Source organism: the organism of the source record quoted next, unplaced genomic scaffold (genome assembly GCF_019419815.1).
Source record: "Pyrus x bretschneideri cultivar Hongxiangsu unplaced genomic scaffold, Pyrus_bretschneideri_v1 Contig29, whole genome shotgun sequence".
Lineage (NCBI taxonomy): Eukaryota > Viridiplantae > Streptophyta > Magnoliopsida > Rosales > Rosaceae > Pyrus > Pyrus x bretschneideri.
Window position 1 is genome coordinate 3,983,874 of NW_025999601.1, and position 63,000 is coordinate 4,046,873.

The window sequence follows — 63,000 nt, forward strand, 5'->3', positions numbered from 1 at the left end:
TATGTTTAAAGTTCCTTTCTTTCTTCCTTACTTATCCTCTTTTGCCACTTGTAGCCTTCCCTATCACAAACATCTCACCAACTAACCGTGTCTGCTTTTGGGGAACCTGTAGTCCCTAAGATCCCCATGGTTTCAGAGGTGACTACCCCCTCGGGCTTCTCAAGCAGAGTCTCCTGATGTAGTCGTTGTTTCTGAAGTACCCATTCCTCAATTTCAGGTATATCATTATGTAAACTTTCGCTTCTTGTTTTCTGCAAACTATCCTTTTGACACTTGTTCTCTCTAATGTCTACAGGCCTCAGGTGAGGACTCGGGCATTATTCCTTCCTTCTTAACAAGCAAAAATGGCCATTCTCCATAACTAAAGGAAACAACTCATCCTTCATCTCCTTCCTTGGCTCCGAGTTCAACCCAGGTATATTCTCATTTCTTGTCTCGTCTTCCTCCATTCTGAATCATAACTTATTTCCTCAACTTTTCTCTCTTGGTTGCAACAGGGCTTCAGGGAGGGCTCAGGCAAGTCTCCATTGCGCTTGGTGTGCAAAACAGAACTCCTTCGATCTTCTCTAGCTTCTAGGGTCACGACTACTACTATCTCTTAGGCTTCTTCCTCGGTTAAAACTTCCTCTATTACTGCACCCTCTGAAGGAGCTGGAGCATGACTTTCTTCTCATATACCAGTTCCTTCAACAGCATCTCTACCCAAGCTTTTTAAAGAATTCGGGCAACTCAAGATAAAGCTAAGATCTTCCAAGCATCCCTCTAAATCTTCAGGCCTTCAAGATCAACGATGAGTCTTTCGAGAATGGTCTAGGAGGGATTTCTTAGCAACCTTCAGCCTCAAGGCCCTCCATGATGTAGAGAAAGCCATGACCGACCTTTTCAAGGCCGATCAACTATCAAGAGTTCAGTATGAGTCATTTCTCTCATATTTCAAAAACTTTAGGGCTCTTAGAGATCAACATAATCAGGTTGAGAGAAAAGTCAATCGAGTGAAATGCTTTAAGAAGAAACAATCGAGTTCTTCAACTCAAATTCAGTAGCTAATAAATGAAGGCTCAACCATGGAGGAGATGATCAAGATGGTGTCCTCTGATATGCAGAAGTTGTTGAAGGCCGAACATGCAACTCTTCTTGGCAAGCTTCAGCAGCAAATTGAAAGAGTAATGAAGGCCAACATGGAACTAGAAGATGCTGAATCTCAACTTATCAATAACATTGCTGTTTTGGCCGAGCCTACTAGAATTTTGATGCTCATGCAGACTTATTACTCCAGAATAATTACTCTGGGTAAAGATGTACATCTGTTAGGCTAAGATCAAACGTAATCATTTCTAAAATATACTTCTTTTTATCTTCACTTGTTTCACTTTAGATTGAAACTCTTATTGCCTCATTTAACTTCACCTTTTCTTTGAAATCATTAAATCTCTTTAATATAATGATTTCTAACCCCCAGACAGTTGGATGTCATTTCCTTAAACACTCAATACTAACTGGATGTCCTCGTGAGTTTTCCTTACATTGGTCAAGTAATTTTTCCCTTTATCCCTTGCTTTTCTCTCTTTCACACACCAACAGTCTTTTGATTAAGAACCTGACTACAACTACCTGGTCATTTCTTATTTGTTCTGTCATTACTGGTGTTGAGGAGTTGGGAGAATATGGGGTCAGTCTCATTCTTCCTTTGTAAGGAATAGCCCTTGTTCTAAAAGTTTTTGGGCCGTTACCTTAGTCAGGCGGTCGTTCTCATCAGCTCCTAAGCATTAGAGAATCTCATTGCTAGGATTATAAAAATTGGCTTCTAGCACATTGGCAGTGGGAAGGAATGGCCATGACTCAACCTCTACCATCTCCCAAAATCCAGGTCCCATAACTCCTTCCTCGTGGTAAACTGCCACTTATTGATGCAGGGTGGATGGCACCGAGAGACTCTGATGAATCCAATCTTGGCCCAGTAAAGCTCCATAGGTGGAAGTAATATCCACAACGAAGAAAGCTGACATGATCTTCTTGGAACCCAAGTCAACGTCCAAGTGAAATATCCCATGGGTTTTAGTAATGGTTCCAGAGAAACTGGAAACTGTTAAGTCCGTGAGGATGAGGTCCTCCTCACTTCTAAATACCCTCTTCATCTGCTTGAAAGGCAACACTTTGACCGCGGCTCCTCCATCAATCAAAACCCTTTTGAAAAGTACTCCCTCCAGATGAGTAGTTACATAAATAGGTTTGAGATGGTTGGCTAGGGTCAAATTTGGACGACTGAAGACCATCATGTCTATGTACACTCTCTCGGGCTCTCTCTTTGTGGGCTTTGGCAAATCTACTCTGCCCAACTCCTCTTTTCCCGCCTCTTCAACACTAACACGTGCCATCATAGGTTATATTGCTAAGTAGTCACCTTACATTATGGCACGTTGATCCTGCTCAGCACAAAACATGGTAGATAAAATATATGTCATGTTTACGTGGAAGTTGCTAGGTCCAAATAAGTCCTTCTTGCCCACAATGTGGTTCATAAACTCATCTAAACATGCCTATACTTTTTATTGCAGCATCAGCTCAGACACCCTTTCTTTCTGGGTTATGCCAAAGTCTGTTATTTGTTCTGGATCCTCACAGAGAGTATTATCCAACAATGGTTCGGGCAACCCCCTCTCAGGTAAGATAGTTCCAAATCATATTGGTTCTAGGCTCCACCTTGGGGTTGGCATTATCATTATATCCTCTTGAGCTCTCCTCAAGATTCTGTATTTCTTAAGATAAGGGTTATACGGCACATGGTCTCCTTCTTCTTCAGTCTTGCTATTAACCTTCTGCACCTCTTTCTTGGTTCTCCAATGGAGTTGATTTCTTCCTCCATCAGGTACCTCCTCAAACTTTACATTCTCTGAGGTTTCTAAGGCACCGGGGACTTTAATGACTTCATATAGGCTTTATGTTGCCTCTGGACTCTTCTAATCATGAAGGCTCTCATTTCCTTAACGGGATTCCCATCATTTCCGACCATATACCATTTCCGCCCAAGTCGGGCATGTTTCTTCTTTGTGACTGGATTCACAGTTTTCTCCTTAACTCTGACATCTCTACCAGCATAGCTTGGTTAAGGTGGCCTTACATCCACCCATCTTGGCACCTTGGCCTCTCTGTCCTCTGCATTTTTAGAAGCTTCATAATTTCTGAACACTTCTGACAAACTCTTTGGTTATGAATCTCCTCCCAACCTTTTCTTAGAAGTCTCTCTCTCAGCTGCTCGCATAACATTTATGTGGGCTTCTTACTCTTCTTTCTCTATTTTCTTGATCAGGTCCTGATCAATAATGGCTCATGAGGCTGAAACTTCCAGCTCACACTCATATTGGCATCTACTGCACAATATTACTCCTTTGATTATGGTCGCATTGGGTTTCTTGGGCAACTTGATGGCTCCCTCAGTTAGCCTATCAATTTAACTCCGTTCTACTTTTGCCTCCCAGATAGCTTTTCTTTTCCCCTTCTCAACCCATGTTAGGTTGATCATGTTTATTGGGACCTCTGGGAAGGGGTCAGTGTCAATCATCATGTTAGCCTGCGATTTCTCCAGCAACAACTTTCCCTTTACTATAAGGTCTTGTTTCCAGTCCTTGAACTAGACATAGTTGGTTATGGAGTGATTGAACGTGTAATGCAGCTTGTAATACTTTTTCCCTCTTAGCTCTTCAGGCTTGGGCAACTTTTTAGCGATGTCAGGCACGATCATCTTTCACCCGAATCAGCTCCTCATATATCTCTACGGCCTTGGTTAAGTCAAAGGAATAACTTTGTTATTTAGGGGGTTTCATGGGGACAAATTCACCATCATTTGTGAACACTTTCTGGTCCTTAACTAGCTGTACTAACCCCTTTATAGTCAACGGTTTAAAGGGGGTAGTTATCTCCACTGCGCATACGTCCATTCTCTCTCCTTCATGGCCATTATTCTCTCCTGGTTCTCCTTCAAACTCCACTTGGTGAATAGCTGCTTTGCTTTTGTAGAAAAGAGGTACCTTAGATGAGTGATTTACTTGCTGCTCCTCTAGCAATAATTTCTCATACTTGGTGGCCACAATTACCAACTCCTACAGCTCATTAAACTGCATGTCATAAAACTTCTTTCTCGAAGGTAATCTCAATGCTTTATGAGCGATGGATATCAGTTGTGCATGATTTATAGGGAACTGGCACCTCATCATCATCCTCCTGAACCTCATCATGAAGTCTTCTGTAGACTCATGTTTGTACTGTTTCACCTTGACAAGGTCATTGATAGACATCTTGGGCTCGACCCTGTAAAACTGCTCATGGAAAGCCATTTTCATTTGCCCCCAGTTGGCAATAGAATTAGGGGTGATAGGAGCATATTCATGCGACTTAAATGGCTTGTTCTCGTGCATTTACGTTATGTTTCTCTCGTTATTTTAGTCCTTTATGCTTCTTTTGTGTGTTTTCAGGTTCTAAGGGCCTAGGGAGCAAGAAAGTGCATTTTGAGGCCATTTGGAGCATTTTTGGGCATGGATTGGATAGCTTATCCATGGAGCCAAGAGGATGGACGAATTTGAAGGCCTTGTATGCACTTGAAGACACAAAACAATGGCCCTAACCCAATCACATAACACCTTGCCATGGGCTTAACACAAACACCATTCCTTGCCATGCAAGGAGGAGCAATTTGGGTCCATTTCATGTACTTAAACTCTAGCCCAATCCACAATCACTTCAAAGCCATGCAAAACCTTTCAACACCCTTTAATCATTCCCCTTTAAGTTATGATTTTATTTCCTAACCCTACATGCATTATTTATTAGCTCCCATTCCCTTATGCCATTTTCAGATTTCCACCCACTAACCTAGTCATCAACACATGCATTCACTTCATCATTACACCACCACTCATTCTTTAATCCACATGCACATTCAATCATTCACTCAAGCACCCTTGTGCCATGTTTCCCCCTTTGTTCCCACCCATCACATGCATCATCATCAAACAAACATTGCAGCCACATGCACCTAAAACTAATCAATGCCGTGCACTTCCCTTGCATTTTCAGCCATCACACTTCATCATTGCAGCCACCATTCACCCTAATTGTCAATCACATACTTTCCCATTGTATAATACATCCACATGCATCTTTAACCAACAAACATTGCAGCCACAAACACTCAAACACAATCAATGCCGTGGGGTACATTACAATTCCAGAAATTCCAGCTTTCCAACCTAGCCACATTCACATGCATTCACTCATAATCATTCACCAAACTTGCAGCCACATTTCCACCTATTCCAAGCTGTCATGTTCCCTCTCATTTACCTATAAATAAGCATGCAACCTAGCCACAAGGGATTCATCTCATTTTTCATTCATTTCACAACACAACACACCACACAAATACACATCCATTGCCGCAATTCCCCTTCCATTTCTGTGCAGTTTTTCTCCTCCATTGCAGCCACTATCCAACCACTTCCCATCCCTCCAAAACACTTCACATAATCCCCAAAGCTCACCTTAGACCTTGTGCTACAACAACGAGGAAGAAAAGAGTGCTTAAACGTTCATACAATTCAAGTTTGAGTTGTTGGAATGTTTAGGTGTTTCTTTGATTTCAAAGTTTAAATTTAATTCTCTTTGTTTTGTACGTATGAGAATGGAAGATAAGAGTGCCTAAACGTTCATACAATTCAAGTTTGAGTTGTTGGAATGTTTAGGTGTTTCTTTGATTTCAAAGTTATGAGGAACTAAACCCCCTTTAGCTAGGGGGTGATTCGAAACTATGTTTATATTTGCAATTTGAATTGATTACGTTTGGTTGGAATTTCATAAGTTGTGGATTCAATTCGTTTAACTGTTTGATTGATAACTTATTTATGTATGTTCATTGAGATTGCAAGCTTAATTTTCATGCATAAATATGACGCTAGAATATAAGTGAATTTCACCTAATCGTTATGAACTTATATTCACAAGTAGTGGAGGTTGCTTATAAACAATCGCGTTAAACGAATTCTTGGCATAAGTTTCATGCGTATTCCATAGTAACGAATGCCTCGTCGATGTTTATGATTTCCGTTGAACTTAATGATCTTTGTTGAATGTCTCTATCATGCGTATTCCATAGTTAGGGACTTTGATTAAGAATAATTTGGTTGTAATGCGTATTCCATTCAATCCAACGAATCTAGGGAAATCTGAAAGTTAATTTAAGCGGATCTAATTAACTTGGAGCATTGAGTTTCACAACTTATCGAAAGACCAACTGAGAATCAATTTTGTATGCAAGTGTAACATGTGTGGAGAAGAACCCCTTGGCTATTCCATCATCCATATTTTCATCACATTCATATTTACATTTTGCCTTTAATTATATTCTGTCTTTTTAATTTAATATCGTCCAAACACATTTCCCCCATATTTCGTTGAGTCTTAATCATTCGTATTTGTTTTATTTTTGTATCTTTAAGCTTTTGGAGTCATAAACGCTTGCAAATTCGTCTAAATCAAGTTCTAGCTTCTATTTGAGTCAATTTGATTGTTTTAGACAATTTGAGTTTTTCAAAGCCATTCTGAGTCATAGTAGTCTTGTTAAGAGTATTTTGATTTAGTTTTTATGTTTTTAAGTCAATTTAGAAGGTTTTAGCAATCCCTCCTAATCCCCGGTCCAGAACGATCCCTCACTTATCCATTCTACTACAATTGTCAAACGAGGGTTTAATTTGAGTGTGCGTATAAAAATCGCATCAAATTTTGGCGCCGTTGCCGGGGATTTGCAACTTTGCTAATCCTTTGTCTTTATTTTTATATTTTTGTTTTTTTTTTTTCGTGCATTCTTATTTCAGATTCTTAGTTTGTTTGTTTCCTTGTTTTTTAGGTACTGTGTATGACTCGTAGCTCTCGGCCTATTATAGAGAACATCTCCGACTTTGATGGTGATTTTGAACGCACTTTGAGGAGAACGAGGAGTCAACAAGAGCCACCACAACCTCCACCACAACCTGGGCTAGAAGAAGACGAAGTAGGTGTAGAAGAAAAGCCCACGGATCAGATTTTTGAAGAAGAACAAGCCATGGCAGCAGATAATAGAACCATCAAGGAGCTTTCGGCCTCGGGTTTGGATAATGCATTGCCTCTTTGTATCCAATACCCCACGGCTGCAGAGGGGAAGACTGAGGAATTTGAACTCAAATCCAGTTTGTTACACCATATTCCGAAGTTCCATGGCTTGTCTATGGAAGATCCCAACAAACACTTGAAGGAGTTCGAGGTGGTTTGTTCGAGCATGACCCCCATCAATGTGGATGGGAGTATATTGAAGATGAAGGCCTTTCCATTTTCACTTATGGACAAGGCCAAAGATTGGCTCTACGAACTAGCCCCGGGAACTGTGACTTCGTGGGAGAGTATGAAGCGTGCTTTCTTGGAGAAATTCTTCCCTACTTCGAGAGTGATTCTCCTACGGAAGAAAATTAGTGGTATTCAACAGAATCATGGTGAGACATTCCCGGCTTATTATGAGCGCTTCAAGGGCCTTGTAGCTTCATGTCCTCAACATCAAATGAAGGAGGAACTTCTCCTTCAATATTTCTATGAGGGCCTCCTTCCTATCGAACGTCAAATGCTTGATGCATCAGCGGGAGGAGCATTGGTGGACAAAACACCAAGGGATGCCAAGATTCTCATAGCCAACCGAGCGCTCAACGCTCAACAATATGAAGGAGTGGGTCAAAGGGAAGCCCCACGACAACAAAGTGTAAATGAGGTGAGTGCTATTTCTGAAATTCAATCACAACTTGCTAATCTTACTTCTCTTGTTTCTCAGGTTGTGATTGGTCCAAAAGCACAAGAACACCAAGTTTGTGGCGTGTGCTCAATTCAAGGGCATCCATCCGACAAGTGCCCTCAACTAATCGAGAATGGTGGGTGGGAATCTGCCAATGCAATTGGTTTCCAAGGACAAAATCAAAACAACCCATACTCGAACACTTACAATGCCGGATGGAGGGACCATCCAAACTTCAAATGGAGGGAGCCACAACAAGCTGCCCAACAAGGAGGATTTAGGCCAAACCCCCCTGGTTTTTATTCCAAGCCGTATGCACCCCAACAACCCCAACAACCTTCGGCATCATCTCATTCAGGTACGTCCTTGGAAAGTGATCAAGCTATGCAATTACTAACCTCTATTTCGCAGGGGTTGCAAAATCAAAACAACCGGATAGCAAATAACGAGAAGGAGATGACGGATATGAAGAAACAAATAGGGCAGATTTCTGAGTTCCTTGGACAGATTAGAGAGCAAGGAAAGCTTCCTAGCTCAACCACAGTCAATCCAAAGGGAGGATTCGAATCCGCCAAGTCCATCACCCTAAGGGGTGGAAAAGAAGTTGGGACCGAGCCAAACAATCCCAAATCTGCCCAGAAAGTAGATGAAGAGACGACACAACCTGAGGCAGATCACCCTAACTCGGCCAAATCAGGTAATTTAAGTTCAAATTCATGTACTTCACGTCCTAATCTGCCCAATGTACCTTTTCCTCGTAGGTTCATGCAAGAAAAAAAGGAAGAAAGCGAGAAGGACATTCTTGAAACGTTCCGGAAGGTGCAAGTGAACATACCGCTTCTCGATGCAATCAAACAGGTTCCAAAGTATGCTAAATTCCTCAAGGACCTATGCAATACAAAGAGAAAAAGGGCAAACAAAGAGGTAGTGAAGGTAAGCGAGAATGTGTCCGCTGTTTTGCAACGTAAACTGCCTACCAAGTGCAAAGACCCCGGTAGTTTCACGATTCCTTGTGTGATTGGACATAATCGTTTTGAACATGCCATGCTTGATTTAGGTGCATCCATAAATGTCATGCCTTATTCTATTTATGCATCTATGAATTTGGGTGAATTAAAACAAGATGGTGTAATTATACAATTGGCTGATCGTTCTAACGCGTATCCAAAAGGAGTTTTGGAAGATGTGCTTGTGCAGGTGAACCATTTAATTTTTCCGGCTGATTTCTACGTCCTAGACATGGAGGATTCAGCCCATTCTACATCTTTTCCGATTCTCCTTGGTAGGCCATTCATGAAGACGGCCCGAACGAAGATTGATGTATACAAAGGCACCTTGACAATGGAATTCGATGGGGAAGTGATTGATTTTAATATTTCTGAAACTATGAGATATCCCGTTGATGACCATTCTTGTTTTTCCATTGATGTTATCGATTCTTTGGCGCAGGTATACCTTGAAGAATTGAACGAGGACGCCCTGGAAACAACCATCACTAAGGCCATAGAATGCAAAAATGAAGGATTTGGGCCAATGCAAGGCCACGGCAAGGAGGAGGAATTCTTTGCCATGGGTTCTAGTGAAGAAATAATTGAGGTTGTGGCAGCCCTTGAGTCATTGCCACAACAATATGGTAAGGTTCCACTCTCACTTTCAAATTCAGTTTCCACTAAGATGCTACCTTCTGTTGTTCAGGCACCATCGCTTGAACTTAAGCCGTTGCCGGACCATTTGAAGTATGTGTTTTTGGGAGAAGGCGAAACATTGCCCGTCATCATTTCATCAAGTCTCACGGCAATGGAGGATGAGAAGCTTGTGAGGGTGCTGCGAGAACACAAAACGGCCATAGGGTGGACTTTGGCCGACATTAAAGGAATAAGCCCTACCACATGCATGCACCGTATACTTCTTGAGGAGGGGACTAAGCCATCCCGAGAGGCTCAACGCCGTCTCAACCCTCCGATGATGGAAGTGGTGAAGAAGGAAATAATCAAGCTTTTGGATTGCGGAGTGATCTACCCTATCTCCGATAGCCGTTGGGTCTCTCCAGTTCAAGTCGTTCCCAAGAAGTCCGGAGTAACTGTTATCAAGAATGATGAGAATGAGCTCGTACCTACACGCATTCAGACTGGATGGCGAGTATGTATCGATTACCGGAAGCTAAATGCCATGACTAGGAAAGATCACTTTCCTTTGCCATTCATCGACCAGATGCTCGAAAGGTTAGCCGGTCATGCCTTTTACTGTTTTCTTGATGGATACTCTGGATATAACCAAATTGTGATAGCCCCGGATGATCAAGAGAATACCACATTCACATGTCCCTTTGGAACATTTGCTTATCGTCGCATGCCATTTGGCTTATGCAACGCACCGGCCACTTTCCAAAGGTGTATGGTAAGTATATTTTCCGATTTTGTTGAAAAGATCATTGAGGTTTTCATGGATGATTTCAGTGTGTTTGGGAGTTCATTTGATAATTGCTTGGATAATCTAACCTTAATTTTGAAACGATGTGTTGAAACTAACCTTGTCTTGAATTGGGAGAAATGTCATTTTATGGTGAAACAAGGTATAGTTTTAGGACATATTGTTTCAGAAAAAGGAATTGAAGTAGATAAATCGAAAATAGACCTTGTACGTCACTTACCCTCTCCTACTTCGGTTAGAGAGGTACGTTCGTTTCTTGGCCATGCAGGGTTCTATAGGCGTTTTATCAAGGACTTCTCCAAGATGTCCAACCCTCTTTGCCGATTGCTTCAAAAAGATGTGCCATTCAAGTTTGATGAAGAGTGTAATTCGGCATTTAACCAACTCAAGGAGAAGCTAGTCTCGGCCCCCATTATTGTACCTTCAGATTGGAGCCTTCCGTTCGAGCTCATGTGCGATGCATCCGACTATGCATTAGGAGCTGTTCTAGGACAAAGAAGAGACAAGCGGCCGCATGTCATATACTATGCCTCTCGGACTCTCAATGATGCCCAATTGAACTACTCCACGATGGAAAAAGAACTTCTAGCTGTGGTTTTTGCTTTAGATAAATTCCGTTCATATTTAATTGGTACTAAAGTAATCGTTTATTCTGATCATGCAGCTTTGAGGTACTTGATCACGAAAAAGGAAGCAAAGCCGAGGCTTATCCGTTGGATTCTTCTTCTTCAAGAATTTGATATTGAAATCCGGGATAAGAAAGGAAGCGAGAATGTAGTGGCTGACCATTTAAGCCGAATGATCCACGATGAGCATGAACATGCCGTACCTATCCCTGAAACTTTTCCCGATGAGCAGCTGCTATCCATTGAGGTAAGTGAACCATGGTATGCAGATTTAGTGAATTACTTGGTGGCTAAACAAATTCCAAATGAACTAAACAAGCACCAACGTGATAAGCTTAAAAATAATGCACGTTTCTATGTTTGGGATGACCCTTATTTGTGGAAGTATTGCTCAGATCAAATTGTACGTAGATGTGTGCATGATTCTGAATTTCACTCAATTCTAAGCTTTTGTCACACATATGCATGTGGTGGTCATTTTGGCACACAACGCACTGCCCTCAAGGTTCTAGAGTGTGGTTTTTATTGGCCGACTATATTTAGGGATGCTAGAACCTTTTGTATGTCTTGTGATCGTTGCCAACGAATGGGTAACATAGGTACCAATGACCAAATGTCGCAAACCCCTGTCTTTAATGTTGAAATTTTTGATGTTTGGGGCATTGATTTCATGGGCCCTTTCCCTCCATCTTATGGTTTCACTTATATCTTGCTAGCCGTTGATTATGTTTCTAAATGGGTGGAAGCAAAAGCCACCCGTACTAACGATTCTAAGGTGGTTGCAGATTTCGTGAAAACTAACATTTTTGCTAGGTTTGGAATGCCGAGAGTAATCATAAGTGATGGAGGGTCTCACTTTTGCAATCGGACCATTGAGGCGTTGCTAAGAAAGTACCATGTCAACCATAAGGTCTCCACACCTTACCATCCTCAAACAAATGGCCAAGCCGAGGTGTCTAATCGAGAAATCAAACAAATTTTGGAGAAGACCGTTGGACCAACAAGGAGGGATTGGAGCTTACGTTTAGATGATGCACTGTGGGCATATCGTACGGCATACAAAACACCCATTGGGATGTCACCTTTTCGGCTCGTCTATGGTAAGCCATGTCATTTGCCCGTAGAGTTAGAGCACAAGGCACATTGGGCCGTGAAGACTTTCAACATGGACATAGATGCAGCGGGAGTTCATAGGAAACTCCAATTGAATGAACTTGAGGAGATTCGGAATGAAGCCTATGAGAATACCCGGATGTACAAAGCCAAGACCAAAGCATTCCATGATAAAATGATTCGAACCAAGACCTTCACAGTTGGGCAGAAAGTGTTACTTTTCAACTCTCGCCTACGTTTGTTTCCTGGTAAGTTGCGTTCTAAATGGATTGGCCCGTTTGTTGTTACTAATGTTTTCCCTCATGGTGCAGTGCAAATCAAAAGTTCAAGGACGCAGCAAGAATTCAAAGTGAATGGGCATCGATTGAAGCCCTATTACGAGATGTTTGAGGAGCATGTCGTGGAGGAGGTACCCCTCCATGCCGTGGAACCTAGTCATGCTTAAACGGAGGTACCGTCCGGCTGCAAGACGTAAAAGAAAGCGCTACTTGGGAGGCAACCCATGCATTCAACAAAGGAAGACTTAGAAAGCACTCCAAATCCAGATTCCTAAAAAACTCTTCTCTTTGTTGCTATTTCGTTTCTGCCTTGTTAGGTTGTTTAGTTGTTATTGTTTGTTTGTTTATTAATTGTGTGAGTCTATGATTGTAACATTGAGAAAATGTTTGATTTATTGATAGGCACTGCTAAACAAAGAAAGATGGTGCTTCACAAAGGTTGTTTGCTTGAGGCCCCACTACGTGGCTTTACTCTTGAAGCGGAAGGCGTAGGAACAGAAGGCATCGGAGCGGAAGGCATAGGAGCAAAAGGCATCGGAGCGGGAGGCATCGAAGATAGAGCATTCCAGGCCTCAATACTTGGCCAAGCGCTGGATGAGCCAGGAAAAAGGTGCCTCTGGAGGAAAGACGAAAACCTTTGACGGTCACTGTGAATCCGACCTTCAGACTCTTGCAGCTCATCAAGCTTCCTCTTCATGCCCGTCGAATAGTTGTTTGCAAGCACGTGCAAACTTCTATTCTCATACTTCAGCTGCTGGATCTCCTGCTTGAGACTTTCCACCTCTGCCATCAATGATTCCACCTGACGGGAGCGGGCAAGCAGGCGTTGGCCCATGTTGGACACAGAACTCGCACACTGAACACTAAGTGCGAGGGACTCTTGAACGGCCAACTCATCGGACCATCCTGACAGCAGCCTACTATCTTTCGGAGTGAGGAGGTTCCTAACTACTATTGTAGCTGTTGTGGCGTCCTGCATCACGGAGTCTTCACCTGTGAGATGACCGTTAGAAGAAAAGAAAGAAGGGCGCCATACGTTACCTTGACGCGGCGCGCCCGTATCACTGCTAAGGCTCAATTCCAAGCTAAGGTTCGATGAGTTTGCCATTTTTCAAAAGTGTTCAAAGAGAAGGGATGGAGTTAAATTTCAAAGGGCCGGAGTCGATTTTCAAGAATGGGAAATCTTCAGAGTGTGTTTGTTGTGGTGATCGATAGCTCAATAAAAAAGCCAAGGCGACGCGTCCACCAATTCAAAAAGCCGGAATTTTCGGCGTAATTTAGGCGACGCTTTCTCGGCTTTTCAGAAGGCGCGTTCAACTTTGTCAAAAGATTTCTTCTTTTCAGACAACACGTGGAGGCCATCATCACAACTACACATCTTTAGCCGACAAGCGCAAAGTTCGGCGACGCTTTCTCTGCTTTTCAGAAGACGCGTGCAGCTTTGTCAAAAGGAGCCGCATCTGCACTACCACGTGTCGCTCAGAAATCGAAGGGGCGCCTGCTCAGAAATCGAAGAGGCGTATTCAAAAATCGAAGAGGCGCCACTATTTCAAAAAGCCAGAGTTGCGGGATCAAAACGTTTGTCGACAAAGGTAAAAAGTACCACCACTTGCTATTATCTCTATATATGTCGACCTTCGTCTTTTATGGCAGGGCAAACCTGAAGAAAATGCCCAACTCTCCCTCACCTCTGAGGGTGCACTCCCAGCAAAGCCTTTCGAAATACTAAATTCTTTCTTCTTCCCCAAAGATGATACCAGATGTCTGGAGTACAGATGACCCAGGAGGAAACAGCACAACAAATACATGTGCTGATTCATTCACCGCTTCTTCAAAAGCAAAGGTATCTCATATCATCAAGGTCAAAAGCAAAAGTATCTCATATCATGCTCTTTCCCTGTCTTTTTCTTTGTCCTTGTTCTTACTCGCATGGCAAAGTAAAACAAGCAATCAGCCGGCACTTGGAGTCAGTCTTCCGTTCTGGAGCCAACTGCCTGGAATCTATTCCTGATTGCTTACCTAGCGTTGCTCTCGAGTAGTCATCTTCAACGGTTGATACACTTCCAGAGAAGGGACCACTTCTGCAAAGGGGAGCGAGTAAGGCAAGTGAAAATGATACATTGAAGCATGTGGAGACAAACATAGGCTGAGTTATCCTCCAACCCTTTTCAATACGAATTGGAAAGATTGAACAAAGAAACAGATAAAAGGGATAAGCTCAGACCTTCGGGGGAGACCAAAAGAACCATCCTGCTGCCCAGTTCAAGAAGTAACACAAAGGAAAATCAACGATGGGCAGAAACCAGTTCAAGAGTAAGCCTGTGGAATCACAAAGATCAAAAGCCTCAATGCAATTACCAAGGAGAAGATGGAATTTACACTCTATAACCAGATTTGCGTCTCTAAACTCTTCTCTTTGTTAATTACATTCTGCCATGTTTATTATGTTTAAGTGCTTTTTGTGTATTTACTTATGCTTTGTGTGAATCTATGCTTAAAACATTGAGGACAATGTTTGATTTAAGTGTGGGGGGGGTAACTAAGTATGTTGATGCAAATTCGTTGAATTTTATCACCCATAACTTCAAGTGTTGTTCCTTGCTGTTTTAAATGTTTTTAAGGTGTTTTTAAACTGTTTTAGCGTGTTTTGTTTTATAACTCCGAAAATCACATAAAAATTTGAAAAACATTTTTTTTTTGAAAAGCCTAAAAAGAGTGTTTTGAGTTGTTTTTGTGTCTTAGGGAACCTTCCAACGTTATGATGAGGATTTGGTTTGTAATTGCATGACTGTTAAAAAGAGTTATAAACATGGATGAAAGTTTGATTTACTCTTGGTATATGTTTAGTTATGGTTATAATGTATGACTTCACATGCAATCATAAAAGAAAAATTCGTTTTTGTAACATGCTTGAAGGAAGGAACTCATAATGACGCTACATCCCTGTGAGACTCGAGCCATTACCTTCTTTGGAGAGTTTTAATCTGTGATTTCTTGTTTTCTAAAGTCGTTGCATGATCTCATTATTCTTTGCTTGGTTACTACTTAGAAGGCGTTTCATCATATAGTTCCAAATGCTAGAACTCATGCCCATTTCATTCAAAGCATGTTATTGATTTGCATAACACATATTCAAGATGAAGTTGTGTAGTTACCACCATAGCCAAATAGCCTCACTTCCCATATTTCGTATATGTTGTAAGTTGTACCCCCGTTGAGCCATGTTAGCCCATGTTCTTTGTTAACCCACTTTTTCCTTACCTAGCCTAGTTTAGGACAATCCCCACCCTTGTTCTTAAAAGATAGTGAGCATGACTTAATTGAATTCCTTTTGAGTTACATTATGAAAGAAAATAAGTGTGGGGGAGAGAATGTTTAAGTGTTTATGTTTTGATATTCAAAAGAAAAGAAAAAGAAAAGAAAAGAAAAAAAAAAAAGAAAAGAATAAGTGATTGAAGAAAGGTTCCAAAACACCAATTCTGGGCGTAAATTGTCTAAATTCTCCCTTTTTGTTCAAAAGTTGAGTTTTCATTCAAAAGTGAATTCTAAGTTGATTCAAATGCTTTGCTCACTATTTCTTTAAGAACCTTTGTTTTCCATATCCCTTCTTTGTTATCCACATACCCCAAGCCCCGTTACAACCCTTGACTTCTATCTTGAGTGTTGTGTATTTCAATTTGTGGAGTTTGAACTTGGTATGAGCTTATGGTGTCACTGGTTCTCACGTCTAAGTAGTAGCATTCCATTCATGAGATCATATCTAAACATGCTTATTAACTCCAGAAATTGCTCTCTTTATGATACATATATGTGAGTGTTCGTTTTCATATTTACATCAATCTTCTCACATGTAACTAGATTAGGGTGTGTAGTCAGAAAATCTGAGTGAAATTTGAGTACATATCTTGTAAGGAATTGAGCAAATTTTCTAAAAGCATGTTACTACATTCAAAATATAGTTTTAAATGCTTAATTGTGAATTAGTATGTGGTGACTATGATTAAGTATGTACTTAAGTGTAAAGATAACCAAAATATGTGGGAATAATGATTTTTAACATGTCATATGCATTGGAAATCCCTGAGGCAACGTTGGAAGGTTTAAGATTGTGTTTGGTTTGTTTCGTTTCGTTTTATTTTGTTTTTCTGTTTTGCTCGAGGACTAGCAAAAGCTAAGTGTGGGGGTATTTGATAGGAGCATATTCATGCGACTTAAATGGCTTGTTCTCGTGCATTTACGTTATGTTTCTCTCGTTATTTTAGTCCTTTATGCTTCTTTTGTGTGTTTTCAGGTTCTAAGGGCCTAGGGAGCAAGAAAGTGCATTTTGAGGCCATTTGGAGCATTTTTGGGCATGGATTGGATAGCTTATCCATGGAGCCAAGAGGATGGACGAATTTGAAGGCCTTGTATGCACTTGAAGACACAAAACAATGGCCCTAACCCAATCACATAACACCTTGCCATGGGCTTAACACAAACACCATTCCTTGCCATGCAAGGAGGAGCAATTTGGGTCCATTTCATGTACTTAAACTCTAGCCCAATCCACAATCACTTCAAAGCCATGCAAAACCTTTCAACACCCTTTAATCATTCCCCTTTAAGTTATGATTTTATTTCCTAACCCTACATGCATTATTTATTAGCTCCCATTCCCTTATGCCATTTTCAGATTTCCACCCACTAACCTAGTCATCAACACATGCATTCACTTCATCATTACACCACCACTCATTCTTTAATCCACATGCACATTCAATCATTCACTCAAGCACCCTTGTGCCATGTTTCCCCCTTTGTTCCCACCCATCACATGCATCATCATCAAACAAACATTGCAGCCACATGCACCTAAAACTAATCAATGCCGTGCACTTCCCTTGCATTTTCAGCCATCACACTTCATCATTGCAGCCACCATTCACCCTAATTGTCAATCACATACTTTCCCATTGTATAATACATCCACATGCATCTTTAACCAACAAACATTGCAGCCACAAACACTCAAACACAATCAATGCCGTGGGGTACATTACAATTCCAGAAATTCCAGCTTTCCAACCTAGCCACATTCACATGCATTCACTCATAATCATTCACCAAACTTGCAGCCACATTTCCACCTATTCCAAGCTGTCATGTTCCCTCTCATTTACCTATAAATAAGCATGCAACCTAGCCACAAGGGATTCATCTCATTTTTCATTCATTTCACAACACAACACACCACACAAATACACATCCATTGCCGCAATTCCCCTTCCATTTCTGTGCAGTTTTTCTCCTCCATTGCAGCCACTATCCAACCACTTCCCATCCCTCCAAAACACTTCACATAATCCCCAAAGCTCACCTTAGACCTTGTGCTACAACAACGAGGAAGAAAAGAGTGCTTAAACGTTCATACAATTCAAGTTTGAGTTGTTGGAATGTTTAGGTGTTTCTTTGATTTCAAAGTTTAAATTTAATTCTCTTTGTTTTGTACGTATGAGAATGGAAGATAAGAGTGCCTAAACGTTCATACAATTCAAGTTTGAGTTGTTGGAATGTTTAGGTGTTTCTTTGATTTCAAAGTTATGAGGAACTAAACCCCCTTTAGCTAGGGGGTGATTCGAAACTATGTTTATATTTGCAATTTGAATTGATTACGTTTGGTTGGAATTTCATAAGTTGTGGATTCAATTCGTTTAACTGTTTGATTGATAACTTATTTATGTATGTTCATTGAGATTGCAAGCTTAATTTTCATGCATAAATATGACGCTAGAATATAAGTGAATTTCACCTAATCGTTATGAACTTATATTCACAAGTAGTGGAGGTTGCTTATAAACAATCGCGTTAAACGAATTCTTGGCATAAGTTTCATGCGTATTCCATAGTAACGAATGCCTCGTCGATGTTTATGATTTCCGTTGAACTTAATGATCTTTGTTGAATGTCTCTATCATGCGTATTCCATAGTTAGGGACTTTGATTAAGAATAATTTGGTTGTAATGCGTATTCCATTCAATCCAACGAATCTAGGGAAATCTGAAAGTTAATTTAAGCGGATCTAATTAACTTGGAGCATTGAGTTTCACAACTTATCGAAAGACCAACTGAGAATCAATTTTGTATGCAAGTGTAACATGTGTGGAGAAGAACCCCTTGGCTATTCCATCATCCATATTTTCATCACATTCATATTTACATTTTGCCTTTAATTATATTCTGTCTTTTTAATTTAATATCGTCCAAACACATTTCCCCCATATTTCGTTGAGTCTTAATCATTCGTATTTGTTTTATTTTTGTATCTTTAAGCTTTTGGAGTCATAAACGCTTGCAAATTCGTCTAAATCAAGTTCTAGCTTCTATTTGAGTCAATTTGATTGTTTTAGACAATTTGAGTTTTTCAAAGCCATTCTGAGTCATAGTAGTCTTGTTAAGAGTATTTTGATTTAGTTTTTATGTTTTTAAGTCAATTTAGAAGGTTTTAGCAATCCCTCCTAATCCCCGGTCCAGAACGATCCCTCACTTATCCATTCTACTACAATTGTCAAACGAGGGTTTAATTTGAGTGTGCGTATAAAAATCGCATCAAGGGGGCAACAAAGAATACCACAAAGATGCTAAGCCCACCAAGGAGTTCCCAAACAATCTCAACTTATAGTTGGGATTATCTTCAAATGCCACGTAGTTATTAGAGAACTTGAAAATGTGATCTTTGGAAGACACATTACCATCTTGTCCACTGAATGTTGGGGATGCAAGCATCTTGAAGTTGACTGGAAAAGGGTTCTGCTCGTCAATGTACAAAAGATAAGGCATCTGATAAGTGATCCTAAATAGTGGGCGAGCTTGTGGCTAAGCATTCCAGGCCATCATCCTCCTCAACTCGACTAACTTATCCCTGAGCTATTGGTGAGTTGTATTATTAGGAAGAATATGAAGATGTTCCCATTTCGGGCAACGATCATTGCTCGAGAAAGTCTCTTTTCTTGGCTCGGGCTTCCTCCACTTGGGATCCCCTCCCTTACTGGCCAATGATGGAGGCCTATAAGGAAAAGGCTTGTCTGCCTTGGTAGGCCTGCCTTTTCCGCTGGATTCCCAGATCAACTAGGGCATCCCATACTTCATTCTTTCTTGCCCATTTTGCCCCTACTATTAATTGGAAATAGTAAAGGGTTAGGCAACTCTACTTCTAAGATTTCCTCCAACACTGGCTCATTGGTGCCAAATTCTTCTTTGTTTTTATTTTTACCATTCTTCTCCTCAAGCAAATGAAAGAATGGAATAACTAGTTCTTCTTCAGGGCTTACTCCCCTTACATAACCATTTTTTGGAGTAGAATACTCTAGATCTAGTCTTCTTTGCAAACTCTCTGTTAAAGAACAGAGTTTGCTTACTTCTCCTCTGGTTTCAAGAGAAATCTTCTCCATACTCCTTAACACTTGCACCATGGTGATTTTCAAGTCCTCATTGGTTACCATTCCCCCTAACTTCTCAAATAAGGTCGGGCTTCTCAAAACAGCTGGTCCTTGTGAGGATGGAACGTTCTCTGGGTAATTTGTCATCACTAAGCATGATGTCAACAGCTACTGTGTACGCAAATGCATCGTCGACGATCATCTTATTCCTATTTCAAACCTTATCCAATACTGCGTAGTGGATCGAAATCTCACGATTCTCGGGAGGTCAGGTTGTCTCGTCTAAGACATCGCCATAATCTAGAATAACCTTATGCTTTGGAACGGATGAGTGAGTGATGGTCGGATTCAAACTAAGGTCACTCGTTGGTGCCATTTTCTTCTTCCGAGGTTAAGAATCCTTTGAATAATGGGGGTCTACCACGCTTCAGGGTCGGAACAAATGATTGGTTAGCAGCCAATGTACCTTGCCGCGTGGAAGGTGCGGCCTCCCCACCTTCGGGGATGGTCCAACCTTCCCAGGCGGATTGTTGATATACACGAGGTACATCTATCCTTGCATGTGTGTTTGTAGTGAGTATATGTGATCTTGTCACTTAGCTAAATCATTAAAAGCATCTGGCATGCTCTGAAGATCTATAATTCGGTGCACCTTAGTTTCAAACTGAGCAGTGCAGGGATCTAAATGAGACATAGTGGAAGCATACCACAACAATTCACGGCTGTAACATCCAAAAAAATTTATTTCGAAAGATAATTACTAAGATAGGCCAAATTCCTTTTCTTAGACAATTTTCAATAAAGGATTAATCTTAGTTATTTTATGGATGCATCTAACCTCCTTGTTAGACTGCCTACGTACCCTAAAAGGGATCAAGCCATTTATAGTTCTCCATTCACTAAACTCCAACGTTTAACATAGTACATTCAAGCATAAAGCATGACCAAATGAAAGCAAACACAAGTAAACACCTATTAGCAAGTATGGAAGTGAGTAATTACAATTTATTAACTTGTGTAGCATAGGCATGATTTTAATACAACTTATACTTCAAATAACAACAGTAGTATAAAGCAAAGTAATTTAAAGAAAAACTCGGATAAGAATTGCATAATGTAGAAATAACAATCTTTCCTATGCAAAAGTTGTATATAACTGCTTTGATCAACCAAGTTTAAGCTTATAATGAACGCTCAAACCTGAACCAAATAGTACCATCTTAAATGGTTGTTGGAGGCTTGCTCTGTGTACTTTAAAATCATATAATAGTGGTAGAGAACGGAACCCTAAATTGAAAGTTAATGCCAATTATAAAATGGAATCCCAAAACTGGAAATACAAAACTTGCTGCTGTCTGGCAACCCTGTGACTCAACTTTGGACATAATTTTGATCAATCAAAATTCAACAAAATTAAGTGAAATCAGATAGGTTTTGATCACCGACATGTCTAATTCAAAACACACAATATTAGATCAAAAGGAACTCATAAGGACATAGAAATCAAGAGCCAAAGTAGGCTACTTGAAACGTAGTTTCTCTCTGCAAAATGAAAAAGTTTTCTGCAATGTAGAACCCATACTTATTTAATCCAATTTACAATTTTAGGGCAATCCTAAACTATCCAAGAATCATATTTAACTTCTATTTCAATGTGTTAGTTTACCCATATCATGCTTAGTTCTTCTTCTTTTAGCCAAAGACTACAAACAATTCAATAAAATTAAAGTATGTACCATTTCTTGTTCTTGTCCTGCCCTTCAAACTCCTCCAAAGTTGTTCATCAACCTACCACTTAGCTACTAAGCTCTTCAATCAATGTCACCACCACAACTCCTCAACAAGAACACCAGAAATTCAAGTTAAACACATAAATCTCAAACTTGTTCGAAAATGAAACTTGAAATTCGGAAGATCCACTTACATATCCTGGAAGTGCATGAAGAGAAGAGTATTTTTCTCTCTTAAGTCAAGACCTATCTCCGGCGAGGTTAGCTGGAATATGCGAAAAAACTATGAAAACCATCAAAGCTTCTAGGCTTCAACATATGGGCACGCTTGGTTCAAGCATATGGGTTTGGTAACAAATTGAAGACGGCTTCGCTACGAATAATAGACTTTGACCGCGCTTGATTTCGTTGCCGTACGAGAAAGTTATGATTCAATGAAGTTTTTGGAGGGAAGGAGAATTAAAAAGGAGAAGAACACAACAGCCCCAGCTGCTGGTTTTGCACGTAGGGAAGAAGGAAAAGGAAGCCATTGGCTTCTAGAAAGTTCCACTTGAATTTACCAAAATGTTCTTTTATTTAGAAAATTCGTAACTTTCTCATTCGAATTTCAAACTTCAATCCGTTTGCGCTTACATTTTCATAGTAACATGTAATCTCTAAATATGCCAAGAACAGTAGAAAAAAAAATGTGGAAGAATCAAATACGTCTATGAAAAATCCCGTTTAGCACAACAGGGGCATTTTCGTCTTTTTCACGTATCGATAAATTTTTCGACGTAAATTATAATAAATCCCGGAAACAAAATTCTAAAATTTCTCTAATCAAATTTTCATAACCATAAATCATGTATTCTCGATTTACTCCAAATAATCATATATTTTAAATTTTTAGGGTATTATAGTGGCGTTCTCCAGGAACGTTACCATGCTTATCTCCCCCTAACGACGAGAAGACTGTCTCATCAAAGTGACAATTCGCAAAATGTGCGGTAAAGAGATCTCTTGTCAAGGATTCTAAATAGCGAACAATTGATGGCGAATCATTTTTGACATAGATTCCTATTTTTCTCTAATGACCCATTTTGATACGTAGTGACGGCATTATTGGCACAAATGGCACACCCAAACACTTGTAAATGCGAGACGTCAAGCTCATATCCAGTGACAAAATATAACGGTGAATGTGGTTGGGTAGTGATGGACCTCAGGCAAACCAGTATAGTTGCGTGCAATATTGCATAGCCCCAAGCAGATATCAGCAATTTGGTTCTCATAACCAAAGTTCGAGCTATCAATTGAATGCGCTTTATGAAAGCTTCTGCTAGGCTGTTTTAGGTGTGAACATGGGGTATAGGGTGTTCCACATCAATCTCTACTGACATGCAATAATCGTCAAAAGTCTGTGACGTAAAATCTCCAACGTTATCCAATCAAATCGACTTGATCGGATAATTAGGGTGGTGAGCTCTTACCTTAATAATTTGTTCTAGGAGTTTAGTGAACACAGACCATCGTGTCGATGCATCAACCAACACTGTATAATATTTAAATGGTCCGTAGGTTGGTTGGATAGGTCCACAAATATCCCCTTGAATCCTCTGAAGAAACTTAGAGGGGTCGTGAATGATCTTTGTAATCGAGGGTTGAGTATTCAACTTCCCTAAAGAACACACTTTGCATGGTGGGAATCCAACATAGGGAGATAACTGATGCCCATGTGATGATTTGAGTATACGACGCATCATGTCACGTCCGGGATGTACCAAATGGCCATGCCAAAGCAACAAAGTGTCCTAGAACTCAGGTATATGGCCGGCCAAATCGTGGGCTTCTATGCCGCGAATGGTTGTGATGTACAACCCACTCAGGAGACGTTCCAACTTCTCGTGAATACGCTTATGGCCTTATTCGTACAAAGTGATACAAAGAAATCCAGAACCATTATCTTCAGTGGTTTCAATATGATATTGATTCTCTCGAATATCTCTAAAACTCAGCACCGTTCTTCCGAAACGTGGAAAATAAAGTGCCTCTTTAATGGTTAAGACTATACCATTAGACAACATGATACATGCCTTTTCATATCCTTTAATCAGGTTGGATAGGCCTGAAAGAATTGTCAGAGGTGCTTTCATGGGTATTTAGTTAGTAAAATAGTGTCGCTCACGCAAGATGGTGTGCGTGGTAGCACTATCAAGTAGACAACTAACTTCCCCACTAGACATACCTAGAAATAAATTGATTGAATTGGTCACATGCATAAATAAAAGTCCACTCATTCAATTAAGCAATTCGAGAAATAATATCCATCAAATAACAATCCATAATTCAAAACAAACCAAAGCCAAAAAAATTATTCCAAAAACTTAGAAAAATTGTTCAAAATTAAATCATAAACCTAGAAAAATAGGGGAGAGGGGCCGACCACTCCTAGTGGGTTCGGCCATCAAGGGTAAACACCCTAGAAATATGTCTAATTTATTCGTCCATAAGAGCTGATACCTCTTGAAAATCCGATATCTCCATTAATATAGTAGCATCTTCCGGATGATCCACATGTGCAAAGTTAGACTCACAAGGGGAATTGTAATGCCCTGAAAATTTATTTCGGAAAATAATTTCGGTGATAGGCCAAATTAAAATCTTGTTTATTTAACTACCATTAATCAAAATTCATTATTTAAATTTCTTAATCACTCACAAAATATATAACCAAAATTTACTTACCAAAAACATAAGATTAAATTTTCAAATTAATCACCAAATTTCTTTTCTTAAATCAAATTCCCAACAAAAGATTAATCTCTATTATTTAAGGCTGCATCTAACCCCTGTTAGACTGCTAACGTACCCTTGAGTGGGATCAAGCCTTTCGTAGTTCACCAACTTTTAGATGTCCTGAATTTTTATGAAGAACCCAATGTTTTCTTTTTTGGATATCCTTCGTAGTGACGCTAAAGCCATACAACTCAATGCTTGCAATTAGTAATCACAACATCATTACCACGCAGTTATGATGTTTGATACAGCTCCATTGTTTGAAATAAACTCAACAATGTTTATTGGCACCATAATCCAAGTTTGAGACTCTAACTCTCAAATGTAAGCACACTCAACTACACAACCCTTCGTTTATCAATGAGCATAGATCTTTCCAAATATACAAAAACAAGCGCATAATATCAAGTTAGAAAGTTGACAAAATATTTTGCTAGAAAGTATGGAGCTTCCTGTACCTAATTAAATGGACTAAGATTCAAAATTTAATATTAAGAAGAATTTAGGAGAGAAGATAAACTTTGACAATGTGAAGCATTGCATTTCCCAGGGAGATAATTCGATCATATGCATTACAAAATTATTCATTCTTATCTCCTTCGTCAGAATTACTATGCTAGAAATAAGGCAAGCAATAATTCATGCCAGTTGGTCTTTCTCTAAGGATCTTCTTGGAAAAAAAAATCTAATTCCAATTCAGAACTGGTACAAGGATTAAGGAATTAAAACACTTATGATTTCGGTATAAAGTATAACCAAGATACCCAATAAAATTCAAACTAATTAACAAACACAGATGAAGGGAATGTGAATTGGAGAATTATGGCCTTACCAATTTACTATCCAAATCTAACCCACTCATAACTTCTTGCTCCTACTGTTTTACTATCTTCTCCAAAAACCAAACAGGGGAAGTCGGAAACGGTGAGTCCGAGCGATAGATAACGGCGAGAGAGAGGGATGGCAAAGTAGAGTGAGAAAGAGAATAGGGAAAGCTGCAGGGTTCGAACCAATTTGGGTTAAAGTCCCCATCCCTTTTCTCCTTTTTCTCATTTCCTCATTTCCCTCATTTATTCCCTTCCCAATTGGCCTACTCTCCCTCCCTCTCAAAGCCCTTCATGTGGCATATTTCCACTAAAACACACCTCCAACCAAATTTGGAGCCTTCTAGATTCATGGAAAAATGACTATTTTGCCCCTACTTTCGTTCATTTCTAATTCATTCGTTATAACTTCGTTTGTCAAACAGTTTTTGCCTACACGCTCGTGCAATCATCCTATATCCAAGTATGTCAAAAAATACGATAAAACATATGAGGATAAAATACATCCTCGTAAAATTACGTTTAGTCAATTAGGGGCATTTTCGTCTTTTCCACTTATCAAAAGTTTTCGACGTAAATTATAATAAATCCTGGAAACAAAATTCTAAAATTTCTCAAATCAAATTTTCATAACCATAAATCTATTTATTCTTGATTTACTCCACATATTTTAAATTTTCAGGGTATTACAAGAATGAAACTTGGCAATAGCCTCGGGGTTAGCTCAGCATACGCGTGACCAATGATCCTTTGATCCACAGCGATAACACATATCCAATTCAATGGAAGCCGATTAAACAAGAGCTTTGCCCTTGTTCTTAAAGTTCAGGGCCTTAAGGGCAAAGGGTGGATGCTGTTGGGTCACATTTCCTCCCTTGGGTGGGCTTGCCTCCCATTACCACGGCCACGACGGTTCTTTCGTCGTTTGTGGCTACTAGAATGTGTCGCATGTGCTTCAGATGTGGCGTTCAAGCCAGTCGGTCGAGTTTGATGATTCTTCATCAAAAGCTGGTTCTGCTTTTCAGCGAGAAGTATCACAGAGATCAAATCTGAAAACTTGGTGAATTTATATGCCCTATATTGTTGCTGCAGGACAATATTGGTAGTATAGAAGGTCGAATAGGTCTTCTCATGGAAATCTAATTTGGTTAGTTCCACTTTACAGAACTTCAGCAGTGATCAAATTCTACAAACTTCAGAGTTGTATTCATTCATTGACTTAAAGTCTTGGAAGCGAAGATGCTGCCAATTGTGCCTTACTTCAGGCAAGTATATGTCTTTCTGGTGATCGAAACGATCGACCAAAGCAAGCCAGATGGTGTGTGGGTCCTCCTCAGTAAGGTACTCGGTCTGTAGAGCATCATGGATGTGTCTTCAGATGAAGATTATTGTAGTAGCTTTCTGAGCTTCATCGACATGTTTGTCTTCGAGAGGTGCCTCGATGATGGCTCTGATACCCTTTGCAGTGAGATTGAGCTTCACATCATGAACCCACTTCAGGTAGTTTCTTCCAAAGACTTCCAGAGCGGTGAAATCGAGCTTGTTTAAGTTCAACATGTCCCTAAAATGGTGGGTACAAAAAACGTGATTAGTCATATGGTGATCCATAAACATATACCATAGAATATTTGGGTTCTAATAGACATGTATTGGTATAATTTATGCATCAAAACTACAGGTTTCATGTGGTAAATTTTGAATGAAAATTTCGGGTTTCAAACGCACTAAATATGAAACTTCAGGTTCAATTTAGTTTTATGAACAATTAGTTCATAAAAGAGAGGTTCTTGCAAGAAACATAAAATGCAATATGCTGATTTAAGTATAGTGGAATTCAAATTCTTTGGGAACTCAAGTGTGAGAGCTTCGTTACTACGAAAGTATGTCAACGGTTCAAAGTATAAAAATAAATTATTGAATTGTTAATGTCCAAAAGTGATCTTCAAGTCAATAATTTTGGATTCATTATAAGATTAATGGACTGCAAGTCACTTTAATTAATTCAATAGATCAGGACCAAAAGGGGTCGATTGTGGAAGCTAAATAATGCTAAAATACTAACATTGGATCGAGAAAACATAGCCCAAAAAAATTGGGTTGGTGCCATGAGTAGAGGGCCTGGATTTCACTATATAATCTACGTATTCGTATTATTGAGATTTTATATTATTTTTCGAGAATATATTTTAATTAGTTTGAATTTAGATTTTTTATTAAACTAGTTACGAAAAGTGAAGTTTGGAAATTATTTATTTAAAACTCGTAGGCGTTTCGAGGTCACAATTTATATCTTTGGATATAGCTCAATCTTAAAAACGCATAGGCGCAAACTGTTCGTGAAATGGAGCTATAACAAGAAATTAGAGACGTTTTGGTATAATTTCTTTTTTTTCAAAAAAAGAAAAAAAAAGAAGGGACTAGATGCAGCCAGATGGCAGCGGGAGAGAGAAGAAGATGAAGTCGCAGGAGAAAAAAAGAAGGGAGGAGTGACCAATGGAAGGGATGAGAAAGGAAGGTAGATGAGAAACCTGAAATGGGTCATTTTTGACCCGCAAACCCCCATTTTTTACCCAGCCATATCTCATTCATTTGACTTCCGTTTGGGGTGATCTTGGTGTCTATGTCAAGCTCTTGATGAGTCCTACATCTATATAGTGTTAGATTTCCATTTTTCAAGGTCGTAGCAACAAAGTGCCGAGGGTTTTTCGGCAAGTTTTCTCATTTTGTGGTGATTCCAACAATGATTACCGTCTATCACCACCACCAATAGACTCATATCAACCCTTGGAGCAAGGTCCAAGCATTGGATATGGCATTGAAGTTCGTTTTGGCGATGAATCGACAAACACCCATTTCTAAGGTTTCCTGTGGATTTGGATGAAATTGGGACACTTCCTAACCAAATTGGACTTGGCCAAAGGTATGAAAATTGCTCCCCTCACTGAGATATACTTGCCTATAAAATTTGGTAATTTTTTAAAATTGTTGAATTTTCCGATGAGTCGAGGCGGCCGACCGCACTGGCGGCGGCACTTTGGCCAGTGGGCTGACAATGCCTTTCTTAGTTCAATTAGATGTCCTGAATTTCTATTTGATATTCCTATGACGTGGTTTGATCGTTTGAACCTAATTTCATTATGACACATTACTTGATCAAAATATGAATCGACGATCCAACTGTCGGATCGCTATGAAATTTTAGTATGTTGTTCTAGAGGAATAATGTGAATTTTAGAAGATTACGGATCCAAAATCCGATGTGTGGATCTTCCGGATCAAATTACGTAAAGATGTGGACCCTACCGTTGATCGGAAGTTGACTTTTGGTCAATAGGTATTGAACCATTTTAACTTACTAAAATTAGTATTACTACAGACTCAGTGAGGCTTTGCGAACTTGTCTTGGTGAGTGACTTTAATATATGTGATATGGTTATTACCCTGTTTTCTTATATTAGTATCCTTTGTGGATATAACTTGGTTTTATAAATGTGTTTTTTGTTAAAATGTGATTTTATAATTGGTCATTGATCTATTTTTATTAAATGTGATTTGATTCATGGATTGGAAATATTTGGGAAAAGGTGAGTTGAAGTGCATATTGAAATGTTTATGAATTGTGTTATAAATATACATTTGAAATGTTGAGAAATGCGAGGGCTAGTAGGGGACCGTTACCTTAGTGTCGCAAGGTTAGGTGAAACCGAGTATGCACCATGTAGCAGTGGTACATGGATGGTCCTGCTTGGTTAATCCACGATGGGGGACCATATTATTTAAGGATCGCACTTGGTTAATCCGCGATGGGCGATCCTTATGGTCATGTATACTTAGGAGTGATCATGCTTAGTTAATCCGTGATGGGTGATCACTGCCTAACAGTTTTGTAGGTGTGACTCTGCTTGGTTAGTCCACGATGGGCGGTCACTGCCTACTTGATTATCTTGACCCTGTTTGGTTAATCTGCGATGGGGGGTCACTTGTGGTCCTGCTTGGTTAATCTGCAATAGAGGACCATATTATTTATGGATCGTGCTTGGTTAATCCAGGATGGGCGATCCTTATGGCCATACATACTTAGGGGTGATCAAGCTTGGTTAATCCACGATGGGTGATCACTGCCTAACAGATTCGTGGGAGCGACTTTACTTGGTTAATTCGCGATGGGGGGTCACTACCTACATGGTTACTCAGGGGTGGCTCTGCTTGGTTAATCCGCTATGGGGGCCACTTTCTATTTGGTTACTTATGTAGGTTTCGGCCGAATTGCGTCCCTCTAGCCCTAGTTTTTAACGTACATATGAACGATGGTTTTTTGGGAATCTTATGGTTTGAATTAGAGAAGTCGTTAGATGTTTAGGTGACTCCTTCGGAGTTTTCAGCGACATGATTATGATTTCATAAAGCATGATTCTATATTTGATGTTTATAGATTGTGATCGATGGCCTGTTTTTATTGGATATCACATACTTGTATTATTGTCACTCACCTGAACTTCGTAGCTTATTCGAGTGTCTGATTTGCCCAGTGTGCCATCTCCTTGATGTAGGCATGATTGTAGATATGACAGGTATGAGGTGATTGCGAGAAGCAGCTTGGTATTTTAGTTACGTTCAGTGGTTCGGAACCTAAGATTGTTGGATTTCGTTGAGTGGTCTGGAATCCTTGCTCTTGCTCATTTTCATAAGGTTAGTCTAGAACCCTAGATTCGAGTGAATGGGAATTATCCCTAATAGACGTTGTGAATATAAATTAGAATTACCATACTTATTACTCATAATCCAAGTAGGGAATTATATAGAGTTCCTTAGTTAAATTCGTGAAATGATAAGTTATCGCATTGATTGATTAACGTAAATAAATGCTAAGATCATGCATTTTTTTATTCATGAATTGATTAATTGACGGGATTGCAAAATGACTTTGGATATGGATGTTATTATTATGATTATTTTAGTTGATCAATATGGCTTGAGAAGAATATTGTGCTTTGTCATTGGTTCTTTGACATATCGCATGGTATGCATTGTGAAATATTGTTGAGACATAGCGATTTATGTGATGGATGTTTAAGCGTAGTAAAATGACAAACTACGAATGGTTTAATCCCTACTAAGGGTACGTAGGCAGTCTAATGAGAGGTTAGATGCGGCCATAAAATGTACAAAAAATTACTACACAATTCAAGGCATAGGATGTGCTTGGTACATATCCTTGAGGCTAGTATGTTAGATATATGGTTATTTGATGACATCATGTGTCGATCCTGGACGTATGTTGAGATCGAGGTGTGACAATGGCTTTGCGATTGCCCTTTTCATTAAATTGCATGAATTTTGGCGACTGATAACCTATTGGCATCCTCAAGGTGTCAATCTTCTTGGAGTATAGCTTTGAGTACAGCACGAAGTCATGTGAGCTTTCTTCGTACTGCACCTTAATGGTGCTTGTGATCATCTCTTGCAGTCGTTGGATAGAGAGATATCCCATAAGCATGGTAGCTCAGTCCATATTCAGCTTCTCCTCAGCTTTGTCCATCAAAGGCTCCTCCTTTTCGTCAGTTTCCTCCTTTGGTGGATCAACCTTCGGGTCAGCTTTCTCGTTATGATGTGCCTCCAAACGGTTGACGAGTGTAGCAATCTGCAAGTCATTTTCCTCCACGGTCCTTGTCAGCCTTACGATCGCTTCGCTCATTTGTGCCAGCTACTCTTTGATTGAAGTTGCACCAGTGGTCATGACTTGCATGGCTATAGGATACAAACTGATGCTTGAGTCGGCATCGGAAGTTAACGACTCGGAGTACCTTTTCGGGCTTTCTTCTTTTGGCCCCCTTAACGAGGCTAGGGTGATCACGGGCTCGTGCCTCGGGTTCTCTTGCTTATTCAACAGAGTTGATGTAGGGGTGGAAGGCACGGTAGAGAGAGCTCTTGCCTTGCTTCGGGTTATAATACCCAAAGTGCCACTATTTATGGCAAGGATGATTTTGTTCTTCACGTTGGTTGCAGGAACAGCTTGATCTTTTCTTGATGCCATTTGTGCTTCTTGTGAATTTGAAGACAGGGATGAGAGGTAGAGAAGTCCCACCGGGCGTGGCAAATTTGTAAACACGAAAATTCTGTAACGAATGAAACGAGAACATGTGTACAAACTAGATTTGTATTGATTTGAATTTGTAGGGTTACAATCTCTGTTTACAATATTCCTCTGATTCAGTCTTCAATTTTGATGTAGATGTGTAGGTTCTTAATCCAAGGGTCGCGATGACTTGATCTCAGAAGAATGATTGAATGATTACCTCAAGTTTTGGGCTTGAAACGATGCTTGGATGGTTTTCACCTCAAAGTTGCAGCAAAGGGTGATGTTGATGTAAGATTTAGTTGATTCAAGGGTCTTGGCGACTTGATCTTAACACAAATGTGTTACAAGTTTTGAGCTTGCAACAAAGTCTTGAAGGAATCGGCACGAGTGCTAGTTGATTCTTCAAGGGAGTGCTTCGGGTTTGGTCAACAGAAAGCTTCGGCTTTGGTTGTGTGTTCTTCGAAGAGAACTTTGGTAGCGTATTAGTCTTCAAATATTTGTGTAGAGGTTCTTCTTAATGTGTAATTTTCAACCCATTTGTGTGTCTTGGGTCCTTGTATTTATAGACTTCCAAAGCCATGCATTTGGATGGATTTGGCCTTGATTTGTGTCTTGATTCGTCCATGGGAGAATTTAGGCATGTTTTGTATCTTAATTTCAGCCACCTTCCTCGTATTGGCCGAAATTTATAGGCCTTGTTGCCTATTTGTGAGCAATCTTCAATTCTTGCTTATTTTGTGAAGATGCTTTGACTTTCTTTTCGGTTTTGAGAGATTTTGGGCCCCTTACCGATTTTAAGGGGGATTTTCTCCCTTTTTGCCGAATTTTGGGAATGTTTTACACTTCCTTTGCTTGATTTGTGCCACATGCCATTGATGACTTTTCCATTTGTGATGGGTCATTTGCCACATGGAACTTTGTGATGTATCATTTGTATGCAATAAAATTTACATGTTTACAGTTCGCTCTTCAACTCGCTTTCCTCTATTTAGTGAACTAAGCATGCTGTATTTTTGTAACTACTGGTGCAGTGCAGTGAGCATTTTGAATGGGCTCTCTAAATAGCTCTTAACCAAAATTTAAGAAAAAATAACAAAAAAATTATTTCCAAAATTAATTAGAATAATTATTACTTCTTAAACTGGTTTATTTAATACCCTGGATATACTAATGTGTGATATCTCACGCCGATGCTTCTAACAGTACAATCTAACACCACCCAATGAGCCCAAACCCACTCCTAAAGGCTAAAGGCCCAAGAAAAGCTTGGTGAGGACGGTCGCACACCGGCACAAGTGCCAACAAAACGCCCATAAGTTACATGACATGACCAAATCGGTCGACTGACTGCACATAGCCAATCTCGCTCTCGCGGCCCGTTTGGTGTGCTTGTTAGGGACAAGATACGGACAATTAGAATGAATATTAATCTCGACGTTTGTTTGGTGAGTGTAAACTGTATCTCCGATTGATTGATTACCCATCGTGGACACGAGTCCAGAATTCAAGGGATTTCAATCCCGACTCGACACACGGGTTATGAATCCCGTCGACTTGCCGACCTTCTTCTTCTCTGTTGAAGCAAGCTGTGAAATTGCTAGTCACAAAGTCCAACTCATCTCTCTCTCAACAATATGAAACTCTTCAATTATGGCGTTTTCTCTTATTTTTCAGAAAATTCCAACGATCTCCTATTTAATTTTTTTTTTTAAGTTTAATTATTTAAAAAAAAAATTAACCAAAGCCAGTCCGCTCCTACTGGCTTAGTGAGTACCAAACAACGGACATGAATCCAGTCAAGTCTCATCCAGTCCAGTCCAATACTGCAAGCCATTCCCATGTCAATCCATGCCAGCCAAACCTAAAGTGATGCAGCAGGAAACGGGATAGGATGATTGAAAACCGTTTGGATCGAAAAATACATAAATATAATTTCTTCAGTATTTACAACTCTAAGCTAGTAGGCAGCAAACCTTAATAGAATTAAGGAATTAGAAATCTTTTTTTTTTTTTTTTTAGATTTTACTATGATTAGGGAGGGAGAGTTTGAAATTATTACAATAATTTAGGAGTTTTGAACCCAAAACGCATAAGTAGAAGCCTAACACTCAACACTATTCACTAGGATGTTGGAATGCATAAAAAAACTCCTTGTCAACTAGAAAAAAGAAAACCAAATCCATATGGACATGTAAAGACAAAATTATCCAAAATTTAAACTTTTATACCAATCTTAAAACTCAAACCTCTCTTTTCTTAAAACGCACTCGAGGCACCAACAAATATGTAACACTAACATGTCTTTTCCTACACAAAATATATGGGTCAAAAAGGAGCAAACAACAACGACCATATTGGGTCGACACGAACAAGCGGAGCGTTTGTCTTGGTTACATGAGAGATTCTCTCGTCAACACCACCTACCACAAGACTAGTGAATGCCAGTGATACCTAGCCATGAACCCAAGTCCAAAGACCAAAAATGACTCTGGCTAAACTTTTAAGTCTGCATCTGATGTTAGCGTTCCTAAAACCTCTTGCAGATGAATTCAATTGACAGAACTTCACAGCAATTTCATGCCCAATCATTAGTAATTACTGGCCAATTGATTGGACGTCACGCTCGAAATTTGAGAAAGATCAAACGTCCAGCACAGAGAATTGTACATTAGTTCAGCACTTGTAATTAATTGGATGAACAACAAAATTACCGAGACAGCCAGAATTCTGGAAATTTAGATTGATGTACAAAAATATTGCAAGAAAGAAAGATTCAAGAAAAAGTCACAAATGCATTAAAACAAGCTACAGGTTCCCTAATTATTCAAAACTAAAACAAACAAAAAAATCACTCCGTTTAGACAATGAGGCTCCGCTCCAGGAAGGCCGGCGGTTGCCCACCGCTCTCTGGACCCGTGATTCCTCCGGCTGAAGGTGGCACCGCCACCATCACTGCCTCTAAAACTAAAACCCAAAATTGCCAACAGAGCCATTACTCTCATACATCTCTTTCGTCGGCAGGAGTAGAAGAGCTCGAACCAATATCGAAATTCAAACCCAAATAATCCTTGGTACAAAGTTCTCTCCTATTCATCTCATCCAACTTAATAGCCGCATTCTCCCTCAAACGTTCTAACAAAGACTTGTACTTTTTAAGCTCCGGCAGTTCCAATCCTTCTTCAATCGGCTTCTCCCACCACAAACTCCCCTTCTCCTCGTCCATAACATTGGAACCTTCTTTCACTTCCTCTCGACTCGATTCCAAATCTTGGTGCTCATTGCCGGCACTAGCTGACCCAAGAACCTCCTCTCCGTCATCATCGGATGCACACCTCGCTCGTTCACCAAGAAATCGATCAATGACAGATTCCGCAGAGGGGTGGCCGAAGAGGAAAGGATTGTTACCGGGCGAAAAGGCAATAACCGCAAGGGTGGCGCCAGTCAAGCAGCAAAGATCAGTGGCCTTTCGGAACAAACCCTTGCGCCGCTTTGAGAATGTGGCCTTGAGGTAGTTCTTGTTGGTTATTTTCTTGATGTCGATCCTGTTCTTCCCCATGATGATTCGTATATAATCTGCACATATATATATATATGTATATACGTCGTCTTCTTCCTCTGAATCTTCTTCTAAATTGGTGGAGGGGAGTTGTGGGTACCCAAAAAAGAAGACGCGGTTTTGTATTTATATTTGAAGGGTTAGGGTTTCCAGGTTGCCCCTTTTTTATAGATTAATTGTTTCCCAAGTTAACACGGCATCCCTCATCCCAACGACGATAGGAAAACATTTAAATGGGATTTTGCCACGTGTCAAATCAATGTTTCTCTTTTTTTTCTTTTTTAAGTACATCGATATTTAAGTCTCCTTCTTAAATTTGTCTATGTTTTTATGAGAATTTTTAAGCTCCGAGTTAGATTTCATATTTTTCAGATGAATCCCAGTTGTCAATCGGAAAGGGATCCAAACCGGAGTATCACATATTCCGAGGTATACTTCGAGATATTGTAGAAAGTTTCGACTTTGGTACAAGAATTTGTACTTTTCTATTCCATTAGCTCTCATTATGTGTATTCATCAACATTCGTTGTGCTTGTTATGTCTTTATTTCGTATTTGACTAAGTTCCAGGAGTCAAAATGAAATTAAAATCGAGTTCTATGGGGCAAAATGAAGTGAACTTTGAGTTTCATGAAGTAAAGCTACGACTTTTGAGTTACATGAAGTAAATTGAGATTAAAGTCGAGTTCCAAAAGGCATAGCTAAAAATAAGCCCTTGATCAATCAGAAATGTAGTTCATCATGAACATAACCATAGAAGAAAGTAAAACAGTCCACCGTCCAAATCTCACTCGCTGTGAATATTTTCGTTTCCATTGAGAATCCGACATTCGTGGAAGTGGCTGTCTAGCTGATCAAGGAAAACAAAAGCGAAACAACAAACGAAATAACATATGCGAAATAACATATGCGAAATAACATATACATGAAGCTCACTAGATAGCATGAAAAAGGTCCACCTGATGTTTCCAATGACTCAAAACTACATACATTAATCTAAGAATACAACAAAACCAGAACCTCTGGTTCCTCAAATGTACACCAATGTCTCTATAAGACCTACGAACCTAACAAGTTGCAACTCCGTTCGTGCAGGAAAAAAGTGTTTCCAGACCAATAATTAAGAGTATGTGCCCCGAACTTACATTTAGAATCGCAGTAGAGTACAATTGTCCCCTGAAAATGGCTGCTGGGAAAGCCTGAACTTCTGAGTAATGCCAACACCAACCACAAAATTCTGTCAAATGCCGACCCATTTCACCCATCTGAAAACCCGGCTAATTCTGAAGGGCAGCTGATAGTCCTTGGCAACTGCAGGCTCCCTCTTAGCAACCTCAGATTCAGACCACACATACACCCCGCGTTCTTGACGACTGCCAGGGACAGTGTTATCCAGGATAACAGCCACAAGGAATGCAACCACCATGTGTAATGAGAATAACGTGTTCAGCACATAGTTCACCTGCAAAAATAACTTCTTAAGTAGAGTTTATTGGTTTGAAAAATCAATTACGCATGCAGGCCCAGCATGTTTATGAAACATTAGACTCATTGTGCCACCGATATATCCAGTGTTTTAGCAGCACTAGTGCACCTGCAAAGAGAACATCTTAAGTAGAGCTTATTATGTATGCAGGCCCAGCACGTGTAATGATCAGTAGATCGACTATGCCACCCAAATAGGCATATGCCAGGGAAATAGCGACAAACATACTGGTTTCTATAGGGTTGATATGCAGAGATATAACACCTAATAATTGAAACCAACCATCTCCCATGCTATCCAAAACATACCGATTTTATCTTCAAAAAAAATGACAATCGCCGAACAGAATTTTAAAACATTGTCCAACAAGAATGCAGAAAATACAATGAATAAAGTAGAAAAGGACCAGGTACCAAAATGGTTATAATTATCTAAAATTGTCCCAAGTAATTGAAGTAAGGTGGTTGGTTCTATTTCCCAACCACCAAGTGCTTTGTCTGGGAAAACAAGGTAGAATCAGGGATTCAGGATTCAATGAATTGATGACTAATGTATGCGCCACACCTAACACACAGAAGGGCAAAAAGGGAAAAGGGAGGTAAGCATCAACACGGTAATTTCTAAGTGTTACAGTATGTTCAGGGAGAAAGTTATGGAATGAGCATTGAGTCTTAGATAAGTAACATGTTAGGGGCAAAAATTGTTGTACAAGTCTTAACTCTCGCATCAGTCAACTAGATGTTGTTGAGTATAAGTGGGACATTGAATCAGTATTAGATGATTCCACCAGTCGTGAAATAGTTTTGGAATATGAGTAGCTTAACTTGTTTTGACTTTTCCTATGTTCACGGGATTGTACGAACTCTATTTAAACGCTAGAATGAATAAAGAAAGGCAGCTGATTATCTTATGTACTATTATGCGCAAAGGACATGGATTCTCTTGTAGTATGGCAGTTATTTAACAAGGAAACACAAACAAACACAGAACACATTCTTCTTATAGCAGAAGGCCAAGTAGAAGCATACCCCTCTATTTTTGCTGCGGAAGGGCCCATGAGAAGCTATAATGTATGGCTGAAAGTAACTTGGAACAGATAAGTTGGAGTTTGGAGAGATGCCATATTGCTGAAAGTAGGCCGGTATTGACAGCGAGAAAAACAAAGATAACCCGACTATGATAATATTCCTAGAGCTTCCAGCCTCACTATAACGTAGATTTGAAAGGCCTAATGCAGCAAGCATCGCCCACATGAAGCAGAGCAGTGCGGCAACCATGACTTGGGGAATAGATGCTAGAAAGCCTCCAACTTTACCTGCAAGTATAGTGTCTGTTATTAGTTGCAGTGAGAAACATGCCCTTGATTCTACATATAACTTGCATCTTTTAAGTTGTACCAGGGGTAATGGATATCAGATCACCATGATGTGGTGATATGAAGACATGAGAAACAGAGGAAACATTCAAAACAAATGTTGATTATAAGTTTCTATTATACGAACAACAATGGTCAGGATCCAATAGCCAATTTCTACAGCAGAAGATCTGCTCTGTCCAAGATATGAAAATACAAACATATTTCATTGTAATCTTTGCAGACAAGCTTTGTTCAAAAGTTTTAAACAGTGGAGCACAACAATATGCTAACAATTTAATTGCACAGAAAGATCAGTGGTGGTGAAATAACTGCAGAATAAGCAAATGGTAATCCCGAAAAGTGTATAAAGAAGATTGAGAAAAATGTGTAACCCAACGGGCCACAAACATATCAAGTGAGCAATTATAATCCACCAACCAATAGAAAAGCTGCTATTATAGATATTCAAACTACACACTTTATATTTAAATGCTGCAATGCCCAACCAAATGAGAAACTGACTAGTAGTCATACAGATTCTTGTTCAAGTACAGTCTCATTGTTACAATTGAAAACAGAAGTTTAACACACTTACCAACAAGGGATAAGACGATCAAAACGCATGCACCCAACTCAACAGCTCTACGGCTTCCCATCTTAGTGACAGCTATTGTGTGCACATTTTCAGTTAAGCTCGTGGACCCTGTTCCAGTACCCCATAGACCAGCCAAGACACTAGAAAGACCTTCCAGACCAATCCCTCGACTAAGAACACCAGGAGTAGGAGGTCTGGATGCCACCAATAATGACGATGCATGATATGACCCAATCTAGGAAGTTCATACACAAAGAAAAGGTCAGAAACCAAACTAATCAGACCGTCTGACACAACAAATTAAACTAGCAGCTTGATGAGAGTGAAAAAGAAGAATAATACCTAATGTTGTAAATAGTTTTCATTGTAACCAGTAATTTGGTAGTTTTTTAATATTTCCACGACGCAAGTATAGAGGGCATTCTCAGGAGGCCATCTCATGCAATGATGTAACCGGGATCTTAAAACCAATACAACGTAATCAGACTGGTGTTTTTCTAAAGTGAAAAATTAAGACCATGAGACAATAGATTTTCACCTAGCAACAAAGAAATTATGAGTTGCTCTCAGTTTATTATCCTAATCAAAAAAGTTCTAGGGGACCAAGACAAATGAAGAGAAAAAATTATAAAGCATTAGTCCAGGACATGAAACCTTCCAATCAGGAATCGCTTAAGGACTAATTTATCAAACTGGGTTAAAGCCAAATCATTCATTTCATACTCATCCATTTAATGGAATTAGACTTCTAATAACATATATAAATTTGGAACTCTCATACAAATACCATTGTCGTGTCCATTAAAATCATGAGTCCAGTGTGTGCTTAACAGTGGAACTAAAAAAAAATGAAAATATAAAAGTTCATGTTATAAAGAACTATAACTCCATGAAGTTTATAGCCAAAATGAATGACAAGAAAACTAACCGAATCAACTGACGCAATAATTGATACCACACACATGACAAGGGACATTTTCCAGTGGAATACAGGAGTACCCCATTGCAACGGATAGGGAAACCTAAACCAGGGGGAAGACCTTAGTGCATGAGAAGTATCAACTCGACAGCTCTTCATCCTCAAAACATGCTTTCTGCAATGTTCAGATACTATGTTTGATGCAGGTACATTTATATCACAACCTTTATAGCTATATGCTCCAGCTTCAGTTAGTAGGAAAGCAGCCGACCATGTGATTGCCAGACCCAACGGAACCTGGCAGTTTAGACAGAACCACATCAATTTACAGAAGGCATGCATACAAGTGTTACATACCTGCTGAGATTACTCATTGTAAACAGTATGAATATGACACAATTATGAATCTTTCTAAGTTACAGAATATATCTTTTTTATTTTGTTACATGGAGGAACTTACCGCATATATCAGAAATACACGATGACCAAAAACAGATATCTTTCGTAAGTACTGCAGAAAGTAAAATAACGGTGCGTTAGGTGTTTTGGCAAAGAAAAAATAAACAGCTCACATGAATAATCTATAATTTACCTATAAAAGAAATGGCCAAATACAAATACAAGGGCAGCTTCATATACTTACAAGAGAAAAAAGAATGACCACTAATATCTGCACCGCACCAATCTCAAGACAATTACCAACTAACGGGAAACCATAACTATAGAACGAAAGTCCAACAGCAGCAATTGTTGGTGACACAACCACTGGATTGATCAACCTGAATAGGAAAGGCAAACGAACTGACGTTAAGTTATTAATTTTGCAGTACATGACCCAATTATTGCAAGTATTGTACAGAAATCTAGGAACCAAATCCAACACAAATATTTCAAGAGTACAAAGATATCATACTTGGCAAACACATAATGAAAAGTGATTCAGTGGAGAACCTATATTGAAAGACCCTATGAATTGTGAGGTATAGCATGTATAACAATGAACTTCATGTTTTACTTAAGTTTCTTCTCAATAATCTTACTGTTGAGAATGAATCCCACATTGATGAGAGGAGGGACCTTGCATGGGCTTATAAAAGGTTGGGCTACTCCCCATATTGCCAATTGGTTTTATGGTGGAACCTCAACTTTCTTTATGATATCAGAGCAGGTTGTCCCACGTGTGAAACCAAACGACCACACACACTCCACGTCACCCCGTTGTGTTGTCCACGTGTTAGGCTTGAAAATTCGCCTCACTTGGGGGCGTGTTGAGAATGAATCCCACATTGATGAGAGGAAGGACCTTGCATGAGCTTATAAGAGGTTGGGCTACTCCCCATAATGCCAATTGGTTTTATGGTGGAACCCAAATTTTCTTCACTTAGGTGTGGGTGGTCTCACAATACCTTGGTCTTAGCAACAACAACAGCTCCTTATAAGTGGCAAAAAGAGGGCCAAATCACATAGGTTGGTGGTCGCAGTATGCTGGTAGAACAAATATAACACACTCAGAAGTGGCAGGAACCATTTTCACTAAATTCCATAGACATACAAGCCAAAAACATTTTCCATACAATGATCCATGAGCTCCAGCACACCAAGTCTGACTCAGAGACAATAAGAAACCTAAGCTTGAAAATACATCTCAGTGCTCCTAACTTTTTTCTATCTCCCACTAAGCAGTACTCAATCTCCTTCTTGTCTTTTCAAGGCACCCACTTGGGGTTGATTGACAGAGTACTGTTACACTTTCTTCGATTAGGATGATGATTTATAATCTAGGTTATTCTCAAATATAGGAAGATGCAGAAATAACTCTGCCACGTGTTGCATATGTGATTAAAATTGTTGCTCTTCCCACCTAACCATTTCAGACCAATAAGCTGACTAAATTATTGAGCACGTATTCCAGCATCCACTAGATGAGCCAAGTCTTAAATTAAGGGGTGTGATATCCACACACCCCATTTTACTTCTCACACACCTTTTTAAATTTCAGCCGTTGGATCGGATGAATTGAAGAAGATCAATGGACATAAATTATCAAGAGGTGTGTGAGAAGTAAAATGGGGTGTGTGGATAGCACACCCCTAAATTAATTTATGCAATTTTTGCTACCCCCCTATACTTTACACAGTACACTCTATACTTTACCTTATTTCATCAACTGGTTAAACGAGGCTTAATTTTGGTGATGTCGAAAATGGTCTTTGGTCCTTTCAGCTCATTTGCACATTTAGAATATCTGAAACCACAAAAATACCCTGGCACGAAGAACAAAAAACAAAACACTCACCAAAAACACCCCAATTTCTTTCCTTGGCAACCCTAAATGACTCAATTCCCAAAACTGCCTTCAAAACTCACAATTTTTTGACCTATCCCTATAATTCACTGCTGAAAATGCCAAAGAAACACTGTCACATCAGCAAAACTAATGCTTCTCTCAACCAGTTGACAAAATGGGGTAATATGGGGCATAAAAAATGAGTGCAGGGTGTTGAGAATATCGCGTTTAAGAATGGGAAAAATAGAATAAACTCCGGAAATCAAAAACAAATAACCAAGATAAATAACATCAAGAATTTACATGGTTCGGCAATATGTGCCTACGTCCACGGGACAGCAACAACAATCTTTCACCATATCAATAATGAGTACAACCAATAATCTTGCCAAATCTCTAGAACTAGGACTTGACGAAAAACTTGAAAGAACAAGAACAAGAAATACACTATCTCTTTTCTTTTCTCTTGCACACACTTTACAATATTCTCTCACTCTAATCCCTTGAGTGGTATACAATTTATTGTTTTGCTCCCTTAAATTCAAAACTAGTACAATAGCCCCTTTATATAGACATAATAAAGGTCTTCTTCAATAAGGATTATTAATCCTAATTGGAATCTAGTTATGAATCCTACTCCAATTGAGAAACTAATTCCCAATTGGGTAAACAACTCCAATTGGAAAAACAATTTAATCCTCTAAGACTATAATTCCTTATAGACTTAGGACAACTTATCATGGGCTGGAAAAAGCTAACATTCTCCCCCTTCAGACCATGAGGAAGGTATACCAAAAAAATAGAATTGCTCCTCTTGACCAAACTCCCATTGATCGAACTTTTCATGACCAGACTCCTCCTGATCGAATTACCCATAACCAAGCTCCCCCTCATCGACCAGGCTCCCTCTGATCGCAATACCCATGACCAGACTCCATGTGATCGAACATCTCTTGACCAAAATTCACTTGACCAAACTTCTCTTGACCAGGCTCCCCCTGATCAGAACTACCATCGTCATTGGCAAAGGCAATTATAGACTTCTTTGCCAGAAAACATCGCTTATCTTCATCTTGGTCCAATCAGCATCAGACATGCTTGCTTGCTCAACACCTTTAGTAAAGCATGTCATCCGCTTGATTTCCACCTAACCCAATTAAAGCGGGTTGCACCCTCCATTCTTAAACACAATATTCTCAACACAGGGGGTAAAGTGAAACAAAATAGTGTAGGGGTAAAGTGATATTTTTTTATTGAGTACAGGGGGCATAGCAAAAAATAAGCCTTTAATTTAATCAGCTCCAGTACCAACCAAGATTAATATTTCTAACATATTAATGATCCATCAATTGGTTTAAACGTTAGGCTAGTTTACAATATCACCATGCACTCTACATTATTCATATGATTGCTTACCTGCACTCTTCACAAATACTTGATCCCCTTCAATATATTAAAAACTCAGTATACACTATTATCATATAATCGTCCCACGGTTCACTCCCCCTTTTCATGCATAATAATGATGGCATATCAAATCAACCACAGCCAAGACCAAAACCCATGGAATAGTGGATCACTGTCAACTAAGCTGCATCAAATGATTCAATCCCAAATACCCCTTCTGAATAAATCGAGACTTGAAAATCTAATCGGTGGTTTCTGGGAAGCATCCTGTATCACTTTTTTCCCCTTACATTCACAAAATTGTCTGCTTTCCAGTTTTTCATATTGGAGAACCCATTACCTATCTTGCCAGAATCGAAAAGTAATTATTGCAACTTACAAGCCACAGATCACACATATAACAACGAAGCTGCTATCTACTAGTACTAAAGATCATTACAGTAGTAACATATTATTAAATAAACATGTCAACTATCAGCACAAACACCAACAAACATTCGAAACCACTACCACTACAGCAAATGAAACTAATATCTATCAACTCAAGCTCCGATTAGGCAATACCAGTTGGAGGTATGGCAAGTATTTGAAGGTAAACTATCAAATACTTGTCATTCTGATTTTTTTCCAATTAGCACAACAACAACAACAACAAAGCCTTACCCCACTAAGTGGGGTCGGCTATATGAATTATAAAACGCCATTGCGCTCAGTTTTTTCCCAATTAGCACAAAAAAATAAAACAGAAATAATATAAATAACCAAACATGAGGGGGATGTGGTAAAGATGCTAGAATCAAACCTCAAAAATACTGACATTAGTCCACTATATCCAAGTATTGCTTGAAAAGCTGAACCTATTATTACAGCCCCCTGTAGCTCTTTCATGATATGCTTAAAATTCTGCCATGACAAAGGATTACCATCAGTTGTGGATAAAACTTCACCAGTAGTAGCTATTCAATTTCAAAAGGAATGTAAAAGTTGAATGAAACTAAAAAAATAAAGAAAACAGGAATTTCAAAAGGAATGTAACAGCACAGTTTATTGCATATAACGTATCATTGATGTTTGTATGTGAAAATGACCTCTGGTTTGCTACTTAATTGCAGTTGCTGAATATCACGAAATATATATATATATATCAACTGGTGGCTGGACAAATTTCCCAACATTTATTTTGTAATGCTGAGATTCCCTTCCAAAATTTAGGAAAACCTCTATTTCAAGATCGAGATTATTCAAGCCAAATATATGTCAATTATTTTTTGAGTGGGAAAGACATTTCTTTAAGTACATAATTATGCTTTATAAACAAGGTCTACCCAATGTACATTCAGCACTCTTGGGCACTGATTAAGAAACTTTACAAAATCTTCTCTTCATTTAGCACATGGCATAATGTAATTTGAAGTCTCAAGTACTGCCTAGGTAATGTACAGGTGCAAAAATAAGTTCATGGGTCGTTGAATACTTGTGACATGGTCTAGAGGAGCCGATATTCTTCTTGTCCATCTCCTCATTGGTGTGCTATGTGTAAAGGTGGGGCTGAAAGCTTGGAGCATTTGCTTCTTTACCTTCCAGTTGTGTTGTCTTTGTGGTCGAGGCTGTTTTGGCCTGAGTTGGGTGATCCCAGTCTCATGTGCTTCTTTGTTATGGGAGAGGTTTCTGGCTTTTGGAGATAAGAAGGGAGTGGAAATGGGGAGTTGTGCTGTGATGGCTGGGTTTTGGGTAGTTTGGGAGTATAGAAATAGAAGGATAATTGATGACATTAGGGGGCAGAAGGTCAACAATTTATGAGAAAGAGTCCAATTTCAGGCATCCTCATGGGCTTCGGTTTCTCCAAAGTTTAGGGACTATTCTTCCTCTGTTAGACTATCTTACTGGAATGTAGTGTCTTAACGTTTTGGTATTGTTAAAAATAAAGATAAAACTGATATGATCCACTGAAAGACAGCTTTGTAATCAGTGAGTCTTTCTTCTTCAGAAATAGGATAAAGCAACAGTTCATAGAATATATAAACAATGAAATAGAATCCTTGCATGTAAAGTAATCCTGATAACTTACATGAACCCTATTAAAATGCAAATTTTAAACTGAAGCAACAAAACGCAACTTCTAATAATATAACCGTACGAGCTAATCAACAAAGGACAGAAAGAAGAAAAGCAAACAACATTATTAGATGGCGGACATCATGCCTGGAGTAATCACTAAGATGTGCGCTATTTAAAGCATTCGGAAATTTTATAAGATAACACTAACAAAATTCACTTTGTTTTGGCTGAACACTTAACTATTGAAGGGCCTGTGGTAAATACAAAAAGATATTCACTAAGCTCCCAGTCAAACTAAACAAAAGCAAGAACAGAAGCATACATTTCCAGTGAGTCCTTGAAATTCTGGGGAGTTGATTATCGCCAATGCAGGAGCTAGGTAAACAAATGACGGGCCCTGTATCAAGGGCAATCTGGATCCAAACGATGTCTGCAAGAGAGTGGTCACTCCCGAAACAAAAAGCACTGTGGAGACAACATTTGCGGTATCCTCCTACATACTCTAAATCCAGTCAGTTCAAACTATCCAACACTGTACCCTCCAGTAAACAAAAGCATAACATAAAATAAATATATGTGCATAACTACTCACATAAGTACCACCCATTGCCGGAACTATGACGAGTGGAATTAGAATTATCGAACCCAACATGGAAAGATAATGCTGAAACCCGTAGAGACCAATGGGAACTGCAACATTGTACCAACAAACACAAACCGTATCAATCACAAAAAATTGACTTTACAAAAGCAAATTCAATTACATTTACAATGCTTAATCAAGACAAAAAACAAGTAAACCGCCGAACAATCACAAACAAACATAATACATTTTGAATTATCAAAAAACCGAATCAAATTAGACAATCAACGACTGTACAAACACACCGAGCTCAAAATTTACCAATTAAATTTATTGAAAGAAAGCACATTTGTATGAGAAAATACACTCACCCAGACCAGGAGTATCTCTGAGCTCATACTTCATATGAGAGTGCCTAGACACATACCCATCATCGTCAAGCCCATGTGGCAAAACATCAACCACCTCCTCACTCCTGGCCGCCCTCCGCGGTTGCGAATTGGGCTCCGTAGTCCCAGCCGCAGCCTGCCCATTAGCCCCATGGGGCCCATTAGCCGCACTCTTCGACCCTCCATCAGACTCCTTCCTCCTCTTCACCTTGTTGTCCTTATCCGAAGGCGCCGCTGCCGCTGGGGTCGGTGTAGCCATCTCGCGCTCGGGTACACCATTCAGCACCGGTTGGGGGCGGGCCCGACCAGCCTCGAGATCGGGCTGGGCTTCTGGCTCCCGGGGCCGGGGTGGCGGCAGCGATATCTGGCCAGAATCACTGGCATTGGTCTCGCCGGAGAACTTGGGGCGGAACCCGGTTTTCTTAGCCCAGGAAGAAGGGGGAATTGGGGAGGACTCCGGTACGGGAGGCCATGGACCTGGACGGGGTCGGGTTTTCGGGTCGGAGTTCGACATTTGGGGGTTGAGTGAACTATTGGAGCATAGCTTGAACTGAATGAATGTCAGCGCAGATCTGGTGTTGTACGGCAAGGTTAGGGCTTTCTGAGAAATGCAGGAAGTACAACACCAATAAAACCCAGAGAGAGAAAGGCGGAGGGTTTTGGAGTGTGAGAGTGAGTAGTGCAGAAGGGAGTGAAGTGAGAGAGGAGAGAGAGAGACAGAGGAGGGAGAGAGAGTAAGAAACGACAAGAACCAATAAGATAGAAACTCGAAGCGCGTTTCTTCTATTTCTATCGTAATTTGCTTCCCGAGTTTGAACGATGACTTAACAAATAGGTTAATTACGCCTCAATTTTGAGTAGTATAACAAACTTATCCCTTTCTCTTTTGAACACTTGCACTATTACACATCAATTGATAAATTCGATGCAATATTAAACTTTCGTTAGGCAATTCGTTAAACTTAACTGCGAAATCAGTAAAATATGGGCCCTGCATTTTTTATGATTTTTCATCCATCAATGAGTTCCAACGACGACCCCTGGAGACTATGCTATATGTATCGAGTAAACCAAGACATGATACATCAATGAAGTCAACGACAAGTATATTGCATCCAAATCACATCAACAAAACATGAGGAGATTGAAGTCAAGCAATAGGATCCTAGACAACCTTACTGATCTCATATGCAATGCTTTTATTTCTCATTTGAAAATTTTGTCAAACTCAGGAAGAGTATCTAGAAGTAGAGCTTAATGTACTCTTTTTTTCCTATGATTAAGAGTATTTGTGTCACTGTTTTCGCTGCCTAACTAAGTTTTAATGAGACACTTATCCTAGGTTGGTCATACCCTTATGAGCTTTTCTACTTGTGTCCAAAAGATGTTTAGTTTTGACTTAATGTAAACTTCTCACGTTTCTCCTTAATCTATGGGTTTTTCTCCCATATTGGGTTTTACCTTAGTGAGATTTTGTGAGTTTTACATTTTTATGAGTTCTTTTGTGGACTTAAGACTTGCATTCGCTTATTATGTTGACGACCCCATCAATTGAACTTACTTCATCATTGGCGACCTAATGCACCATTTACTTGAATATTTACACACTCAAAGAAGAGTAGTGCAGCCTAATTTAGTTAGGAATGTGACTAAAAAAGTTGATGTGTGACTATTGCTTTCTCTCTAAAACATTTCCTCCCTTCTGCCTTCACGAAAACAAAAACCCTCCTAGCTGTCGTTCCTTGCTCCAGCTTGGGCTCGGCGGCAGCCCAACTCCCACCTCTTTCTAGCCATCCTTCCCTCTTTCTCTTCCTTCACCCTCTGGATCTTTCCTTTTTCCCCTTCTTTCTACATCTTTCTCGTATCCTTCCCCCATCCTTCCTACCCTTTTCTAGCCCTCATTCCTTCTCTCATCCATCTCTACTCTCTGCGTCTTCCCTCTTCTTTCCTTCATCCTTCCCTCATCCTTTCACTAAAAAAGTTTTTTAATTTCTCAACTTTTCTCTGTTGGTCTTTGTTTTGGCTTCCCTTGAGTTTTGTTCTTAAACTTTGTCTTAATTCCCATGAAGATCTGGACCTTCATGGTCCTCTCCTGCTCCGATGCTACTTATATCGTGCATCCTCAATGACCAGCCTTTGCTACTTGACCCATGTGCTTCTACTCAGGTGTTGGGTTGCTGTTAAAGTGCTTTTAGCACTATTTAGTAGGATTATGGGAGTGCTCACTGCGCGAGTGGCTCGCTCACCCTCATTTTTCGTTGATCCAGTTGTTCCGTTGGTTTGTTCTCTTGGTGGTGGTGGTGGCCTTGCGATGGAGGCCCATCTAGCGGCTCCCTGTTTACATTCCAATCTTAGGGTTTTTTTGTTGTTGTTCAGTTAACCATTTTTTGGCCTATCTATTGTATTTTCTTATTTGTTGTTGGGCTTGTATTTAGGTAGTGGATTGTCTTTTTCTTGTACTTGCCTTTTTTAATTAATGGAAGTAATAGTTTGACAAAAAAAAAAAAAACTAGGAATATGATTGTTTAAATTTTAGAAAATCTTATTGGTAAATAGTATTCAGTTTAAGTTGTAATAAATACGCTATGATATGAAAAATCATACCTCACAATAAAAAACAAAGGGGTGTGTTATCCACACACACCCGTTGTCAACTTTTGTCCTTTGATTTTTTTCAATTCTTACGATCCGACGATCGAAAATTTAAAGGGATGTAAGAAGTAAAAAGGGATGTGTAGATATCACACCCCAAAACAAAATTGTGCTATTTTTTTGGATGAATCCAGGGTATCCTAACACGTAGGTGAGGACTAATCCCTCGAGCTGAGTTGGACCTCATTCGAACGGCAAACTCTTCTAATATTAGCTTCTCTATTTACAAGGTTCGAACTCAAAATCTTGCTTAAGGGAACAAGCCCTTGCCACTTGAACTACCAAGCCTGGGTAAAACTGCTTTATTTTATTATTGTGTAAACCCGGAATTGCCCAGCCCAACTATTACTAAAACCCTAAACCCGACTTCTCTCTTCTTTCCCCCCTCCTCTCGTCTCCTGCGACGTCTCTTGCAGGCGCTTCACCTTCTCCCACCCCTCGCCTTCCTCTCTCTCTCTCTCTCTCTCTCTCTTCTCAGTCGGTGAGTTCTCTCTCTCTCCCAATAGGTAATCTCAATCGATTCTTTAATTTCACTTCTAAATTTTGCTATGTTTTTCTTTCGTGATTCTGATTTTGGAAATGACGTCCACTGCTAGATATTGGTTGATAGGCTTAATCCCAACCTGGATGTTCAACTTCATGTCGAAATATTTTCCTTTTTCTTCCCCTCATTTTTTGGGGAAAAAGATTGAAAACTGGCCACAAATTGCATCCTGATTTTAGAATAAAAACAATAATATCCAAATTAATATGGAATTAGTTATTTTCTTTAATTTTGGGATATTGTAGGTTACAATTTGTAAATAATATTTCTGATTGACGTATCTATGCCGTACCTGTATCCTGAATTTTTGAGTTTTCCCAAAATGCTTATCGTGTTGTATTGTATCGCCGTAGTTGTGCCCATTTCGTGTCATAGGTGGGACTTGGGATTTTATTTTTTGGCCACTATGTTACTTTCGATAACTTTTTTGTAGCAGTGGGACTTTAGAAGATGACTGTTAGAGCTAACTTTGAGATTTGAGAATGTGTGCTTTTTTGATATATCAACCGATCTAATGTCTGGTAGATTAATGTGAATGGAGGGTATATATTGTGATGCTGCTTGGCGGGATCTTTGTAATCATTTCGGTTGTAATTGATGGATGGATTTGGATAGATGAATAAAGGGGTTCCATGTACTTTTGTAATAATTGATGTGGTTGGTTGTGTATTCTTAATGACAGTGTCCTTATTTTTGTTTCCAGAAAGTAGTACTATATAATCACAGGACGCAATGAGGTTGGAAAAATGCTGGTTTTGTTCCTCTACCGTATACCCTGGACATGGGATTCAGTTTGTTCGCAATGATGCAAAGGTAAAGTTGTTATATACTCCCTACTAAAGCACAGAAGTTGTATTCGTATTGTAGTATTCTCAACATGGACCATGGTATAGTTATACGGTGATGCACTCATGAACTCTAAGTAAGATATTTTAACTTCAGATGCTATGTCCTGGTCGTTAAACTTGACTTTACCTTTGACGACATGTAAAAGTGAAAATGGTACTCACTTTAGTCCCGAACAGCTGAACCTATATGGTTTTCCAGTCTATATTCAACTGCTGCCTTATTTACTGTTGGTTGGGTTGATAGGGAAGTATAAGTCAGCCTAGATTAGATTTGTTTACATGGTTATGTCAAGGATGCTGTGTATGCTCATTCCATTCATGGTTGACGTTAGAATGAGTCAATTTATGTGGCACTCAATTTGGGCTTTTTTTGGGGGTTTTGTTTTGGATTGAGGTCCTCAAGTCGAGTTAATTTCTTGATCTTTTAGTTCAGATTTACTCCACGAATGGTTTGCATTTTCTGTACCCCTTATGGTTTCACTGCTAAATGGATGATGGTTACTGATTACATTCACATATATGATGTGGGACTGGGTTACCTGACACCAATCCTCCTCTAGATTTTTCGATTCTGTAGATCCAAATGCCACAAGAACTTTAAAATGAAGAGGAATCCTCGTAAAGTGAAATGGACTAAGGCTTATAGGCGGTTGCGTGGGAAGGATATGACACAGGTAAACAAACATTGATCTCTCTTAGTCCAATCTTGTTCATTTTATTGTTTCAAACATTTTAGTTAGATCGTTGAAGTGCTTGGGGTAATATACTGTTAGTTATGTTACTCTTTGCTTTCTTCCCTGTAGGACTCAACCTTTGAGTTTGAGAGAAAGCGAAATAGGCCTGAGAGATACGACAGGAATCTTGCAGAAAACACTTTGAAGGCAATTAAGAAGATCGATAAAGTCAGAGTGGAGAGAGAGGCCAGACACCACAAGAATAGGTACTTTCTTCCTCTTCCCTTTTAACCTTTTGTAGAAATGGTAAACCTGTTTTTGGTTTTCTTCATCTTACGAAACTTATTGAAAAACTTGTGCAGGATGAAGGGCAAGAGTGCTAAGGAGCGCAATGAGGCAATTAAAGAGATTGATCAGAGCACCATTTTGGTCAAAGCTCCGAGTGCGCTACAACCAGAGCCATCACTCGTCAAGGTTTCCCAATTGCAACTCGACAAAAACGTTGCCATGGAGGAGTAATTTTATTGTTGCAGCCATGGTTTTGTGTCTCTTTTGCGTCCACGGTTCCATCAAATAGCAAGACGGTTGTTTGTGTGGATTGAAGTTTTGGATCCCGATTTCCTTTCATGAATTGTAGCTACTGATTTAATCTAAATTATGTTTGTTGAGTCCCAGATTTGCTGTAAACATTTATAACAAGATATGCTATATGTAGGTTTTTGAATTTATGCTCCAAAAGTTAGTTATTTTTGCTTAGGGATTGCGGTAAGTCAATTTTTCGTGTCCTCCCACTTATATTATGACACGCCGAATACTATATTGTGTCCCATGTAGTTGAAAAAATTTCTCTTGAAGATGAAGCAAGATAACTTCAAGGCGGCGTAGGTTCGAATCTCGTTGATAACTAATATCACACCTAATCTAACAAAACTTATCATTCGACAAAATAAAAATAAAAATAAAGTTAGAACTTCAAGAGTCGCATGTGTCACTGTATTACCTTCCCCCTCCTCATCCTGACCCATAGAAGCAACGGTAACCATACAAAACCCCCCCTCCAACTGATTTTCCTGCTCTTTAGCGCCAAACAACCCAAAACACAGAGAAACAAACGCTTCCAAATCCAAATACCAGATTATGATCTCACTCACTCCTACTCCCTCTCTCGTCCACCGCACAAGCTCCGCCGTCGTCTTCCTCTTCCCGATCCCAAACCCGACAAGGGTGCACCCTAGCAGTAGCACCAGCCCCTTCAGGATCCGATGCTCTTCGGCTGGCTCGGGCTTGCAGGAGGCACCCAAGTCCTCCGAGGAGAGGAAGCTGAGCTCCGAGCTCTACTCGTCGATGCCATTCCCAGCGGTGAAGGGGGCAAAGAGGGTGGTGCTGGTGAGGCACGGGCAGAGCACGTGGAACGAGGAGGGCCGGATCCAGGGGAGCTCCAATTTCTCTGTGCTCACCAAGAAAGGCGAGGCTCAGGCTGAGACTTCTCGCCTGATGCTCATCGATGATGCCTTCGATGTCTGCTTCACCAGGTTCGGATCTTTGCATTTCGATTTGTTTTGTAGCTTATGTAATGCTTGAGAAATAATTGAATTGTTGGGAATGTGGTCTCATTGTTTTAAGCAATTGTTAATGCTTTTAATTTTTGAGGATATGATTGGGGTTTTAGGTTCCACATGGAAAAATATTTATGAGATTAAAGCATTAATTAAATTGCCTAAGTAAAAGACTGGCTGCGTTGATGCAAGGAGTCATTCCTACTTGGAGACAAATCACAGCCTTGGATCTCTGCATTTCTCTTTGGTGTGATTTTAAATGAGATTGTTTTGCATGTGTGTCAACTATGATTTGCAGGAGTTAAGCAATGTTCGTTGCATAATACCTTTTCCCATGATTCTGAAAATCCAATAGGAAAAGGGAGCATTTGGTGGGAGTATCCAATCAATCTGTTATGTCAGGACTCAGGCCTATATAAATCCAATCGAAACATAGACTTTGTACTAGTTGTAGAGTAGTCGGAGCCAAGGTAGCTGTCTTGTTAATCGTTACGGCCTTTCCTTATCCCACTTTCTCCTATTTGAGTATGAATAATTGTTCCACCTTTTACAGCTTAAGTTTTTACGAATAGTGGTAACTCAAAGAAAACCTTAACCTATAATTCTGGAAATCAAATTCTTGATACAAAACACAACCTTTCAGTTGTGCAATTTGCCAGTTTCGCATGCTGGGATCTCCAGTGATGCAAGAGGCCACAAAACTGTAAGTGAGGGGAGTGTTGTTCCGATAAGCAAAGACAATGTATTAGATTCAACCATCTTGAGCATTTCCACCAACCACATTTTAGCATATATCAAATCCGTGATTTTTTTAGTTTTGTTGAGTCTCGTTAACTGTCCTTGTTCAAGATTTCTTCTTTTGCATTTCGTCCCTGCTAAAATTTGCATCGTGTGCTGCAGTCCCCTGACGAGGTCAAAGAGAACAGCTGAAATTATATGGGGCCCTCGCGAAGAGGAAATGATTATGGACTCTGATTTGAGGGAAATTGACTTGTATGCATTCCAAGTGAGTTCTATTTTCTATGTTCTTAACCATTTTACTTTTCAAATTTTGCATCAGCAGGAGTTAAACTAAACAAAATGATGTGAAGATAGTCCAATGATTGCTAGTATACTTTCTGATGTTAGGGCCTCTTGAAGCATGAGGGAAAAGCAAAATTTGGTGAAGCTTTTCATCAATGGCAGGTAGATGCTGCAAACTTTATTATTGACGGTCATTATCCTGTGAGAGAGTTATGGGCGCGTGCTAGGAGCTGCTGGAATCGAATACTGTTGCATGAAAGCAGGTCTGTTCTTGTGGTTGCTCACAATGCTGTTAATCAAGCTCTCATTGCAACTTCTATTGGTATTTTTCCTTTCTCAGATATACGAAATTTCTTTCTTAACATACTTTTGTCCATTTCATTAATTACTTTTTAAAACTTTCTTTTTGAAAAATCAGGATTGGGAACGGAGTACTTTAGGGTTTTGGTTCAGAGCAATTGTGGTGTAAGTGTGCTGGATTTCATCCCACGAGCTGAGGGTGGATCACCATTAATTTGCCTTAATCGCCTAAACCAGGTATAGGGCATCTTACTGATAAAGAAGAAACAGATTAATTTCTCCGTTCTGTTATTTACTAGGAAGTATGGAGAAAAAGATCTTCAAACCTCCCTCCCTCCCTCCCTCCCTCTCTCTCTGTTGTTTGAATTATTTGTGTGGTTCATGGAGGTATCATTGTTATGTAGGTAGTGTAACTGGATATGCTGTCCTCTAAATGGTATTGCAATATTAATGCAGACCCCAAGTTCACCGGTTGCTAGTGGAAGTTCAGGGGGAAGGAAAGCAAGTAAGCGCATTGTACTTGTTTGTCATGGATCCACACAGAGCGACACAGAGGTATGAGGTGATAATTTGAAAGTGACTCACGATTTTTTGGTTGATATTTTGTCACTTGGTTTTGTTGAGTATAAATTTATGGTTGGACTATCAAGGGAATTCACCAAGCTGAATGTTCCTCAGATGTTTATTTATAAATTGTCACCTTCAATGTTAAACAGACTGGTTTTCCTTCGACCGGGGATCAACCAATGGACATGCTTGGGGTTATAAAGGTGTGGCATCCACTTTTTGTCTCTTTTTACATTTTCATAACATTGTCTTATGATCTGAATTTGAATGTACTTTTCGGGGATGCATTACAGTCCCAGAAAACTGCAGAGCTACTTCTTGATTTGAAAGTGAGTTCTATAGTTAGCAGTCCGAAGAAAGCTTGTGTTGAAACAGCAATTACCATCTCCAAAGTAAGCTCATCCTAGATCTTCCCCAGCCGTTAGTAAAATAAAGTATTCTCTCCTTTACTCTTCCTTGTTTGAAACTAAAATTTTGGTGGGTGGGGGTTGTGAAAGAATTGGAGATTTAAATCTTCTGTTTAAAAGTGTATTAAGTTTTGTTCCCTAGTTAATTACGTGCTAAAGCAATTGTAGGTGCAAGAAGCTGCAGATTGCTTGGGTGTTGATTGTGTGCCGCGTGGCGTGGAAATGAAACAGATGGAGAACCTTGATGTTGAAGACATCCTTCAGCGCTCATCTAAGGCAAGACATCTGAACTTGATAACAGAAGTTCTTGCTTCTTGTTTACATCGCGGAAAATAATCTCACTTATTAACCTAAACTGAGATAGATAACTGGGTGATTGAGCCCAACACAATAAAACAGTACAGCACTAGCATCAAACATTCACGTTGTCGCCTCTTTTTTCTTTTGTATTTGTTGTAATAGAGTCCATGCGCCAAGGTAAACAAGCTAGTCGTGTAACGTTGTTTTTCAGTGTGTTTTATTGAGTGACTGTTTTCTTTCTGCAGGGCGGAACAAAGATTCTACCTATTCGGCCTGGTTGGTTGAATGGATACGAGGACAGTGTGATGGGAGATGTGTGGGACCAATCCGAGAAAGCCTGGCAGTATCTCATAAACGAACTAGCTGCTGAAGCCGAACCAGAAAGAGTTGTTGTAGCAGTTGGCCATCCTGCATTGCACATAGCACTGATGGGCCACTGCCTGAATCTGACAAAAGAATGGTTGGGATCATTTCATCTTGATGCAGGAAGCATCAGTGTCATCGACTTTCCTGACGGTCCTAATGGAAGAGGAGTTATTCGGTGCGTAAACTATACCGCTCATATGGGGAGATGGGCGACCCCCATCACCAGATCAACACTCGACGACGAAGAGTTTTAGATGAGAGAATTTGTAAGGATATTAAGTAAATTGGAAATGATTCATCTAGTAACAAGTACGTAAGTATATTGATCTTCTGAGTTTTGACAGGCTGCTTAGATCATGAGAAAATGAGGTTAATTCTGCTCCACGGAAGCTGATATCTTTCACTTCCTGCTGTTTTGTAGCTCACATACTAAAGTATCTAAACTAGGAGAGTTTGGTGAAACTTTCACACTACCAATTTTCTAAAGGAAAAAAGAATCCAATACAAATTTTCTAAAGGTAAAGGTAGTAAAATTAAACAAATACCAATAATGATTCGGAGACTGCACACACGAGAAAGCCAATTGGTATTTTAAGACCTGGTTTGGTATTGAGATGATTCTGAAAAAAATTGCTATCAAAAAAAGTTGGGAGTTGTTTTTGTGTTTGGTAAACACTCAGCTTCAGTTTTTTTTCACAGTTTTGGATGAAAAAAAGCCAAAAACAAGAAGCTGCAAAACCAAGCTTTGAAAAACCAGCTTTTTTTCACATCTGTTTTACATAAAAGTTTACCAAACACTCTAATACTGCTTTTTTTTTTTTTTTTTTTCAAAAGCACCTTTACAAAAAAGTTTACCAAACACTCTGCTGCTTTATTTCACAGCTGCTTATTCTCACAGCACAGCAGAAGTAGCTTTTTTTCAAAGCACAGCAGTACCAAACCAACCCTAAACACGTACTGAGAAACTAGATGGTTATAAAAGGGTAGATAGAGTCGAGAATTATGATGTCATTCACAGATGAGCAAGTCGCATGCCAAATTTTTTGTCGTTGGAGAGTTCCCGACTCTAATGCTATAGAAAACCTGTTCACCGTTTCACGAGTAGATTATAACATACCAAATGGTGCAACAGATAACACATAATGTTTGTACAACATAGATATATGACAATTTAGTTGATTTGAATAGTGTGCTCTTGCTCTTACTACCTTTTAATCGAATTCAAATCCCTCGACACTCTCGTATTACTAGGAGGGAAAACTTGATGTAAGTCCAATTTTTTGACCAATATTAGAAATAATCCAGTTTCTTGAAATAAGTCCCAATTTTTAAATTTAAGATCCTTTTATTATCAGTAAGTATTATTTATTGATAAGATTTATTATAAAAATTAATTTCTTTTTAGTAATCTCTTTAATTTAATTTAATTTTTTGTTCTTCTGTTCCAAACCCCATTTATAATTTTTTTATTTTATTTTTTATAATTGTGACAGCCTGTCTCGAAGGTGTATATTATTTTATCCTCGAGGGTAATGAAATGACTTAATTACCCTTGGACGTTGAAATGTGTTATGTGTGATATGTTTTTGGTTGTGGTCTAATTCCTAACTTTCCTATACTTTTGGAACTACTTAGGACTTAGGTTTTATTTTCTTTTGTTTTTGGTTGGTGACCCACGAGGACCACACACACACACCTAAACCTCTCTGTTGACTCTCTCTTTCTCTCTCCTTCTCTCAGATTACATCCGTTGTCCGTACAAGTTGTACAGTCACTCTTCAAACTAGCTTCATCTTTCATGGATCAATGTCGAGAAGGTTGCTTTTGTGTTCTTTGTGAGCTCAAGAGCTCATCCATACCCTTAGTTCGACGTGAGAACTCGTAAAACCCGGAAACCAGAGAACCCAATTTTGGGTTACTGTTCATGCAGTTGTGATCGTGGAATTTTCAGTGAGTTTTAAGCTTATAGGAAGCTTTAGGACGTCTTCACGAAGCTCGGGGAGTAATTTTGAAGTGTTTTGGACATCGGGAAGCTCGAGTTCATCAAGTTGCAGAGGTTGCTGGAGTGTTTGAGGGTTTTCTGGCGAGATCCCGTGGATTTCAAGGCTTCAAGTGGTAAGGTTTTTTTCTACTCGTTGTAAGCTTCATTTTGGTACAAATTTCATTCGTTGAGAAATGGCGGAGATATCAAGCTTTGAAAATTTTCCAATTTCCGGTGACACAAATGGCGCCAGGCGGCGGAGTCCGGTGATCCACCGGAGAAGAAAGGAGAATATTCCTAACGGCGATTAACGACGTTAGGTATGTTTAACAGAATATTCCACGGAATATTCCTAACGGTAGTTAAGTTTCCGTCAGGGTTAGGCGCGCGTGGGGGCGCGCTTGTGCCCTTACCGGTACGTGGCGACGCGTGGGTGGTCCAAAAATTATTTTAAAAATATGGGGATGTTTATGGTGTTGAGTAGATTATGTTGGTATATTCAAACACCCAATTTGAGTAATGTATGAGATGTTATTAGCTAGTTTCGTTTATGTGCTTTAAATTAACGTTTATATAGTTGTTTCACATATATGTGAGACCTATCCTCAGGACAAGTGCAGTTAATCAAGGACCCTTCCACAAACCAGTGAGTGGGCTTTTGGTTTTCCGTATATACCTATATACCTGAGATTTTTCCCAGAAAATTGATTTAAATGAAATTATGTTTGAAATGCCATGCCTATTGATTTATGCTTAGACTATGAATTTGTATGAAATGTACATATTGTGATTTGACTCTGTGGACACTCAGGTAAATACCAGGTGAGTTGTAGATTGTTTATGTAAATTGGTTGATTATGTGAGATGTGTTGAGAGCTCATAAACTTGCACCGCGGTGTTAGTGCTTCTGCCTAGAGTTAGGGCACAGTCCTTCACGTGATGTTCACCTCCCGCACCATACGCTCACCTTGGATTCAAGTTAGGTGCACAGTCCTGTCATACAGACCACTATAGGTGTTTCCGACTCGTAGGTGACCCGCGATTATTCACACAGTCTTCACGTGATCATAGCACTTTAGCGTACTTATTTATACCCAGTCGTGTCGTACAAACCACTTTAGGTGGTTCCAACTCGTGTGCATGTATATTTGTTGAGATGTGGATTTGAGCTGTACAGGTCACATTAGGTGACTTCGGCTAGATGGATGAGCTCTAGATTCAGCCGTACATGTCACGTTAGGTGACTGCGGCTGACATATCATTTGCATTAATTTATATCACTTGGCTTACATATTTTATTGCTGAGATATTCGATATGGCATATTTGTGAAGTTTGCTATTTTGAGCATGGTTGTGGTATAAATATGTATTCTATTTTCTGAGAAATTATACAGGTTTTACGGCGAGGGGTTACAATCTTTGATAAATGAAATGGTTTTGAAAAGCTTTGTTTTTGCCCACTCACACTTTTTGTTTTGCACCCCTCCAGGTTCTAGTTAAGAGTGTTTTTTGGTGGCTTGCGAGGAATCCATGGCAGCTTTGACAGAATATCACCATTGTAGGTTTACCTTTGGTGTTGTATAATTAGTATTCGTCCAGCTGGACTGCACTTAAGCTACTTATGCTTTGGTTGTGAATTCACACTTATTTCGTCTTGCACCTTATCTTATCTAGTACTTTAGTTAGTTGGGTTTTATTTATTCGCATTTCTTATATCAATATTGTTGCCGCACTGTGCACATGGCTACGTCACCTTCGCGTGACGGGCAACACGCCTTGATTTTGGTCGGGGTGTGTCAATAATCAACCTATATCATAGGTTGATTGTATTTATCTACTATATGAAGGATTTATATTTATAATAAACATGTATAGTTGTATCTTACTTGTAGGTGTTATATTTTTGTATTTTGTAGTTATGTTTCATATCTTGCTTATGGGTAGAATATATATTTAATTGTCTATCTGCCTATGCCATAGGTTTTTGTTGTTAGTCTACCTATAACACAGATTAATTGCATTACATATATATATATATATTTTATATGCCTTTATCACAAAAGGTAATGAATTTAAATTTTTTATCTAAAAATATAAAATTGAATAATTGATACAAAAATATGTAATTAAATAACTGAACTTAGTCCGAAAAACAGCCTACATTTTTGGACCGTGATCTAAAAGCCCCTTACTAGAATAATAGAACATCGCTTTGTAAAAGAAATATATTTCGACAACTACCCACTTGGCATGTTGGTCGAAAGTTCAGGCTAAAAGCCCAAAATATATTGGGCCCGTATACGATACCATTTCATCCAGCCCAACCCAATACGACGCAGGACGTGAATTAGAGCTGTGTCCCCATCACTCTCTCTGTGAGTGAAATGGGGGCTTTACAGAGGTTTTAGGGTTTGGAATCGAAATACACAGACGAACAGAGATAAAAAAATGTCAGCTTCGATCGCTGGAAGATCGACAATTCTGCGCGCGTTTTTCCGAGCAGCGACGTCAACAGCAAGAACAAGAATTTCAGCAGCGCCATGCCCTTCGATTCCGTCCAATTTCATGGCTCGTCGCTCCCCTTCCTCAAGGTAGTTTCTTTCTTTCATATAGATGCAACACACACACACACACACACATTTCAAATGTATATGAATGTAATAATCTTGTTTATATTTGCATTGGAAGGCTGTTGCGGCGAGAATTGAGCTCTCTTCAACCGCTCCACACTGCCATTGCGTCCGCTTGCCTTATCTCCAAGCTCCCCGCCTTGGCCACCTCCTCCGAAGGTTCCTACTGCTCCTCATTTTCTCTTAATTTGGTGTTGTTGCATCCATGTTTACGTCTTCCTATCGTTTTACCGGCGTGTTGTTTGTTAATTGCTATTCAATGTTCTGTAGGCTTGTTATATAGTATAATGTTCATCTGTATAATTTTGCCACTTTTATTGTCCTTTATTTCGTTATAAAAGCTAATGTTAGTTGATAGATTAAGAAGGTAAGCTCTAACCGTGTTAAATTCCTATGAATACAATAATCATAAATTAGCACCGTTTACCATTGATTCGTTAAATTGGCCAAATGGGTAAATGTTTGCTGTAGGGAAATGATTTCCACACACCCCATTTCTTCTTCTGCACACTGTTGTTTACTTATGTCCTTTGATTATCGTTTCATTTATTCAATCCAAAGGCTAGAAGTAAACATGGGGCTGCGGGGGGAGAGAAGGCCAAAAGGGATGTGCTGAAATCACTTCCTTAGTAGTATTGTTATATTCACTGAGTTTAATGACTACATCTTTCGCAGAGGTGGGATGTACTTGCACTGTTGTCAGAAATGTCGTTGGTGAATAATGAATATGTTACAACTTACAAGTATTGTTGTTCAAGAGTTTGAAATTTATGTGGTTTATGCTATCAAGCGTCAGTTGTCAAAACCAAATGAAAAAAGAGAGGAAAGAATGAGATAGCAACGATGCCTGATTTATGTGCTGAACTTTTGGACTTCTTCTTTTACAAATTTAATAGGCGTTATTGGAGTTACCTGATGGTTCTATTTTCCCATGGTCAACAGGTAGATTTGTGAATTACATCAGTCCCATCTAGGGGCGTGTGCATGCATAGATCAAGAGTTCTTCTACTTTTCTTGAATTTGCCGATAAGTTCCCTTGGAAAGTCGAAATGCTTGTCTTTTGAGGTTAACTGCTGAACATGCTTGTTTTGAATTAAATAGAAAATCTTTGACATCTCGTGAAATTCTTCTTGTTTGTTACATGGTGAATTCAATTTAACATTCATAAATTAGATGATGTACTTGGATTGCTTTGAAGAAATGTCAAGTTTAATAATTTGTATTAGAGTAACAAATAAAATACGAGACGAGTTGTCTTTGGACGGTTTGCTTTTGGGAAAAGAAATAACCCTGGTTGTGGAATGGTAAGGCCTGAAATCTAGGTCTCAGTTGTTTCTCTTTTAGTAATATTCTTTTTGGGTTACAATGTTGTATATTTGATTTGCGAGAGATATTGGAATGAGGACGTCTCTCTAAAGGAGTCCTGTCACTTGTACCTCTACTTGCTTAATAGGCAAGTATGTTAGTATCTATTGAACCGGCTGCTTGCTGTAGAGTGTACTTAGTAACAACTAGCAAGATGAGAAGAAGGCTAGGTTATCAACTAGTCGTGCAAAGCATATTGTTACTGAGCGATAGTTAATTTACTTTGTTGGAGACGGTGTTTTGGGATAGTTTAAGTTTGTTGAACTTCTATTTTGAGCACAAAACAGAAGGCTTGTTTCGGAGTTAAAAATGTCGTTTTGTATTCTGGGGTAATTAGATTGACTTGATTTTTTTTTTTCTCCTTTTGATCTGAATGATCTTTCTTAGAAGCATATTATCCATTGTTTTCAGTCATTTGTATTCGTTTCCTTGTATAAATCACTCCCTTGGCACCCTTGCTGCTATTTGCTGAGTAACAATCGATCATTCATTGCTTATCCTGTTTCGCTTCGATCCTTAAGGGGGCGTTTGTTGCGCCGGACTATTTCGGACTGGATTAGCTTCAAGGACTAAGCTGGACTGGCTTAGACTAGACTAAACTGGACTAACTTAGTGAAGCGTTTGGTGCAGTATTGGACTAAGAAGCTGGATAATAACAACTTCTAATATTATATTATTTAATATATAAATTATTAATATTTTATTATGATCTTATATTTTTCTTTATCTTTTCCTACCATTTCCGTCCCACTCTTTTCCTCTTCTCTCATCGTCCCACCCTCTCCCTCTTTTTTTCCTCTTAGACCTCTCAATTCATGTCTCTTTCTCATTCCTGGTCAAACTCCTTATTGATTCAAGTCTCTATTTCTCTGTCCTCCCTCTCTAGCTATGCGTTGTTCGAATGGAACCTCACGGCTTCAATTTTCCCGACGAGTTGCAGGTTTCCCGATGTGTTTTCCGGCCAACCCTCATTAAATTGGATGAAGTTAGCACTGCCAAAGAATTCATCACCATCCTTGGATCGAGATCTTAGCTTTGAATGCTCGAATCTGTCATGGATTTGAAGAAGCCCAAACAGGCCGAGACTTCCAGACCATTTTCCGGCCACATTCGACCACATTTTAGCCTCGATTCAGGTAAAATCGTAATCTTGTCACTCCCAGCTTCAATTTGGTATATTTTATATGAAAGTTGGTTGTGAAATGGATCTGAAAGAGAGTCGGAAAGTTAATGATTGATCTAGGTGACCGAAGATGACGAGGAGTCTGTCGGGAGTGGTCGTTAAGCATGACGAGGACGAGAAAGAGAGGATAGTCTTAGCTAGTCCCATGGTTATTGGGGGGTCTCGCTAAGATCTCTTAGTGAAGGGTTTTGTCCATGCTAGTCCCTTTTAGTCTCATTAATGTTAGTCCCAGCATGGAACAAACACAGTATTGGATTAATAGCTAGTCCAGTCCAGTCCAGTCCAACTTAGTGAGGGCAAACAAACGCTCCCTAAATGATAGTATAGCTCCTGTTTGAACTTTGTTGATTTGTGAATGCGGATGAGTCATTTCCTTAGAGATCAACTTTGATTTCAAATCTAAAGAGTCTAGATCTCAGTTAATTTTTTCCAGTAAATATATGTAAACATGATTTACAGCATTTGCTCATGGCGCATCAATTTGCTGAAATTCTTTGTTCATGAAAACAACCCTCATCTTCCAACGTATCACCTTCTATTCGAAATTCTCATCCGCACATTTTTTTTTCCATGAGTGAACGGGATTTAGTTAAATTTTAACCGTTCACTCATGGAAAAAAGTGCGGGAGGGCAACCCTAAACCAAACTGCTCCTACACAATCCTCCCTTGTGATGCAAAGGCAGAGTAGAAGAAGAGTAAACTGGATCGGCCCAATTGCATTACTTTTTCTCAATTGTGCTAAAATTTCAATGGACCCGTATAACCTTGGTTGCCGCTATGATTTCATTTTCCAAATTTGTTCACGTGATAAATTCCTTGGTGAAAAATTCACTATTAAATTTATTCATATTATAACGCATTTTTTATTTTATTATTATACTTTACAGCA

General features: G+C 39.4%; 4 protein-coding genes across 5 annotated transcripts; 2 read left to right on the forward strand and 2 right to left on the reverse strand.

Moving 5' to 3' along the window:
* Window positions 1–33,785: 33,785 nt before the first annotated feature.
* Window positions 33,786–34,885, reverse strand: LOC125479509 (agamous-like MADS-box protein AGL61). Its single transcript, XM_048588920.1, has 2 exons — window positions 34,677–34,885; window positions 33,786–34,638 (listed from the first exon to the last, which is right to left on the reverse strand). Exon 2 carries the CDS (start codon window positions 34,632–34,634, stop codon window positions 34,077–34,079), a length of 558 nt encoding a protein of 185 aa, XP_048444877.1. The 5' UTR covers window positions 34,635–34,638; window positions 34,677–34,885; the 3' UTR covers window positions 33,786–34,076.
* Window positions 34,886–35,548: 663 nt separating this feature from the next.
* On the reverse strand, window positions 35,549–46,413 carry LOC125479495 (nucleobase-ascorbate transporter 12-like). Its single transcript, XM_048588880.1, has 10 exons — window positions 45,697–46,413; window positions 45,335–45,432; window positions 45,065–45,235; window positions 43,487–43,587; window positions 39,634–39,769; window positions 39,451–39,501; window positions 39,000–39,287; window positions 38,072–38,306; window positions 37,148–37,434; window positions 35,549–36,095 (listed from the first exon to the last, which is right to left on the reverse strand). Exons 1-10 carry the CDS (start codon window positions 46,226–46,228, stop codon window positions 35,874–35,876), a joined length of 2,121 nt encoding a protein of 706 aa, XP_048444837.1. The 5' UTR covers window positions 46,229–46,413; the 3' UTR covers window positions 35,549–35,873.
* A 2,275-nt stretch (window positions 46,414–48,688) lies between these two features.
* LOC125479505 (probable ribosome biogenesis protein RLP24) lies at window positions 48,689–51,160 on the forward strand. 2 transcript variants are annotated; one of them, XM_048588916.1, is made up of 5 exons: window positions 48,689–48,847; window positions 49,614–49,723; window positions 50,319–50,432; window positions 50,562–50,698; window positions 50,795–51,160. In XM_048588916.1, the coding sequence occupies exons 2-5, from the start codon at window positions 49,643–49,645 to the stop codon at window positions 50,949–50,951; spliced, it is 489 nt and encodes a 162-aa protein (XP_048444873.1). In that variant the 5' UTR covers window positions 48,689–48,847; window positions 49,614–49,642; the 3' UTR covers window positions 50,952–51,160. The 2 variants fall into 2 exon arrangements, with proteins under 2 accessions (XP_048444873.1, XP_048444872.1); XM_048588915.1 differs by having other exon boundaries at window positions 48,717–48,872.
* Window positions 51,161–51,481: 321 nt separating this feature from the next.
* Window positions 51,482–55,287, forward strand: LOC125479504 (probable 2-carboxy-D-arabinitol-1-phosphatase). The gene is made up of 9 exons (XM_048588914.1): window positions 51,482–51,964; window positions 52,889–52,994; window positions 53,117–53,333; window positions 53,430–53,548; window positions 53,768–53,866; window positions 54,028–54,081; window positions 54,172–54,270; window positions 54,454–54,561; window positions 54,831–55,287. Exons 1-9 carry the CDS (start codon window positions 51,570–51,572, stop codon window positions 55,203–55,205), a joined length of 1,572 nt encoding a protein of 523 aa, XP_048444871.1. The 5' UTR covers window positions 51,482–51,569; the 3' UTR covers window positions 55,206–55,287.
* Window positions 55,288–63,000: the final 7,713 nt, after the last annotated feature.

Bases quoted from the DNA above. Each gene is read 5' to 3' on its own strand.
- LOC125479505 (XM_048588916.1), top strand. From the start codon at position 49,643: ATGAGGTTGGAAAAATGCTGGTTTTGTTCCTCTACCGTATACCCTGGA. The intron at 49,724-50,318 runs GTAAAGTTGTTA...ATCCTCCTCTAG, and splicing joins TTGTTCGCAATGATGCAAAG to ATTTTTCGATTCTGTAGATC. The intron at 50,433-50,561 runs GTAAACAAACAT...TCTTCCCTGTAG, and splicing joins GTGGGAAGGATATGACACAG to GACTCAACCTTTGAGTTTGA.
- LOC125479504 (XM_048588914.1), top strand. From the start codon at position 51,570: ATGATCTCACTCACTCCTACTCCCTCTCTCGTCCACCGCACAAGCTCC. The intron at 54,082-54,171 runs GTGTGGCATCCA...GATGCATTACAG, and splicing joins ACATGCTTGGGGTTATAAAG to TCCCAGAAAACTGCAGAGCT. The intron at 54,562-54,830 runs GCAAGACATCTG...TTCTTTCTGCAG, and splicing joins TCCTTCAGCGCTCATCTAAG to GGCGGAACAAAGATTCTACC.
- LOC125479495 (XM_048588880.1), bottom strand. From the start codon at position 46,228: ATGTCGAACTCCGACCCGAAAACCCGACCCCGTCCAGGTCCATGGCCT. The intron at 45,236-45,334 runs GTGAGTAGTTAT...TAGAGTATGTAG, and splicing joins CGGCAATGGGTGGTACTTAT to GAGGATACCGCAAATGTTGT. The intron at 37,435-38,071 runs GTAAGTGTGTTA...CTATACTTGCAG, and splicing joins GATCGTCTTATCCCTTGTTG to GTAAAGTTGGAGGCTTTCTA.
- LOC125479509 (XM_048588920.1), bottom strand. From the start codon at position 34,634: ATGGGGAAGAACAGGATCGACATCAAGAAAATAACCAACAAGAACTAC.